General features: G+C 40.2%; 1 pseudogene across 1 annotated transcript; it reads right to left on the bottom strand.

The window, feature by feature from the left end:
- Nucleotides 1-26,540: 26,540 nt before the first annotated feature.
- LOC308511814 (non-POU domain-containing octamer-binding protein-like) lies at nucleotides 26,541-30,173 on the bottom strand (annotated as a pseudogene). The gene is made up of 2 exons: nucleotides 30,090-30,173; nucleotides 26,541-27,926 (listed from the first exon to the last, which is right to left on the bottom strand). The product of its transcript is annotated as a non-POU domain-containing octamer-binding protein-like (transcript).
- Between the last annotated feature and the right edge of the window lie 41,916 nt (nucleotides 30,174-72,089).

The following is a 72,089-nucleotide window of genomic DNA, read 5'->3' as shown; positions in this document are numbered from 1 at the left end:
CATGTAAAACAAAAACTACAAAAGAATGGAGGTTTGAAAATGCAGCCAGCAAGGAAAGAAGGCTCCATCCCATCCTTAGGTTATGGTCATTTGGGGTGAGGCCTAAAGTCTATTTGGCCATAACTGCAGCCTGGGAGGAAGACCTTAGATGGAAAGAAGGTAATTGGAGCTGGCCTGAGGTAAAAATTGCAGGTTCACAAATGCAATCAGCTCCTTAACTCCCCACCATTTCTAAGGTAGAATGGCTGGGACCAGTCTCTCCCTTACCTCCAATCCCACTCCCTCCAGGCTCCATAGGGCTGCTCAAGGCTGCCTTTCTCCTTCAGTTGGGCTTCCTGATTTCCATGGATAGGAGGTTGTGGATGTTGGGCTTCCAGTCCTCACAGACCTTCCTCACTAGTCCGTCCAGGCTTCTGCACACAAGGCCCCTGTCCATGTGGACACACCTGAGTTCAGGAAGGACACAAGCTGTAGGGATCCCAGCCTAGGCATGGAGGTAATTAGGCACATCTTCTGTGCTCCTGAAGTAATGTTTATTTATCTTTCAATTTCTGCCAACCAAAAATAGCTTGGGCTGTGATTTACCATCACGCAGTTATGTCATACTTCCTTACTGCTCTTATGACCAAGAAAGACTCCAGGCACAGTAGCCATATTATGTCCCAGCAAACTCCTGCTCAAGTTAAGTCACTATTTATGGTCCCTGTTGCTGGTCAAACATGACAACCAAGGGTATTTGCTGTTTTAGGGGCACATTTTAAGGCAAATGAAAAAAATAATGAATATACCTATTTTCTGATTGAAATTTGCATCTGTGTTTTTACCCTCTCCTGTCAAATTGTTTTATGTTTATTTAAGCAGCCCTTAATAAAAATGTACAGCTGCAAAGCATCGTATGACTCAATGCTTTCTGCTTGAGAAAATTGTCCATAACCATAATTGACTTTCCTATTCATAACAGAATATTATTTTTCATCAATGCAAGGCTGCGGCCTAATATGTGAATGTTATAAATGCAGTGGAGGCTTATCTGAGGTTGAAAGCACTTCATTCATTCCTTCAGTCAAGTAGCAAGCTTGTTTTGTAGACTTATTATGTGGGTTTTAGGACCTTTTGAAACAGAGGAGAAAGCATGTAGTGAGACATGAGAGCATGACAGTTCACTGATATCACAAGGATAGCCATTGTCAACCACAGTTTGACAATTTGTCATGATTGGCTGTAAAGTGTGTCATAAATAATTTGTTACTGATAATAGTGGATGTACCAAATTGCTGAATGATTTACTTAGATATATATTGTAATGATTTCAAGATTATCCTTATGATAGCAGCATCACTCTTACTTGTTTGCATTTCAGTATGTCCCAATGAGAGTTAGAGAAAAGGATCCAATTTATAGACAACATTCCAAGAATTGTGTATTCTCTGAGTACCCTCATGTGAGTAACATCTGTCAGTTGTATCACAGTTTAGAAGGAGTGGCCCACAAGGTGTGTGTTGTGTGGAGACAGATGAATGTACGGAAGCAGGGTGGATAGGTGCAGCTTTTCAGAGATTGAGTAAACACATTTTTAGCTGGATTGTACCCAATTTTTGCAGAGCTAATTGCTGTTGACATCATAGAGCTACCATATACTGTCTATTTATCAGATTCTAATATTTCTGCCAATTACAGAGGTGGGATTTTAGGTAGTGACTGTCAGCTCATGCTTGTGAATTTAGCCTAAGTTGGAGAACCCCTAATTATACTTCTCGTAATCAATTACTTCTAGTACTGGCTACATTGCATGTTAAGCTGCATAGAAATGAGAATGTAACCCAAGAGGCAATTTCCAGGTTAGGTTTCATGGAAAGATTGTACTGGGGATCTAATATATCTGTCTTGGAAAACAGATGGGAACTGAGGCAAACAGAAATGGAAGTTAATAATAATGAAATTGATATGCCATCTCTACTGGTTGTGTGGGAGGCTGTTGGGGGTATAGAGAAGGAATGCCTAGGTTGCCTTACCTTTCCAATGTAAAATGGATTTCTGGAATTAACCAGAAGATATTAGGGTTAATACCTCACATGCAAATAAAATAAGTTATTGGCTTGGTGTTTTGGTTTGAAAGGTACAAAATGTTTCCCTGCTTCTGAAAATACTCTGCTGCTCGTGCTTGATTTTCTAATTTTAGAAATTGCAGTGGAATCATTTTTTTTTTAAAAAAAAACCTATGCATTACTATTTTAACTATTTTTCTTTTCTCCAAATGTATGCTTTGGAAAAGGAGGACTTAAAAAAAAGCAGCACATTCAGGAATGAACTGGAAGTTTTGCTAGAATTGTTTGTTAGGAAGACCAGTTGTGTGTAGATGAAACCTCAGTAATTAATCAGTGAGCATCTAGCAGCCAAATAGCTGATAGGAGGGAGGAGATCCTCTACTTTGAGAAGGGGAAAATGACTCCCTTCTGACTGAAAAAGCACCTTCCCAGACCTTCTTGCTGCTGACATGCAGATGTACATCTGGCTGTAGTCTCTCACTCCCTGCTAGCCTTTGCCAAGCTATGTGGAAAAGAAATTCACTTTATCCCCATGCAAAGAGACAGAGAGAAATTGAATAGTTAGATAGTTAAAATTCTGAGCACTGGCTAGGAGAAGGAACATGCCCAAAGCAATAAAAAGGCTTTCACTTAAAAACTGTGGCTGAAGAAAGATTTGAGCAATTTAAATAACTAGTAGAGTTGATTGGAGTAAAGGGAGTAGGAGTCTCAAAGCCTTGAACAAGCCTTGATACTCTATAGACAAGTCAAGAAATATTTAAGTTGTGTTAAATCTACTCAAGATTGATGAACAAGATAGAATAAATGCTTGATAAAAATTTGAAGGGATTTACTTGCATATAGGTGTCTATGTTTCTATAAATCTTGTTCTAAATTTTATGTAGAGTTGTTTTAAATGCAGTTTTATTTATATAAAATGAAAGTATAATTGAGTGGGGGAAACGAGCTGTTTCCTCTCTCTGAGGTATCCAACCTAAGGGAAGCCTGTCATTCTGTCAAAGTGGTGACAACTTATCCCAATTGCAGGACTAGCACATAGGAAGAAAATAATACCATTTGAAGTTTCATCTTCAAAACTTCATAACCCACAACTCATAAGTGACAGCAAATACTGAAGTGTCTCAACCTTTGTATTAAACACTGCAGCCTTCTTTGAAAATAAAAATGTCCCTGGGAAGGTTGACATATAAAGTTACTGGTAATCTTAATATGGTGATCCCCCCAAACTGAGTATTTATCAGAACCATCTGACACCACACACCTTTCATTTATATGGAAAACTTTAAAAATAAAGGAAAGTACAGAGAAGAATGTAGCAAATACTTGTGTTCTTGCCACACAGAGTGGAAATACATTATTTATTTATTTTACCTCCCATTTTCTTAAATAAAAAGAGAAATACTACAGGAAAATCAAAGTTCCCTTTATCTCACACTTCCAGTCAACCCATTTACCTTAATTTGGGATATTTTCTTCAAGGCCTGGAAAATATATTATATGGTTATGTATGTACTGTTTTTACTCAATATTATGTTCTTGAGATCAGCCCATGTAGGTGCATATTGATCTAGTTCATTTAAACTGCTGAACAGTAACCTGTAGTAAAACCAGGGCACATTTGATTTATTCATCCCTCAATTGATGAATATTTAGGTTGTTTCCAATTTTTTACTATTAAAAACAAACAACTTGCAATGAACACTGGTGTCCATGTGTCTTAGTATACTAGTACTAGGTGGGAATTTCTCTATGGTATGTATCTTTTAGAAAGTAGGATAGGATTGCTGGGTTAAAGAGTATGCACACTCAGTTTTTCTGGGTCTTGGCAGGTTGCTTTTCAAAATGGCTTTACCAAATAACTCTCTCACCAGTGGTCTATGTGCTCCCATTGACAACTTTTGAGTTTTATTTTTTGCCAATATTACAAGTAAAAATAGTATCTTTTTTATTTCTCTGAACACTAGTGAAGTTGAATATATATATAATTCCAGTTTCTTCTGTCCTTACCTATTGATATTTTTTACCCATTTTTATTTCTGGTTGTTTGCCTTTTTAAAACTGATTTATTATATGTCTTTCGGATGCTGTTTCTTTTTCAATTTTATGTGTGGCAAATGTCTTGGTTACTATATGGCTTGTCTTTAACTTTATAGTCTTATTTTTTCTATAGACATTTTAATGTTTAATACAGTTACATTTATCAATCTTTTCTATGAAAGTCTGTGAGGTTTTTCTGTGTATGTGATTAATGAGTTCTTCCCTATTCTGAGATCATAAAAGTATTCTATATTTGCACCAAAGTGTCATTAAATTTTGCTTTTAACATTTAGCTATTCATTTTGAATGGATTCTTAAGTAGGATTTAAAGAAGTTATCGAATTATATATTTTCTCACATGGATAACTTTAACACCATTTATTGAACAGTCTTTATAATTTATCATCCATGATTTATAATCTACTTCTGTCATATACCCATTTCTCATAGATTTACATGAATTTCTTTGGGGATTTTTTAATATTTCATTGATCTATTTGTTTATACACTTGCTAATACCATACTGTTTTAGTCGCTGTAACATTGTAATAAATCTTGATAATCTGCACCCTCCTGCATTGCTCTTCTTCAAAATAGTTTTGTTTTTCTTGGTGCCTATTCTTCTGTGTAAATTTTAGGATCAGCTTGTAAAGATTGATTTTTAAAATCCTGTTACTTTTGATTAAACTTGAATTAAACTTATAGATCAATATGAAGAGAATTGCCATTTTTATGTCAAATCTTACACAATCATGCTACAGCTCTCCTTTTAGAGGTTAAGTTTTTCTAAACTTTTTCCTTTCAAAATAATTATAGATTCACAATAAGATGAAAATCTAGTATGGAGACATTCCTGTACTATTTATCCATTTTCTTACAGTGGTTACATCTTAGTTTTTAAACAGATTTATTGAGGTACAATTGAGACACACATTAAAAAACTGGGCATATTTAGCCTGGTCAGTGTGGCTCAATGGTTGAGCATCGACCCATGAACCAAGGGGTCACTGGTTCAATTCCTGGTAAGGGCATATGCTCTAATTATGGGTTTGATCCCCAGTAGAGGGTGTGCAGGAGGCAGCCAATCAATGATGTTTCTCTCTCATTGATGTTTCTATCTCTCTATTTCTCTTCCTCGCTCTCTCTCTCAAATAAATTTTAAAAACTGGATATATTTAATTTATACAATTTGATGAGTTTGAAGATATTCATATACCTTTGAAACTATCAGCATAATCAGATTATAAGCACATCCAGCACTTCTGAGGAGGGAGGGTCTGTGGTTGATGAACTCTCTTAGTCTTTGAAAGTTTTTTTATTTTAATTACTCTCACTCATGAATGACAATTAAACTACATAAAATTTTAAGTTAATGGTTATTTTCCCTCAGCACTTTTTAAATATCATTCTACTGTCTTCTGAGCTCTATTGTTGCTAATGTAAAAATCTATTATCTATTTTCATTTTTATGTCAGTTTTTGTATGTAGTCTGTCTGTTTTCTCTGGTGGTTTTTAAAGTTTTCTATTTGTTTTCACTATGGTGTGTCTGGGTTTTTATTTATTTTATTTACCTTAAGATTTTGGCTTCTTCAGTTTGAGTTTCTATTGTCTTAATACAAACTACACTCATAATACATTGTTTTCAATTTGCAGTTTCCATTTTTTTAAAGTGGATCATGATCTTAAAGACTTTTACAAAGCAGTTCTTATAATAATTACTAGTTTCCTCAATCTTTAATGGTTGTCTTATCTATATACATTCTTATGTATGTCTTATCTATATTCAACATTCTTTTTGGAAAGGGGTTAAAGCATTCAATTTTCACAGAAATAACTCTTCATTTTCACATCTATATATCATCAATGTACAGAATATTTGTTTAAATTCCATAGTACAAGACTGGGGAAAAACACAACTGGCTCTTGGTAAGTACAAATCTCTACTAGTTTGAGGAAAAGCACATGGGTTTGCCAGAGATTAGCCTGCTACCTTCAAATACTCAGCATGTAATGGATATCAGTCAATATATTTTACAGAAGGAATGGAAAGAGTTGATTAATCAAGACAGTACATAAAGCGGAGGTTAGATATGAGAACGTCTAATGTATTGAGCACCTACTATGGGCCAAGTACTGATTTAGGATATGAGGGTAGAGTAGTGAATAAGATAGACAAGGCTTTTCCTCTCAGGTAATGAGGGGAAGATAAAAAGTAAATTTATAAATAAATAAGAAAATTAAGTTCAGATAATTACAAGTACTATGAAGGCAATAAGACAGGGCAATGAAATACAGAATAACTGAGGAGTGAAAGGCTATTGCGACTTTAATTATAATGGTAGAAAGTGAATATAGCAATAAATATAGAGATAAGATAGATTTGAACTGTATGTTAGAGATAGATTTTAAATATACATTATATGGGGGCAGAAGGTAAAGAAAATAGAAGAAGTCAAATTATTACCTTCTTTGGTGCCTGAGTGTGCATGGTGATGCCATTTTCTGAAGTATGGAAGAATTTAATTGGAGTATTTAGGGGAAAAAAATTAAGGATTCTCTTAGTCACATTAAATTTCAGATTCTGTGACAGACATACAAGTGGAATTCCAAGAAGACAATTGAATATATGAATCTAGAGCTCAAGAGAAAATGTCAAAATTTTAGATATGAACATATGTATACTGTTTAAAGCCATAGAATTGTATGAGATAGAAGAGGGCTCAACAGAAAGGGAGAAACAACAAAAGAGACTGAAAAGAAACAGCAAGCAAGGTAGGAGTAAAGCCAAGAATTTATCCTATTATGATGATTGGACAAGCAAGTAAAGATATACATATACAAGTATATTCATCACAGTATTTTTTATATTAGCAGGAATTAGAAATAAATGTTCATAGGGAGATGATTAAAGAAATCATGGTGCATATATACTATAGAATATATTAGACAGACCTTAACATGATGCAAAAATTAATATTTATTGACATATAAAGAAGCCCATAACAAATTATTTTATGAAAGAGCAGATTGCAAAATAGCATATATAGTATGAGCCCATTAATGTAAAATTCTATTTGTGTATGTAAACTGGGCCATGAGGGTAGAAGTTTTGTGGGGTTTTTTTTAACTTTTTTATTAATGTATCCTATTGAGTCTAAAAGTGCTTAGCACCCAGTAAGTACTAATAAATATGTTTGAAGGAATGAATGAATTTTGAAAACTGCTCATCAAAATGTTCAGAGTGTTATCTCTGGGTTTTAAGATTAGGGCTATTTTATTTTCCTTTCTTTTTTATCTTGCTTGAAATTTTTTGCAATGAACATACATTCTTTTTATCAGGAAGAAAATTCTTTTAATTTTTGAAACCACCCTACCCTCATCAGTTACCTATGACCTCCAAGTACCCCTATTTGGCTGAATTCAGAGCAAAGCAGTTGCTTTGTAATTGTAAATCCATATTTGGGTAGGAAGATCATAATGATAGCAAAAGATATGTTGGCTCTTGAAGAGCTGGAGGCAGAAAAAGTGAACTAGGAGGTAAAGATCAACAGGAGCGTCAGTGAAGAAAGACTTGTGCCTTGGAGGAAAGAAGTTAAGCTGAGTTTTTCAAAGCAGAGCTGCATAACATCAGCTGAGAGCCCCTTGCAAGACCTGACCTGGGAGAGAAGAGCTTGTGGAACTCAGAGAGCACAGTGAGTTTTGAAATCTAAATTATTTGTTCAAAATACATTTTTATTGATTTCAGAGAGGAAGGGAAAGGGAGGGAGAGAAAGGTAGAAGCATCAATGATGACAGAGAATCATTGATCGGCTGCCTCCTGCATGTCCCTTTCTGGAGATCAAGCCACAACATGGGCATGTGCCCTGACTAGGAGGAATCAAACCTGAGACCTCCTGGTTCATAGGGCAATGCTTAACCACTGAGCAACACCAGCCAGGTGAAATCTAAATTCTTGACTCAAAATTGTGAATGGATGTAGGAAATAATAAAAGAGTCAAGCTGTGATTTCAAGATTGTGTGGTCTGGTATATAAATGCCTCATTCCCTTTGGTGGTGACAGTGAAATATGACAAAAGCCTCCTGTTTGAAGAAATACTGATTCTCTATTTTTTCTGAGGCTGTAAGAAAAGCAAGTTGTATTATATTCTTTCAATAACTGATTGGTCATACTTTGGGATTTAATATGTGTATTTTCCCAAACACTATCCTCCCCAACATCATCCCCATCATCAGAAGATCACTAGATTTTTTTACAGCATGGAAATTTAATCTCCTGCTAGTATTTCTCCCATACTGTAGTATGCTAAGTGAGTGTTCATTTTCTTCCTGGCCTTGAGTTACAAAATTCTGTCTTCTGTTGCCCAAGTGTTGGAAAGTGCAGGCTCCAGGAAAAGGGTGGTGGTAGATAGAGATAGTGTTGCCAGATAAAATACAGGATGCACAGTTAAAACTGAATTTCAGATAACCAATGAATTTTTAAACATAAGTACAACCCAGATATTGCATGGAGCACATTTATGTCAAATAATTTGTTCTTTTTTTTAACCTAAAATTCAAATTTTATTGGGTGCTTTTTAAAAAATATGTTTTTTTTATTGATTTCAGAGAGGAAGGGAGAGAGAGAGAAAGACAGAAACATCAGTGATGAGAGAGAATCATTGATTGGATGCCTCCTGCAATCCCCACACTGGGAATTGAGCCTACAACCCAAGCATGTGCTCTTGACCAGAATCGAACACAGGACCTTTTAGTCCTCAGGCCGATACTTTAGCCACTAAGCCAAACCGGCTAGGGCTAATTGGATGGTTTTGTTGTTAAATCTGGCAACCCTAGTGAGAGGAAAAAAACCTGCCTTGTGATACAAGCATTTTTTTAGTACTGGTCACCTAAAACTTACCAGATTTTAGATGGACTTCCAATTTACAAAAAGGGAAAAAAATAATTGATTAAATCAGGATTAGACAGCAAATCAGTCCTAGGGCTAAAAATTTAAGTTTTCAAGTTCTCCAACACATGATCTAATTCAGTGATCTTTTCATCATTAGTTTATTGCCTAGAAGGAAACAAGATTAGAATTATCACAAAAGCATATATTCCCATGAAATGTAAAAATTTAAAAACAATCTAAAGGCAATGACTTAAAGTTTTAATTCTCTTCAGACCATAGACATGACATTATTTTGTCTCTAAGATAGTGTCAAAGTATGGTCCCTGGACTACCTATATCAGAATCATCTGGGAAGTAGTATATAAATTCAGAAAGTGAAGCTAATAGATCCTTTTAAGGATTGAACGTATGGATTTTGTCTCACTGGCACCACAATTACTTTCTCCTTCATCTCCAGAGCCTTTAGTTTCAATAATAGCTTTTATATGGAGGATCTCAATGGCAGAAGACTTGTTGGTTATTTTTAAGGTTTTGTTTTCTCCATTTCACATTATGAAAGTAAAATTGTTACAAGGTGGAATTATTAAAAAGCAAAAGTAGCCCTGGCTGGTATTGCTCAGTAGTAAGAGCATCAGCCCTTGAACAAAAGTGTTTCGGGTTTGATTCCCTGTCAAGGGCAATCAGGTTTGATCCCTTGCCCTGGTCGGGCACATGCAGGAAGCAACCAATGGGTCTCTCCCTTCTCTCTTTCTGTCTCCCCCTCCCTCCTTCCCTTCCACTCTCTCTAAAAATCAGTGGGTGGGGGGGAGCAAAAATGAAAAGGAATTTGATACCTTTCCCTACACACCAAATGAAGGAATCCAAAAGAACTATTAAATGTAAGAGAATGGATGATTGACCTTCGATATTATATCACCAAATTTAAATTTATCTTGGAAGCAGAAATCTCTTTCACCTGTGTCTTGCCTTGGTGCCTAGCCATTTCATAGAATGTACTCTTTACTTTTCCTGGTCCTGACTCCAAGAGAACTAACCATATCTTAATAATATAGTACAGAGCCACAGTGTAATTGCCTCAGGTCAATAGTATACCGTATCAGATTGGAGAGAAGAATTTATTGTCAAAGATTAAAAAGAGCTTGGCCAGCATGGCTCAGTGGTTGAGCATTGGCTTATGAACCAGGGTCACAGTTTGATTCCCGGTCAGGGCACATACCCAGGTTTTGGGCTCAATCCCCAATGTGGGGCATGCAGGAGGCAGCTGATCAGTGATTTTCTCGCAACATGGATGTTTCTATCTCTTTCTCCCATTCCCTTCTTCTCTGAAATCAATAAAAAATACTTTAAAATATTTTTTAAATGAGGTCAAGAAGTACAACTTGACTTTCAAAGCATCCCTAGGACATGTGTATAACCAGGACTATTTAAATTGAGAAATTACTATTATGTATTAGAGCAAAACAAATGCGTTCAATAAACCTGTCATTTCACATTTATAGCAAACAGTCTCACATTCGGACAATTCCTTAATCACACACAAATAAAAATAACATAAATAGTTTGGTAATTTACCCCATGCTACTAAAATGCAAGTAATCTAAGATGGCTCGGCTATGGTGTTCTCATCTCATTTTATCACCAGGGACTCCATTCTTTTTAGTTATTCTTATGTGCTGCCAGTTGATACTTGCCTAAATATTTCCTTCTTACTCAGAACATTATAGTTACTTTTTCAGGCTTCAAATATTTCCAACTAATTCTAGAAATTCGAGAGGTACGCCTGAAACTCTGACAGCTGTAGTTGAGACCAAAAATAGTCAGGCCTGCTCTAAGAGACACATTAAGCAAACAGAACCAGGAGTTTGAAGGTGACAGCTGAACAGGCATCAATAGGAAACTGCCAGGTGCTCAGTTGATCCAGCTAGAAATGGGAATAGACAGATTCCATCTCTAGAAATAGCACAAAAGAGGCCAATAACTTATGGGATATACTTAATAGTATAAATCTTCCTTTCCATTTTCTGGTTGCTTCCCAGGAACCTTAAACTTGCCGTGAAAATTAACGTGTTTAATGAATAACCTTTGACATTGACTTGTTCTGCTCCTGTTGTTTTCAAGTCACTTGGCTAAGGCACTATCTACGAAGAAGTTTATGATACAGTCTCTACTCACATGGCATTTTCACACCAGTTGGGGAAACAAAACAAGTATTGGAAAGTCCTGTCTTATGAGGAGTTAGATTACTGGTGAGCAAAAATAATTTATAAACAAAATACCGCTCAAAAATTCCTTTGAAAGGTGCTATATTGGAGACAGACATCATTTCTCAGTAAGTCCAACACAGGTTTGTTTTATCTTTTCCTCCAGCATTATACCCAGTAATTATTTTTTAGTTGAGAACCAAGCCAACTAGCTTGAATATAGGGACCATGTTGAATTTATAAAGCACATACAGAGATGGAAAAAATTAGGTTAATAATAATAAATAACACAATAACAAATTAATAAGCAGCATTTTTACAACTGTAAGCATGTAAGCATGAGAATCACACAGTGAGAGACCCACAGGAACCAATGCCATCTGAGGGAACAGAAGATTCATATCTCCCAATTTGAGTTAACTCCAGGGCAACGCTTGAGTTAAATGGTGGATAAAATTGCCAACACAGTTTCAATTGCTTTCTTTTCCTCATTCCTTCTCCATCATTTCCTCATTTCCTCTCCCTTCTTCTCTCTCTCTCTCTCTCTCTCTCTCTCTCTCTCTCTCTTACTTTGGCCAAGGAAACCCCACTGAATATCCATTCCCTCATCTATAAAATGAGGATAATAATTGCATCTTCTTGATAGGACTATTCTGTTGATCAAATGCAATTAATGATATTTATCAAATGCTTAGCCCAGTGCCTCATAACATAAAAGCCTTGATAATGGTTAACTATTTTTATATACAATTGCTTTTATTTCATTTTTTCAGCTTTATTGAGATACAATTAACAAGTAAAATTATAAGATATTTAAAGTATATACATTATGGTAATTTGATATATGTATATATTATGACAGTACTACCATCATCTAGTTAATTAACAAATCTATCACTTCAGATATTTATCTCTTTTTTTGGTAGAACATTTAAGTTCTACTCTCTTAGCAGATTGCAATTGTATAATACAATGTTATCTATTATAATCATGATGTTTTACATTAGCTCTTTAGACCTTATTCATCTTATAGCTCAGTGGTTCTCAACCTTCTGGCCCTTTAAATACAGTTCCTCATGTTGTGACCCAACCATAAAATTATTTTCATTGCTACTTCATAACTGTAATGTTGCTACTGTTATGAGTCGTAATGTAAATATCTGATATGCAGGATGGTCTTAGGCGACCCTGTGAAAGGGTCGTTCGACAGCCAAAGGGGTCGCAACCCACAGGTTGAGAACCGCTGTCTGAAAGTTGATATCCTTTTACCTACCTTTCCCTATTTCCCTCACCGCTCAACCCATGGCCACCACTTTTCCACACTCTGTTTCTAAGAGTTTGACTTTTTAAAAATATACCACATACAGTATTTGTCTTTCTCCATCTGGTTTATTTCACTTAGCTTAACGCCCTTAAGGTCCATCCATTTTGTCACAAATGGCAGGATTTCCTTCTTACTCATGGTTAAATAATATTCCATTATATATTACACTAGAAGCCAGATGCACAAAATTCATGCAAGGGGCTTGGCCCTTGCAGCCCCGGCTACCTCGGCCAGCCCTCACAGCCTCTGCTGGCCCTCATGGACCCTCGCAGCCTCAGCCAGCCCTCACAGCCCTGGCCGGCCCTCACACCCTCGGCTTCGTCTGGAAGGTCATTCAGAAGGATGTCCAGAAAGTTGTATGGCCGTTTAGTCTAATTAACATATTAGCTCTTTATTATATAGGATTTTCTTTATCCATTCATCGATCAAAGAAACTTAGGTTGTTTCTATATATTGGCTATTGTGAGTAATGCTGCAGTAAACATGGGAATGCAGCTATATCTTTGATATCCTGTTTTCATTTCCATTGGATATATATACCCAGAAGTGGAATGACTGGATCATATGGTAGTTCTATTTATAATTTTTTGAGGAACTTCCATACTATTTTCATAGTGGTTTCACCAATTCACATTTCTACCAACAGTGCATAGGATTCCCTTTTCTTCACATCTTTACCAAAACTTATCTCTTAGCTTTTTATGTCAGTCATTCTGACAGGTATGAAATGATATCTCATTGTGATTTTTTTAATTTAAATTCTTTATTGTTTAAAGTATTACATATGTCTCCTTTTTCCCCCATTGACCTCTTCCCAGCCATTCCCACCCCCCAGCACATGCCCTCACCCACTATTGTCTGTGTCCATGGGTTATGCTTATATGCATACAAATCCTTTGTCATTGTGATTTTTATTTGCATTTCCCTGATGATTAATGATGTTGAGCATTTTTTCCCACACCTTTTGGGCCATGTGTATGTCTTCTTTGAAGGAATGTCTAGTCAGTTCCTCTGCCCATTTTTAATCAGATTATATCTTTCTCCCCCTCTTCCTTGGGTTGTATGAGTTCTTTATGTACTTTGCATATTAACCCCTTCATCAAATATTATTTGCAAGTATTTTTTCCCATTCCATAGGTTGCCTTTTCAGTTTTTGATGGTTTTCTTTGCTGTGCAGAAGCATTTTAGTTTGATGTGGTCCCACTTGTTTATTTTTGCTTTTGTTACCTTTGCTTTTGGTGTCAAATCCAAAAATTCATTGTCAAGACCAATGTTAAGGAGCTTTTCTTATATGTTGCCTTTTAGGAGTTTTAGGGTTTCTGGTCTTATGCTCAATTCTTTAATTCATTTTGAGTTAGTTTTGTGTATGGTATAATATAGTGATCAAGTTTCATTCTTTTGCATGTGGCTCTCCAGTTTTCTTAGCATCATTTATTGGAGAGACTATCCTTTCCTCGTTGTGTATTCCTGGCTCCTTTGTCATAAATTAATTGTCCATATATGGTTTATTGACCATATATGGTTTATTTCTGGGCTCTCTATTCTGTTCCATTGATCTATATATCTGATTTTATGCATATACCATACTCTTTTGATTACTATAGATTTGTAATGCAGTTTTAAACCAGGAAGTGTGATGCATTAAGTTTTATACTTTTTCTGAAGCTTTTATGGGGGGTACTATTTGAGATCTTTGGTGATTCCATATGAATTTTATATTTTTTTTCTATTTTGGTGAAAAATGCCATTAGAATTTTAATAGGGATTGCATTGAACCTGTAGATTGCTTTGGGTACTATGGACATTTGAAGAGCATTAACACTTGTAATCCATGAGCATAAACTATCTTTCCATTTAATTTGGGTCTTCTTCAATTTCTTCATCAATAACATAGTTTTTAGTGTACAGGGCTTTCACTTCCTTGGTTAAATTTATTCCTACATATTTTATTCTTTTTGATGCACTTGTAAATGGGATTTTTAAAATATTTCTCTTTTTGATAATTTTTTAGTGTATAGATATGCAACTGATTTTTATATACAGTACTGTATGTTCTAACCAGAGCAATTAGGCAAGTAAAAGAAATAAATGACATCCAAATCAGAAAGGAGGAAGTTAAACTGTCTCTATTTGCAAATAACATACACAGAAAAGCCCAAAGACCCCACCAAAAAACAGTTAGAACTAATAAACAAATTCAGTAATGATGCAGGATACAAAATCAATACAGACAGTCCTCTGGTTATGTCAGACTCGCCATACATTGTTTCGTGGTTACGTCGCCATCTCCCATTTATTTATTTTAAAAAAAGTTTCATCATTTCGACATATGTACATATGTGCTTTATGTTTTTTATTATTTATTTGCCACAAGTAAAGGTCAGGAATTGTTATCTTTCTTTAATTTTTTTTTTTTACTGTTTCACTTCATTACTGCTGTGTATGTGCTCTATGTGAGTGACGTAGGTGGGTTCCAACTTAGCCGAAAATCACATTACGTTGCGCCGTAGGAACGGATCTCTGACGTAACCGAGGCCCTACTTATGTTGAATAGAAGTGGAGAAGGTAGGCATGCTTGTTTTCCTCATGATCTTAAAGGGAAAAATTTTAGCTTTTTATCATTGAATATGATGTTAGTTCTGGGATTGTCATGTATGGCCTCTATTATGGCTAGGTACATTCCCTCTATACCCAGCTATTTCAGAGTTTTTATCATGAATGAACATTGAGTTTTGTCAGAAGCTTTTTCTGCATCTATTGAGATGATCATATAATTTTTATTCTTCATTTTGCTAATGTGGTATATCACATTGATTTGTGGATGTTGGAACATCCTTGCATTCCTGGAATAAACCCTACTTGACCATGGCATATGATACTTCTAATGCATTGTTAAATTCAGTTGGCTAATTTTTTTTGAGGCTTTTTCTATCAATGTTCATTGGGGATATTGGCCTGCAATTTTTTTTATCTTCAGTGTCTTTGTCTGGTTTTGGTATCAGGGTAATTCTGACCTTATAAAATGAGTTTAAAAGTGTTATATCCTCTTCTGTTTTTTGGTAAAGTTTGAGAAGAATTGATATTAATTCTTCTTTAAATGTTTGCTAGAATTCACCAGTGACACCATCTGGTTTTCTTTGTTGGGAAGTTTTTGGTTAATGTTTTAATCTTTTTACTAGTAATTAATCTGTTCACATTTTCTATTTCTTTATGGTTCAGTCTTGGTAAGTTGTATGATTCTAGGAATTTATCCATTTTTTTCTAAGTGTCCAATTTGATGGCATAGTTCATAGTAGTCTCCTATGTTCCTTTGAATTTCTGTGGTATCACTTGTAGTGTCTCCTCTTTCATTTATAATTTTATTTATTTGTTTTCTCTTTTTTCTTGGTAAGCTAGCTAAAATTTGTCTATTTTGTTTATTTTCATAAAAACAGCTCTTAGTTTTATAGATCCTTCCTATTGTCTTTTTAGTTTCTATTTCAGGTCTGATCTTTGTTATTTTCTTTTTTCTTCTAACTTTGCACATAGTTTGCTCTTCTTTTTCTAGTTCCTTGAGTTGTAAAGTTAGGTTGTTTATTTGGGATTTTTGCTATGAACACCCCTATTAGAACTGCTTTTGCTGTATCTCATAACATCCCATTGTTAACTATTGTAGCAAGTGGGTTATATGTGGAGTGTCATCTGAGAGAGACATGCCTTATGTGTTAAAAACAACTTCGGCCCTGGCTGCATGGCTCAGTTTGTTGGAGCATCATCTCATACACCAAAAGTTGTGGGTTTGATTCCTGGTCAGGGCCTATACCTAGGTTTTGGGTTCAATCCCCACTCAGAGCATATGCTGGAGGCAACCAACTGATGTTTCTCTCTCATATCAATGTTCTTCTCTTTCTCTCTTCCTCTCTCCCTAAAATCAATAAAAACATATAATTGGGTGAGGATTAAAAATAATAAGTTCAGGGTAGGGAGACATAACTGAATGTGTGTTGGCACAGAGGAGTCAGGTGAAGTGATTTTTGAACTTGGTAAGAAATAAGTAACACAGAATTGTAGGGGAGGGGAGGAGTTAAAGTGAAGCACAGAGAAATCCAAGGTGTAAACAATTAGGCATGCTCAAAATTCCAGAAGTAAATGGGGATAGATGAGGAAGGCTGTGTTGCAGAACATTAGAAGTTGCTGTTGCAGGGGGAAGGTAGGGAGGTGTGGCCATATGATTAAAGGCCTTGAATGCCAGGCTGTGATTCTGGAGGCATTATTTGAGATTTTTCACTCAAGAGTGATAAAATTATCCAAATATGCTTTCCAAATACAGGCACTTCCTACTGGAAGCCTTACTGGACCACTACCCCCTCCTGGATCTCACTCGTCCTATTTCAAATTCTGTTGACACTGATTGCTCTTCCCCTAAAATAATTTTGACCCTAACCTTTTATCGCCTCATCTTGGGAACTAAATGTTTTCTCTGTGTGGTGTGGAGTGTGGGAGAGAGAAAATTATCTTTTCTCTGAAGATATGGCCCCACTTTCACTTCCTGTCCACCACACAAAGCTTAGCACAGTGTGGGTTCTGAAGGATTACTTAGTAAATTAACTCAGTGATTGATGTTCATAGATGTGCCTAATTGGAGAAGGAAAAACAATGTGTCTCATAGGCAGGGCGAGTGCTGACTCTGTAAGGAAGGTAGTAAAATAAAAGAAAGGTGGACAGGCTTCCCTGTCATAGGCTGATTCCTGAATTCTCAGAATCAAGTTTTTTGAAAATTTTCCTAAATATCTTTGCCTAAGTTAACCAAGGACCTGCCAAGCCAAACAAAGGCTCTCGGGCTAACTAATGTAATGGCTGCAGGGAATGGAAGGCTGGCTAGGAAGAACTCGCCTAAGTGCAGTGTTGTGGGGGAGATCTGCTTCCGTAGAGCCCAGAGGAGGAAGAGAAATAGCCTCTATCTTTAATCATAGCTATTCAAGAAACAGGCTCTGCTGAGAGCAGCAAACTCTGGGAGAAAAAAAATATAGTCTTTGCAAAGGAAACTTTTTTTTCTAACCTGAGGTGAACCTGAGGAGTCAAACTGTAAATGGGACTGGGAGGGAGAGCCTAGATATAAAATGAAAGAAGAGTACCTGTTATACCCCTCCTTTCAAAGCCAAATCTTCATGTTTGTCACAGTACATCTTTCCAAATACTCATAAAATAACCTCTCTGTGACTAATTTGGAAGCCCTATGCTTTTCTAATATTAATCTACATGTTATCTTACTTTGCAAAAGACTCTAAGCATATCAACAGAAGAAACAAAGTACAACATATTCTGGTTAGATCTTGTCCCCTTCATGTTAAAATAATGGCATTGCCGACAATTCAGAGCCTTGATACTTACCACCCTTCCTGGCCCCATACTGCTTTCTGGATTCCAAGCTGAAACATTTCTGGGGCTCCAAAACGACCCCTTCTTGGACCTTTACCATTGAGAGTCCCATCCCTCAGCCTGCCTGTCTTGTCCAGATGTTAGGGAGAAAGCATTTTGATTTAACTAATGCACACTAAGGTATAAGTGAGATCATATACAAACTTGCCCTGGTGTGATTGCATTTTCAGAGGGGCCTTTGTAAGAAACAGAATTCTAAACAGTCAAATTTCCAGAGTTATTTTGGGTCAATGTGTGATGAGACAAGTCTTATTTGGCCAACTCAAGTATACCACATGAGTAACCACATCAGCTACATCTGATGCCATTCCCTTCTATTGGAATGTTCTGGCTCCTCCTGTCTCTCTCCAAGTTATTTTTTTTTCTTCAGGGCTCAGCTCAAGAGTTACCCATGAAGCCTGCCCAGAGTGTACCTGAATTTCTGCCCCACACAGAAGTCATTGCTCCTCACTTGTTCCATCTGGGTTAGTTTGGTTTCCTCAAGCATATCCCGAGCTCTGTGAGAGCAGGAATCATGTTTTTAAACTTGTCTATCTTCCACAGATCATAGCATGATTATGGACTCTTAGGAAGAGTAGAATGAATTTTCATATTAACCATCATTGCTTTCTCACATGTTAGCTGATTTGAGTCACAGAAACCCCATAAGGTAGGATGTCATTACTCCTATTTTACAGAGGAACTTATGTGGTGGAGCAGGGAACACTACTGAAAAGGAAGAGATTGATTTAAAATCTTGTCTCCCTTTTATTTCTTGGAATTCTCAATTAATCAGTCAATACAATATTTTTTAGTTTTACTTCTATGACCAGCACTGTGCTACTGGAAATATAAAAGAGGCATAGAACTGGAACCCTGCCCTCAAGTCAGTCATGGAGCAATGGTTCTAAACTTAGATGATTAACACAAATGTCATCCCTAGAGAATCTGACTCAGTAGTTCTGGGTTATGGCCCAGGTCTTTCTCAAAGCTACTTGAAGAATTCTGATAATCACCCATGATTGAAAATTATGGCTCCAGTGATCTATATATTTTTAGGTTTTGATAGATCTGTGAAGATGATAAAATCAGCTGTTTTCCAAAGAGTGTGTGTGTGGGGGGGGGGCAGGGAGGGGAGCACGCTAGTGATGGGACTGAAACACACAAACTTTATTTTTAAATATATATTTTAATGTACATTAGAAAAGATATAGCCATTTTATAAACCTATTATTTCACTGATATGATCATTTTCTTTTATTAAAATGTATTTAATTCTGACAAATATTATAACATGGATGAACCTTGAAGACATATGCTAAGTGAAATAAGCCAGTCAAAAGAGGATAAATACTATATGATTCCAGTTATATGCGATACCTAGAAACATACAACCTTCTAAAATTAAGTTAGGGAGAATCAGAAAACCTGAATAAGCTGATAACAACTAGTGAAATTGAAGCAGTAATAAAAAACCTCCCAACTAATAAAAGTCCTTGACCAGATGGCTTCATAGGGGTGTTTTACCAAACATTCAAAGAACTAAAACCTATCCTCCTCAAACTATTCCAAACAATTCAAAAGAAAGGAAGACTTCCAAGCTCTTTTAATGAGGCCAGCATTATTCTAATACCAAAACCAGATAGAGACACCACAAAGAAGGAGAATTACTGGCTAATATTTCTGATGAACATAGATGCTAAAATTCTCAACAAAATATTAATAAATCGAATCCAGCAATATATTAAAAAGATCATACACAATGACCAAGTGGGATTTATTCTGGGGATGCAAGGCTGGTACAATATCCACAAATCAATAAGTCTAATACATCACATAAACAAAATGAAGGATAAAAATCACATAATCATATCAATATATGCATAAAAAGCATTTGACAAAATCCAGCACCCATTTTTAATTAAAAAAAACCCAACAACTCAGCAATGTGGGACTGGAGGGATCAGACCTCAACATAGTAAAGGCCATATATAACAAATCTACAGCCAACATCATGCTCAGTGGGCAAAACTAAAAATGTTTCCCTAAGAACAGAACCAAGACAGAGATGTCCATTTTCACCACTCTTATTCAACATAGTACTGGAAGTCCTAGCCACAGTGATCAGACAGGAAGAAAAAATAAAAGGCATCCAAATTGGAAAGGAAGAAATCAAACTCTCATTACTCACAGATGGCATGATATTATGCATAGAAAACCCTAAGGACTCCACCAAAAACCTACTAGCCTATATAATAAAAGGCTAATATGCAAATAGACCCAACGGTGGAACAACTGAACAACCAGTCGCTATGATGTGTGCTGACCACCAAGAGGCATGTGTGGAACATGGTGAGCGTTGGCCGCCGCAGTGGGATGGTGGAGCAGGTGAGTGGGGGACGCCAGACCAAGGCGGGGTGCTGGTTGCTGTCATCGGAGCGAGCCTCTGGTGGTTACTGAAAATTTTTTCCTCCCACATGCCGATGTCCCACCCGAAACTCACACCTGCTGCCATTGTCAGCCCCGCTCTCACCTGCAGCCAGCACTGGAGCTGCTGATCGCACCTGCTGCCAGTGCCCGGCACTGGTCCCAATCACTCAGCACTGGTCCCAATCACTGGGCACCATCAGCAGGTATGAGTGGTGGCTGGATCGCCCCTGAGGGCTTCTCCACCTCCCCCTGCTCTTGGGCGGTGATTGGGGAAGCAGCCTCCACTCACACCCGCTGACTGCGCCAGCCCTGCTCGCACCTACTGCTGGCACTGACCCCAATCTCTTCATGCCAACAGCGGGTGCAAGCGGAGCCTGCGCCAGCAGTGCATGGGAGCAGTGGTGGTGGAAGCTGGGCTGCCAGCAGACAAGGGACCGGGGCTGTGGCAGGAGGGGCTGGGCGGGTGCACGGAGGATGGGCCGAAACCAGCCCCTGTGCCTAAAGCAGCCTCGTGGCCCACAGTTCCTTTCAAGGTGCATGAATCATGCACTGGGCCCCTAGTATTTAATAAATTAATTCAGCAAAGTAGCAGGATACAAAATTAACAGCCTTTTTTTTTCTTTTTGCATGTACCTGTCCAATTTCCAAAAGGGAACCCTAGTATACTGCTGGTGGGAATGCAGACTGGTATTTTTATAAACAAATAATGAACTCTCAGAAAGAAAAAGTTTAAAAAATCCCATTTATTATTGCAACAACAAAAAAAACAACATACCTAGGAATAAACTTAACAAAGGAGGTAAACGACCTGTACTCAGAAAACTATAGGACATTGAAAAAAAGTAGTAGAGGACGATACAAACAAGTGAAAGCATATACTGTTTTTTATGGATTGTACCGTGGTCAGCAAACTGCGGCTCACAAGCCACATGCAGCTCTTTGGCCCATTGAGTGTGGCTCTTCCACAAAATACCACGTGCGAGCGCGCACATACAGTGCGATTGAAACTTCGTGGCCCATGCGCAGAAGTCGGTGCATAGACAAAGAGCCGCATGTGGCTCGGGAGCCACGGTTTGCCAAGCCACAGTTTGCTGACCCCTGGATTGGGAGAATTAACAACATTAAAATGTCCATTCTAGCCAAAGCAATCTACAAATTCAACACAATCCCCATTAAAATACCAACAGTATATTTAACAGCTCTAGAAAAATATTACAAAAATTTATGTGGAACCAAAAAAGACCCCGAATAGCCACAGCAATCATGAGAAAGAAGAAAAAAGTTGGAGGGACCACAACACCAGATATCAAATTATACTACAAGGCCACTGTAATCAAAACAGCCTGGTACTGGCACAAGAACAGGCATGTATATCAGTGGAACAGAACCGAGAACCCAGAAATCAACCCACTCAAATATGGTCAATTAATATTTGACAAAGAATACAAGAGTATAAAATAGAGTAAGACAGTCTCTTCAATAAATGGTGCTGGGAAAATTGGACAGGTACATGCAAAAAAAAATTAAACTAGACCATTAAGTTACACCAAACACAATAAAAACTCAAAATGGATAAAATACTTAAATGTAAGTCACAAAACCATAAAAATCCTAGAGGAAAACATATGCAACAAAATCTCAGACCTCTCACAAAACAGAATTTTCACTGAAATATCTCCTAGTGCAAGAGAAACAAATGAAAAAATAAACAGGACTGCATCAAAATAAAAAGCTTCTCACAGCAAAAGAAATCATCACCAAAATTAAAATGGAACCCGCTATATGGGAGAACATATTCACCAATGATACATCTGATAAGGGGTAAATTTTGAAAATATATAAAGAGCTCATACAACTCAACAAAAGGAAGACAGATAAGCTGATTTAAAAATGGGCAAAGGACCTAAATAGACACTTTTCCAAAGTGGGCACACAGGTAGCCAAGAGACATATGAAAAGATATTCAATGTCACTAATCATCTGAAAGATGCAAATTAAGATGACAATGAGGTACCACCTTATACCTGCCAGAACGGCTACCATCAATAAATCAACAAAAAACAAGTGCTTCTGAGGATATGGAGAAAAGGGAACCCTAGGACACTGCTGGTGGGAATGCAGACCGGGTGCATCCACTATGGAAAACAATATGTAGTTTCCTAAAAAAAAATTAAAAATGGAACTGCCATTTGGCCCAGCAATCCCACTTCTAGGAATATATCCTAAAAATTTCAAAACACCAATCACAAAGAAGATATGCATCCCTGTGTTCATAGCAGCATTATTTGTAATAGCTAAGATTTAGAAACAGCCCAAGGGTCCATTAACTGATGAGTGGATAAAAAGGCTGTGGTACATTTATACCATGGAATATTATGTGGCTGTAAAAAATAAGGATCTCTTACCCTTTGCGAGAGTATGGATAGAACTGGAGATTATTATGCTAAGCAAAATAAGCCAGTCAGAGAAAGACAAATATCAAACGACCTCACTTATATGTGGAATCTAATGAACAAAATAAACTGACAAACAAATTGATCCAGAGGCATGGATGCATGGAACAGTCTGACAGTTCTCAGAGGGGAGAGGGTGGAGGGAACAGGAAGAAATTAACCAAAGAACTTATATGCATACTTGAGGCCTGGTGCACGAATTCGTGCATGGTGGGGTCCCGCGGTGTAGCTGGCGATTGGGGCTGGCGGGGGCTGATCGGGTCCGGCCGGCCAGGGGGAGGGACTGTGGGAGGTTGGCCAGCAGTGGAAAGTTGGCTTTGGGAGTGCACTGACCACCAGGGGGCAGCTCCTGGATTAAGGGTCTGCCCCCTGGTGGTCAGTGCATGTCATAGCGACCAGTCAACCAGTCGTTCGGTCAACTGATCATAACGGTTCCTTAGGCTTTTATATATATAGACTAGAGGCTCGGTGCACAAAATTTGTGCACTCGGAGGGGAAGGGGGGGGTCCCTCAGCCTAGCCTGTGCCCTCTCGCAGTCTGGGACCCCTCGGGAGATAACGCCCTGCTGGCTTAGGCCTGCTCCCAGGTGGCAGAGGGCAGGCCCAATCCCTAGGTGCAGCCCCTGGTCGGGCTCAGAGCAGGGCCCATTGGGGAGTTTGGGCGCCGGCCCCTGTCATGAACAGAGCAGGGCGGATCAGGGGGTTGGGGCGCCACACCCTGTCACACACAGAGCCGCAGGGTGATCAGGGGGTTGGGGAGCTCCCCCCATCAGGCACAGAGCAGGGCCGATGAGGGGGTTTGGGCACTGCCCCCTGTCACACTGATCCCAGTGCCGGGAGGCCTCACGGCTCCGCTGATCCCGGTGCTGGGAGGCATATTACCCTTTTACTATATAGCATAGAGGCCTGGTGCATGGGTGGGGGCCGGCTGGTTTGCCCTGAAGGGTGTCCTGGATCAGGGTGGGGGTCCCCACTGGGGTGCCTGGCCAGCCTGGGTGAGGGGATGATGGCTGTTTGCAGCTGGTCACACACCCTTCAGGGTGGGGGTCCCCACTGGGGTGCCTGGCCAGTCTGGGTGAGGGGCTGAGGGCTGTTTTCAGGCTGGCGGGTGACTGAAGCTCCCAACCGCTCCTTTTTTACTTTTTCTTTTTTTATTCTGGGCCAGCTTTAGCTCTGGCTCCAGCTCTGAAGCCTCTGCTGCTGAAAGCAGGTATCTGGTTTGTTTGGGTTCTATAATCGGAACTCTGTATCAACTCCAGCTCTGAGATCCCGGCTTGCTGAAAGCAGGTTTCTGGGGTTTTGTTTAGCTTCTATATTTGTTACAATGTTTCAAACTGCGAGCTCAGAGGCCGGCAAGGCAGGTGGGGAACATTGGAGTCCGCCATCACTGAAGCAAGCAAGCCTCATTTGTGTTCGCTTTAAGCTGCGTGGCTGCCGGCTGCCATCTTGGCTGGGAGTTAATTTGCATATCTTGCTGATTAGCCAATGGGAAGGGTAGCAGACGTACAGCCAATTACCATGTTTCTCTTTTATTAGATAGGATATGCATAGTCCATGGACACAGACAATAGTGTTGTGAAGGCCAGCAGTGGAGCTGGGGCTGGGTGGAGGGGGACAAAGAGGAGTTAATGTGTAATACTGTCAACAATTTAAATAAATAAATAAATAAATAAATAAATAAATAAATAAATAAATAATTTTTAAAAATGGCAGTACAACCAGGACTTAGTCATCTATAAAAGGGCAGATGGAGGAAGGAGAGGAATCCTGGATGACCCCAAGATTTCTAAATCTAGATGATGATGTCGTGGTAGTGCCCTCAACTGAAATGAAAAAAGTGAGTAGAGGAGATGATTTGGAGCAAAGGTGAAACATTTAGTTTTGAATATAGGGTGTTTGAGGTAATGGTAGATCATCCAAGTAGAGAGGATCTCCAAGTAGCTTGAAATATGGTATTGGAGCTTGGGTTAGAAGTTAAAGGTCATTAAATTCATTTTAATTCTGGATACTTTATACAAGGATGGTCTTCCAGTGACATGTTCATTTTTATTTAGCATTGATTTAAAGACATATTGTTTTCATAAAAAAATTGTGGTGTAAGACTTTGAATACAAGGGAGCAAACACTTAAGTGCCTGCAAAGCCAGAAAACATCAAGGAAGGGTGAGAATGGCCAAAGTGAGTAATTACAAATTTTCTTTTCTGGAAAGAAAAGAGAGAAAAACCATGGTGTAATTTCCAGTTGTCCTTTCTTGGAGCTCTAATGCATAGAAGGATTTAGTGTCCTTATTACCCAATGCAACCTTTCAAAGAACTGTTGGATGAGAATCTAGTAATGAACCTTTGGGAACACCTTGTATGGAATCCAGCTCCTCTGCAATTAATGCAGTATGACAGCTGCCCGAATGATTTATATCAGGGTATCATGTAATACCACCTCATTTGACAAAGAGAGAATGGGAAGATTGACAATATTTGCTGTGTTGTCTGTTATATACTAGCTCAGTATATGAAAGGCTATACCCCCTTAAGCATGACTGACAAAATTCTTGGACTTGCTATCCCACAAAAATCTCATCTCTGATTTCTGTGAGTCAAACTACTGGAAAATGTCCGAGTTGGGGGGGGGGGGGGAAAGCAGGTTTAGCAGATGTTTTGCTGTGCTATGCTCTTAGAAGAGAGCAAGAGAGGAAATGGTTTTCTCTGGACACATTTATAGACAGAAGTACTGTGGGAGCCTTTTCTTCTAAACCAGTTTCCTGGTTTAGAAAACCAGGAAAAAATCAGGGCTGGTCATCAGGGAAACTTATGAAGTTTGTTTTTAGCCCTTTCACCTCTCTTCCTGTCTTCTGTTTCTTTCCTCACAACTAGGATTTTTTTTTAAGGGTTAAAATGTATTTTAATAATTTGATACTGCATTATTGATCCACTTCTTAGAAAAGCTCCAGAAGTATCAGGGACAAATCAAACATGGTACACAATTTTAAAAATATACAGCATAACTACCTAAGATAGGCAATGCTTAGAGCTACTGTCTGACCTTCAGCATACAGCAACCCTGCTCCCAAGATTGTACTAGGCCTATCAAGAAAAGCTGTGTACAGCAATATCAGACACAAAAGGGCATTCCTGGGTTGTCCTTACCCAAGAAAAAAGTGGAGGCAAGTTAATACAAGATTTTTTAAAGATATACTAAAATGAAAATCTCGAAGATAAAATGTCTTCCTTAGGACATGAAGGGATAATATATGGGACACAACAGAACTGTATGTATATTATCTGTGACTTCTGTGGACATTTTGCCTGAATTCCAACTTGGGAGTGAATGGAATGATGGGGCTAAGGTCATTGGGGGTGTTTATGGTTTTTGTGGTATATGTGGCAGTGTCTCTGGAGTTGGGAAATTTAAGAATGAGAACACAGATAGAACAAGATAAACAAAGAAAGGAATGATCAAGATTAATGGGGGCTCTAACTGGATCCACTTTGCCATTGTTCCCCCTCCCAGGCCCTCAGTAATCACATGAGACTTCAGGAATGCATCACACAGTTATGATTAAATGATATATCACACAGAACTGATTTGTTAACTATTGCCCCTCCCTTGTCCACTGCCTCTAGCATATTCTCTAGAGTAGTACAGGCAGGGAAGACCTAACTATTGGGAGGAATCTCTAACACTTTTCCAGGGTAGAATTCTGGCTAACCCAAAAAAGTGTCCTTCTCTTAAGGGTTTTGGGAAACTAGATACTTCAATTTTATTAGTGTCAGCGATTTTTGTTTGGAGAAAATTCAGCTCCAGGATCTGCACAGTTGAATGCAGGAGGTGTTCCACCAATTGTTCCTATTCCTTCCATTGTAGCAGTGTGGCCAAAACATTTGGTAGTTGGTAGGGACAATCTCAAGGTTCCATCTGGCATCGTAGCGGAAGTTTCTAGAGGAGCTGAGGTATCAGCTGGCATAGGAGCAGAGGGCATGACACTTCTGTTGTTTATGCCCATAGCACCTCCCATAGCCATCTGGCCCATTTGTATCTCCTGCTCCCTGGCATCAGGGAAGAAACCCTTGAATTCTTCCTGCTGTCATGGCATCTCTTCTTCATGTTGTCTGTGCTCCTCCCCTGGCCTGAGCTCCAGCTGCTTTCGTTTTTGCACTTCTTGATTGTACAGTTTTTCAATCCTCCAAAGTCTTTCATGATGCCTCATCAAATCCTGCCTCATTAGCATGACTTGGTGCTCATGGTGAGCAGCCTCCATCTCCATCTCCACTTTTTTGAGCTTCCTTGATGTTGTGATACACTTGATCCTGTTGCTGCTTCTCCATCTCAATGAATGCCTTCCAGTGATTGGCATACTCATACTCAAAGGAGCCAGGCTGTGCAAATCTAGGTGGCTCCTCCCTCTCCTTGTGAAATTGCTGGTTCTTCATAACCAGCTTCTCTGGAAGTCCTCCTTCATCATCTAACTGGTCCATCTAACTGCTCCACAGTCACAGGCAGAGGAAATGTGGTAAACAGGAAGGAGCCTTCACTGCTTCTGCCCAGAGCTTTCCAAGCAGCTGTCTTCCCTGAGAATTAAACAATGCCTTTTGCTGAGGGCCTTCCTCAATGATCCACAATAACTATGGCCCTCTCCATCTGGCTGAACACAAAAAAGGCTTCCTCAAGAAGTTTGTTGGACACATACTGAGGAAGGTTTCATACTGTAAGGGATACACTATGGCAGGCAAAGTACACATGCAGCTGCTTTCCACAGAGTGGCATGTTGTCCAGCTCTACTTTAGCAATTTCTGCTAGAGTTTGTGTTTCCAAGCAGATAAAGCCAAAGCCCTTATCATTATGAATGAAGACTTTGCCTGCCTTCCCATATTTCTCAAATATTCCCTCAATTCCTCCTCAGTGATATCAGGAGGAAGATTGTACACAAAGAGCCAGCTACATTAGGTGAAGGTCTTCTCTCCTGGATCCCTAAAATTCTTCAGGTTAATAGTCAAGCCTTCATTTTGGCTGCTGGCTTGCTGCTCTTCCGCAGGTATTGGTGCCGGGGTTTGCTGCTGCTGCTGTTGCTGCTATAGTGATGATGATGCTTCCTTGGAGCATAGTTTTGCTTCTCCAAGTTAAAGGTTTTATTCTCCTTTTTGCACCCCTCTATCAACTGTTCTCACCTCAGACTAATTTGCGACCAGAACTAGTTTCAATAGTCTACAGCAGCGGTTCTTAACCTGTGGGTCGCGACCCCTTTGGGGGTCGAACAACCCTTTCACAGGGGTCCCCTAAGACCATCAGAAAACACACATATAATTACATATTGTTTTTGTGATTAATCATTATGCTTTAATTATGTTCAATTTCTAACAATGAAAATACATCCTGCATATCAGATATTTACATTATGATTCATAACAGTAGCAAAATTACAGTTATGAAATAGCAAGGAAAATAATTTTATGGTTGGGGGTCACCACAACATGAGGAACTGTATTAAAGGGTCACAGCATTAGGGAGGTTGAGAACCACTGGTCTACAGGCTTACTTCCAAGTGCCCATAGCTATCACACAGCCCCAGATATCCACTGTGAGGCCTCACTAAAACTAATAATAATTACTATGTATTGAGAAATGACAATGTGCCAGACATTGTGCTAGGTGCTTTATATAAACATTATCTTATTTGATCTCAAACTTATGAGGTAAGTACTATTATTCCCCTCATTTTATGGATTAAGAAAGTGAAGCTTAAAGAGGTTAGATAGATTTTATTAAGGCCCAAACTCAAGTCCAGTGCCCTTTCCATTACATCACTCTTTTGTCATAGAGTGATAAGAAAGAAAAGGGTATGCCTGGCTAGCCAAGGCATATCAACCTAGCAACCAGAAGATTCTCACATCACATTTTTAAAAACATTTTTATTGATTTTTAGAGTGAGAGGAGGCAGAGAGAGAAACATCAATGTGAGAGAGAAACATGAATCAGCTGCCTCCTGCACCAACCACCCCCTGGGGGGATTAAGCCTGCAACACGGGCATGTGCCCTGACTGAGAATGGAACCAGCAATCTTTTGGTACACGGGACAACCCCTAACTAACTGAACCACACTGGTCAGGGCTCATATCATATTTTTCAGGAATGAACTTGCCAAACGATCTTAAATCTAACCTAAGACAGACTCCACTGATGGTCCAAAGGAAACTGTAAAGATGTTTCTTATCGTTGATATGGGTAAAAGGAGAGTTTGGGTTTAACAAGAAGTTTATAGGTGCTTTTAGATGAGGAAACTATAACACATATTTTCTGTGGTAATTTCAAGTGATTTTAAATTTGCACTTTATTTCTTTTTTAATATATTTTATTGATTTTTTACAGAGAGGAAGGGAGAGGGATAGAGAGTTAGAAATATTGAGGAGAGAAAAAAATTGATCAGCTGCCTCCTGCACACCCCCTACTGGGGATATGCCCGCAACCAAGGTACATGCCCTTGACTGGAATCGAACCTGGGACTCTTCAGTCCACAGGCCGACACTCTATCCACTGAGCCAAACCAGTTAGGGCTGCACTTTATTTCTACCTACCCCCTTCCATGATCAATCTGTTATGGAGCTTTAATGCCAACATCGCTTTCATAATCTCTTTACTGATACATCAGTCTGAAGAGTGGCACAAGATTTGAGGGGCACTAAGAAAACTTTAGGATTTGTACATATCCCCCTATTAAATTGCAAGTCCTCTAAAAGGGTAGGCTATTGTCACTTCTTGAATAATCACACAATTTCTTATTGGGATTAGTTCATCCCATTGTTTTCCAATATGAAGGATAAGAACCATGATTATAGGTCATGTTGGATGAAGAATTAGGGGCAAAGGACAAGCTGCAATTGGGATTCTGGAAGGGAGCCACCAAGAGAAGCCTAGGCTCCTTCTCAAATTTATTTAGGGTCAGTGCTGGCCCTCAGCACATGTCTTTCTGTATGGCTAATGAATCTGGAGCTCAAACTAAGACCCATTGTCTTCTGTCTATGATTTGTAGGAAGTTGAAGGAGGATATATATACCTTGAGGAAGCTCACCCCTGCTGACCCACCCGGGGAAGGGCTTGGTTTCAAGGTTGAGCAGTAAACAGGGCTTATACCAAGTATTTCACACTCTCTCACCTAGATCTCCCTGAGCTAAACAAGATGGATGGCTGAGGTCAAGTGGGATTTACAGCCAGAAAAAGGCATTTTCCTCTGTTTATTTACTTTTCAATAAAGCTAAGTAGCCCACAAGAGAGTAAAACTAGTGATTCTGCCCCTCTTTGGTATGCACTAGGTTTGGTATTATACCCAGAAAGACGTAGTCTTGGCCATCAACTTCCCTATCTTCAAATCATAGAATGACAGAGCTGTAGGAAGACTCCTAATTCGCATAGTTCCACCCTTAGTTGCACAAACAAGGGACAGAGCAGCTCAGAGAAAGAGATGGATTTGCTCAAGGTCATAAAGTGAGTTAATTGTGGGCTAAAGCCCAGATGTCCTGATTCCTGGATGAGTACTCTTCCAATCCACCACATTGTAACCTCATCAATGGCAGTCCTCCAATTAGGGCCTCTTGGCTTACATCTGTTTCAGTTTCCAAAGTATTCTCCTAGCTGACTTTTGGGGCTCACTTTGTAATCCAAGGCCGTTTGGACAGTGCCTCAGTGTCATCCTGGATTGTTCTTCCCAGATCAACTGCGATACAGGCCAGGATAGAACAGTGCCACAAAATCAGTCCCCCTGGCCTCTGCACTATGAGTAAAGGAAAATGAATGTCTCTGTCTTCTGTCTAGGGCTCTCAGATTGCTGAACAGATGTCTGTCTTAAAATGACTCCTTAGATACTAGGCAGAGAAAATATTGGTTACATGTCCTGGTAAGGGAACACAAGATTTTATAGTGCCAAAGAGCCACTGTTGCCTACCTCCCCCTCTCCCCCACAGGTCCAAATGTACAAAATGTTGAATTTTCCTTGTCAAAGATATGTACAGAGTCCACTACTTGAAACATTCTGGTTAGCCCTCTGTTATTGGAAAATTTGCTTTTAAGTTCAAGCTTGAGCTCTTCTCAGAAGACCTTACCTGTTCTTCTACCAGGCACTAGACTCCCGACACAGTTTTTCCATTCAAATGAAATAACCAGTATTTCCCCAGTCCTGACCAAAAAAAAAAAGAAAATATGTCATTTTGTTTAGCCTTCTGTATTCCATATATTTGCATGCTTCTCCTCCCGGAACCCACCAGCCTGTGGCAACGAATGGGCACTATTTTTGGAGCTAACCTAAGTGAAAGGACAGTGGCACTGGAGTGAGGAATTTGAAAAGGGATTCCTATGTCTCTGGTGCTAGGCTCAGCTCCTATTTCACTCTAAGCCTCAACTCAGTAAAAGTAATCATCTGGTGTTGCTGCCTAATGCTGGAGATGCTTAGTTCCTGCTGGGTCTACTTTCAACAGCTCAAATAGTAGCAGGGTACACAAGTTGGAACATGTTTCTCAGGAAGGGCACATGACATATGGCTACTCACTTAGCAGGGCCAAAACTATTTCTCCCTGGAGGCTGACAGCTGCTCTGCTGAGGCCCTCTGGACAAGCTAGGCAGCCTTCCAAGTTGGGAAAGGCCATTTATTCTCCACTATCACCTTCTACCATCAAAAAAAGAAGCTAGAGTGAGGCTGTCTTCTTACATAGTTCAAGTTAGGGATGGCCCTACATGTACTCTATGTGATTCAAGGGATATGCCTAGGACCAGCTTTAGGCAAAGCTGAAAGAGGTGACCATTTACATATTCTGATATAATGGCTTTCCCTAGTGCTGTAATTATCTCTCCTCCCAAGCCATTATGCTGACAGAAATCTTAGACCAGATATGTAAGTTATGGATTCTGGCATTTCCACCATTTCCTTGTAAGGGAAACTACATGGCCCATGGTTCTTGCTGAAGAAAATAGCCCTAGACTATTCTTTGAAACTTGAATGGTTACTTCTTTAGTCATGGATGAACATCTGACCTGAGGGCACTGAAGCTATTAAATGGTGGATGACTTTGTATGAAGTGGACTAGCTAGAAAGCCATGCTTAATAGGGCAATGGGAAGTAGCTAGGACACATCCTTGGAATGCAAGTATGAAAATACTGAGATTTTTAAAAATATATTTTTATTGATTTTTTACAGAGAAGAAGGGAGAGGTATAGAGAGTTAGAAACATCAATGAGAGAGAGAAACTGATCAGCTGCCTTCTGCACACCCCCTACTGGGGATGTGCCCACAACCAAGGTACATGCCCTTGACCAGAATTGAACCTGGGACTCTTCAGTCCGCAAGCCGACGCTCTATCCACTGAGCCAAACCAGTTAGGGCAAGGTTTTTAATTCGTTGGTAGCAGAAGTATAAATAAAAAGGTACTAGACCAAAGCAGAGAACAACTGCAGTGTTTTTGCTTTTTAATGGAAGAACACTTGATACAATTCCAGCTATTGAAGAGATGAGATTCAATTCCTAAAAACTCTCTTAGTTCCTGAATGATGCCAAATCCTGAGTTCCCCTTAGAAGTTTTGAAGGCACATTTATTTGTCTTCATGTAGTTGGGGATGAGGCTGAAATATGCAAAAGGGATCCTTCTCTTGAGGGTAATGGGGAAAAACTCATAGCACCAGTGGACTTTTTTTTCCCCCTTGGAACTCAACTTAGACTCTTTGTAGCCCACCAATTTCGTGCATGTCATATAAAAGTCCCATCCTCAGTCCTTTTCTCTAATTCCATCCGTCTGCCCAATTCTAGTCCAAGACTGATCATCACTTGATGTGGCCAGCTTCCCAGGAGGGTGACAGAAGATCATCCTCTCTCTTTCTGAGCATTCCAACCCAGATCAATCCAATCAGGCAGTATACAAGAGACTTCTGTCACCTTGCCTATAGTGGGGGCATGCCAACTTAGCTTTTGCCTTTAGATCTAGGCCAACATGATTGAAGATGCCCAACTCAATTTTCAGGCCTTACACATGGTCCCCACACTGACTAATGTGGGCACCAAGAGGGGTTGGACACAAAGCCAGTGTTGATTTGTGGCAGCTCCAGATGCCTTTCATGGCATAATAATTATCCTTCCAAGCCTCTTGCCACAAATAGCTAGCATGAGTGATTTTGCAGTATTTTTAAAAGTTGCATAGACAGTCCATTTTTGGGCTTGGTGTTGTGGACAGAATTGTGAAAGAACCCTACCTATCCCAGATTTTACCAAAAGCCAACCCTATCATCTTTTTTTCAGTCTGGGATGAATTAGCCTGTGTGGGGAAGCCGAGAAAGATAAATGATACAAGGCCACTGTTTGCAAACCTCTGGCAATCCATGGTGGAAAATATTTGTGACAGATATTTGTACCATCATATGGTGAGAGCCCAATAGACTTTCTTCTAGAAAAAGAACCTAGATTTTAGTCTCCCTCAAGTAGGCCCATCTGAACCAGTTTTTGAAATTCACCCCTCCATTTTTGATATTTATGATGGAGATTGGCTAGGCCTGCAATGATGGAGAAAGGGTGCTCTAGGTGACATCTCTAGAATCTCTGCAGATAAGAAATGGCCATGGAAGTTATAGGATGATTCCAGGACCCAAGGGACTAAGCCAAATCTCGTTTCACTGCTGAATCCACAAAAGAAAAATCAATTTTGTAGCTTCAGTTACAGGAAAAGTGAAAACTTTAAAGTTACGTAACTCTTGATTTTTCTTAATGTACTGAAATTTCACTGAAAATTCTGGAGATAGAGGAAGGGAAAAAGAAAGCATTGAAACTGAACAAATCAATCACACACAAAATAATGTTGCACATATTTCTTGGACTTATCTCTACCACTTATGAATTGGGCAAGGATGAAATGACATCTTGGTTTCACAATTGAAGAGTTCATATGCCCTCTTGCTTTATCTCCACTTACTGTTTGAGTTTGGCTTTAAAGGGATTTATGTGACACTTCTCCTAGAACAGTGGTTGGCAAATTGCGGCTTGCAAGCCACATGTGGCTCTTTGGCCCCTTGAGTGTGGCTCTTCCACAAAATACTGACTTCTGCGCATGGGCCACGAAGTTTCAATCGCACTGTACATGCGTGCCTGCATGTGGTATTTTGTGGAAGAGCCACACTCAAGGGGCCAAAGAGCCACATGTGGCTCGCCAGCTGCAGTTTGCTGACCACTGTCCTAAAATATCTGATTAGCTTACATTTTATAGTCAAAAGCAGATAAGGAGTCACCTGTGGCAAGGCCAGGCTTAATAACCCTGTTCTAGACAGGAGGAGCCATTGGCCAAAGGGTTATTCCTTCCTTCCTGAGCCCTCATAACCCATATGAACTTGTTTGCCTCCCTAACTGGGCCAGAAACCTGGGATCCATGTCCTATTCAGCCGTCCCAAGAATAACTTCATTTGTCAATGGTCTTACTCTCCAAAGTACCCATTACTAGATACATGAAATCAGGCTTAATTTTAGAAGCACAGAACATCTGAGCCAGAAAAGTCCTTAAAAATCAACTTTCCCAGAAGAATGTGAAAAATAACTATAGAACAAATCATAAGAATTAGCATATTACCATTGTGCAACCATCTTAATAACGGATTCAGGCAATGATCAACAATATATGCTGAAACTTTAGGGCACATGACCATGTTAGTTTGATTTTTTTTATGGTGGTGTCTGCCCAGTTTCTCCATTGTCACTGTATCTTTTCCCCTTTGAAATTTCAAACCTAATATCATTGGCAATGGAGCAAATTTATGTATGTGGCTCTTAATGTAATAAGTCGGTAAGGACACCTTATTTATGTAACATCTTTAAAATTAAAAGCCAAGAAAAAAGTACCTTTTTGTAAAAATTGGGAAATTGATACCCAAAGAGGAGAAGGAACTGAATAAAAAACTGGAATTAGCCTCCTAGTGTGCTATCTAGTTCCAACCATGATGATGTTGCTGCTGATACATTCATTTTTTTAACAAACATTTTTATGAATTCCTGTTATGTCCTAGGTAGTGTACTTGGCACTCTGGAGTAATCAGTGAATAAACAAAAGATCTCTGCCTTCATAGGGTTTAAATTTATCTTCATATTTTTTAAAATATATTTTTATTGATTTCAGAGAGGAAGGGAGAGAGATAGAGAGATAGAAACATCAATGATGAGGGAGAATCATTGACTGGCTGCCCCTGCATGCCCCCCACTGGGGATCAAGCCCGCAACCCAGGCATGTGCCCTTGACTGAAATTGAACCCAGGACCCTTCAGTCCACAGGCCGATGCTCTATCCACTGAGCAAAACCAGCCAGGGCTATCTTCATATTTTTTATCTTTACTCTCTTCATTCCCATTCTCATCCTTGCCATTTCATTGTATTTAGCACCTTTTAAATTTGTGGTCCTTTGCAGTGAGACTCCTAAATGGATATATCTCCAGGACATGGCACAGAGTAAGTGCTTAATAAATAGTTGTTGAATTAATGAATGTGCATGTGTGTGTGCACAGGTTAAGACTGAGTGTATATCGCCACTCCATGTCTGCACTTTAGCTCAATTTATTCCCCCTTCTTGAAATAGCATCTCCACTTCTTTACCTTGTAAGGAAGCCTCATTTCTTCAATGACGTCTTCCCAAGAGGATCTACCCTCTTAACAACTATAGTGTTTACCACTCATTTGATTCTCATCACACACAGTATTATGGCAGTTTGGGGATTATTGTTTGGTTATTTTATTTTCTTTTTTAAACTTTATTTATTTTCTCTTCATTTTATTTTTTCCATCATCATTTATCCCCCACTATACCTTCTTCCACCTCCACTGACACCCCTCCTGCTCTTCAATCACCACACTGTTGTCCATGTCCATGAGTTCCTTCTAATTTTCTTTCTTTTTTGCTCAATGCCTCCAACCCCCACAATAACCCAGAGCTTTTTTCCTGCTCTCTATCTGTGAGTCTGTCTCTATTTTGCTTGTTAGTTCAGTTTGTTCACTAAATTCCACATATGAGTGAAATTATATAGTACTAGTCTTTCTTTGACTGGTTTGTTTCACTTAACATAATATTCTCCAGGTCCATCCATGCTACTGCAAAGGGTAAAATTTTCTTCCTTTTTATGGCCAAGTAGTATTCCATTGTGTAAATGTACCATAGCTGTTTTATCATTTACTGATGGACACTTGGGCTGCTTCCAAATCTTGGCTATTATAAATAATTCTGCAATGAACATAGGGGTGCATATATTTTTTTCATCTCAGCTCTGTCATTTGCTGGCTGTGTGACTTTAATCAAGTTACTGAACCTCTGGTCCCTAGTTTCTATCTATCAAAGAGAATAATAATGGTACTACCTCTAAGAATATTGTGAAGATTAAATGGAGTGATGCATGCAGAGCACTTAGAACAGTGACTGGCACTTAGTTGGTGCTCTGTCAGTGATAGGAGAGAAAATTTCCAAATCAAAATATTGGGGCACTGGGGGAATTCCAAAATGGCAGCAGAGTAAGTGGAAGCTACACTGACACTCTCCTAGTACTAAACTGGAATTACAACTAAAATACAGAAAAACCATCCTGAATAATCAACTGAAGACTAGCTGGAGAGAACCTTGATAACCAAGGATGGAAAGTGGATACCACATAGAGACTGGTAGGAAGGGCGGAGGCAAGAAAGGGCTGACTGAGCTCCCACAGGCAGCAACTGAAGTTCCAGAGGCATAATTCAGCTGTGGGGGTTCCCACTGAGAACTCTAGGGTCTAAACCCAAAGCTGGGCCCTCAGCCCAGAGCACCCAAACTGAGAAGGGTGCCCACATAGCATCCAGCTGTGAAAAGCAGCAGGGTTGTGTCTTCCAGAGAGAGATGGCTGGAAATGCAGGCACCCTCTTAAAGGGTCAATGCACAAAATTCCCTGTGCAGCCACTCACCTTGGGCTCCAGCAGTGGGAGGACAGAGTGTACTAGAGCTGTGTGAGCAGAATCCAGGGCTGGGGGCTCTGAGGTTAGAGCTCAGAAGGCAGCCATCCTAGTTTCCTGTGCTGAACCATTCCCTCATACTGCAGAGGACATCTTTCTCCAGCAGACCTTTACCATCTAGGCAGCTTTTACCTTGGGGGTGAAGCAATTGCCCCACCCTATTAGGAAACCTCTTGCCCACCCAGTGGTCAATAGCCTGCAGGTAGAGGCGGATCTCTGGAGCCTTTGAGTCTTTGCCTGATCTCCTTCTGGGACTGGAGATAGGAAAAGCAGACATTGGTGCACATTTTGGTCCTTTCCAAAGGCACCCAGCCCCAGCAGAGGGAGCCACAAACTGTGGATTGCTGATAGCTCCACACAGGGTACTCAGGGCCAGTTACAAACAGCTTCTGACATTGTCCTGTCCTAGAGATTTGGAGTCATAGATCTACCTAATACATAGACACAAATCCAAACAGGCAGCCAAAATGGGGAAATAAAAAAAAAACAGGCCCCAAATAAAAGAACAAGAGAATTCTCAAGAAGAAGAGCTAAATGAAATGGAGATAAGAAATTTATCAGATACAGAGTTCAGAATAATGATGGCAAGGATGCTCAACAGCATGAGAAAAGATATAGTAATTATGAAAAGAGACTAGTCAGAAATGTAGAATAACATTGGACCCATCTGGCACGGCTCAGTGATTGAACATTGACCTATGAACCAAGAGGAAACAGTTTGAATTCCTGATCAGGGCACATGCCTAGGTGGTGGGCTCTATCCCCAATGTGGGGCATGCAGGAGGCAGCTGATAAATGATTCTCTCTCATCATTGATGTTTCTATTTGTCTCTCCCTCTTCCTTCCTTCCTCTCTGAAATCAGTAATAATTTTTTTAACGTTAAAAAAAGAACACATTAGAAGAAATACACAGGAGATTAGGGGAAGATGAGGATTGGATCAGTAAATTAGAAGACAGGGTAGAAAAAACCACTCAACGAGAGAACCAAAAAATAAAAATAATAATAAAAACAATGAAAAAAAACAGGAGGGAGCTGTGGGAAAACATAAAACAATATTCACATCATAGGAGTGCCAGAAGGTGACGATAGTGAGCAAGGGATAGCAAACCTGTTTGAAGGAATAATGGCAGAAACTTCCCTAATCTGGTGAAGGAAAAAGTCACAGGAGTTCAGGAAGCACAGGGAGTCCCACGCAAGGATACCCCAAACAGACCATATCCAGACACATCATAATTAAAATGTCAAAATTAAAGATGAAGAATCTTAAAGGCAGCAAGAGAAAAGCAATTTGTTACCTACAAAGGAGTTCCTATAAGGCTATTTGCTGATTTTTTTTTTTACCAGGAACTCTACAGGCCAGAAGGAAATGGCATGAAGTATTCAAGGTAATGAAACACAAGGATCTGAAACCAAGATTATTATATTCAGCAAGGCTATCATTCAAAATAGATGGTGAAATAAAGAGTTTCCCAGACCAAAAAAAAAAAAAAAAAAAAAGGCTAAAGGAATGTATCACCACCAAACTAGCACTGCAAGAAATGTTAAAGGGACTACTGTAATGCTACCATTAACAAATGACAAGTGCTGGAGAGGATGTGGAGAAAAAGAAACCCTAGTATACTGCTGGTGGGAATGCAGACTGGTGCAGTCACTATGGAAAACAGTATGGAGTTACCTCCAAAAATTAAATATGGAACTGCCATTTGAACCAGTGATCCCACTTCTAGGAATATATCTTAAGAAACCCAAAACACCAATCAGAAAGAATGTATGCACCCCTATGTTCATAGCAGTATAATTTACAATAGCTAAAATCTGGAAACAGCCCAAGTGCCCATCAGTAGATGAATGGATAAAAAAGTTGTGATACATTTACACCATGGAATACTATACAGCAGTAAAAAAGAAGTATTTCTTACCCTTTGAGATAGCATGGAGAGACCTGGAGAGTATTATGCTAAGCAAAATAAGCCAGTCAGAGAAAGATAAATATTACATGATCTCACTCATATGTGGAATCTAATGAACAAACTAAACTGATGAACAAAATAGATACAGAGATGTAGAAGCGTGGAGCAGACTGTTGAATCTCAGAGGGAAGGTGGGGGTGGGAGATCAACCAAAGAACTTGTATGCATATATGCATAACCCATAGACACAGACAACCCATGGACTTCAGAACTATTGGTGAAGGCCTGGGGTAGGGAGTGATGGCAGGCTAAAAGGGGTCAATGGAGGAAAAACATGGGCATGTATAATACTTTCAACAATAAAGATTTTTTAAAAATATTGGGACACTGAAGAACACATGTCCTTTGGGGGATTCAAGGTTTTAGAATGTTTGAGATTGGTACTTTTCTAGAAAAGTCAGTTTCTGTGCCTAGGAAATAGCTTGCATTCTGCTCTTTGCCACCTAGTCTTGAAAACTCTGCCCAATGGCTTGATCAAGTGCAAATTTACCTCTTATTGGGGAAAAATGAGACTCAAAGACATTAGGACCTGGCAGGAAGCTCAGAATGTAGCTAATGCAATCAACCGCCTCCCCACCTTCATGCATAACCACCCAAAGGACCCAGAAGCTCAGAAAAAGAAAGTGTATTGCTCAAAGTTACACATTAATCTCATAGTGGAACATTGGTTTCTTCCTCTTAATCTTTCCCCTGAGCCTTTATAAGTAAGGGTTTAAAAAGAAAATGTGTGCAGCACAAAACAGACTGTTAAAAAACCACAAATCCAGGACACTTAAGCTATTACCTCAGGGTCTCGACTTTAGAACTATTGAAATTTTGTGCCAGATAACTCTTTGTTGTGGGGACTTTCTTGTGCATTGTAAGATGTTTAGCAGCATCCCTGGCCTCTACCTAACAGATGCCAATAGTAAAAATGTTTCCAACATTGCTGGATGCTCTATGCAGCGAGGGGCTAGGGGCAAATGGCAAAATCACCTCAGGTTGAGAACCATTGCTGAATCGAAGGAGCACTGCAAACTCAGCTTCCTCCTTGGCCATCTTCTGAACTCTTAACTATACTGTCTCCAGTGGTGATATAAGCTAGCCCCATGGTTGATGGCTCCCATGTGTGCATCTCTAGCTTTGACCTCGCCTACCCACTCTTGTTTCATATATTCACTGCCTACTTGACATCTTTCTTGCACATGTCATTGGCATCTCAAACAGTATGTTTAATACCAAACTCCTGATTCTTGACTCTGCCCTTTTCCCATCTTATTCTTGCTCATATTCATTCATTCATTCTTACATTATACAATATTACAAACCTACTGTATGAACTTCCTGTGGCTGCTGTAACAGATTACCAGAAACTTGGTAAGGCTTAAAACAATAGAAATTTATTCTCTTATAGTTCTGGAGGCTAGAAGTCCCAAATCAAGGTCTCAGTAGAACTGTGCTCTCTCCAAAGGCTTTAGGAGAGTCTTTCCTTGCCTCTTTCAATTTATGGTACTTACAGGCATGTCTTGACTTGTGACTGTGTCACTCCAGTCTCTGTCTTCATATAGCCTTCTCATTTTCCTCTCTCCTCTGTATGTCTCTTGTAAGGACACTTCTCATTGGATTTAAGGCCCACCCAAATAATTCATATGATCTCATCTCAATATCTTTAACTTAATTACATCTGCAAAGACCCTTTTTCCAAATATGGTCACACTCAGAGGTTCTTTTTTTAAAAAATATATTTTATTGATTTTTTACAGAGAGAAGGGGAGAGGAATAGAGAGTTAGAAACACAGAGCAGAGAGAAACATCAATTCAGCTGCCTCCTGCACATCCCCTACTGGGGATGTGCCCGCAACCAAGGTACATGCCCTTGACTGGAATCGAACCTGGGACCTTTCAGTTGGCAGGCCTATGCTCTATCCACTGAGCCAAACCCGTTACGGCGACACTTAGAGGTTCTTGAGGTTAGGACATGGACATATATTTTAGGGGCCATTATTCAACTTATTATGCCCATTATGTACCAGGGATGTTATAAGCACTGAGGATGTAGTAGAAAACAAAGCAAAGTACCTGATCTCATAGAAATTATACTATATTATAAGGGTATAGATAATAATAGATAGCTATTTAATATATGACCCAGAATATAAAATGTAACATGTAATGCCACAATATAATTAACATAATGATAGTATAATATATTATACTATATAATCCTATCTAATAAAAGAGAAACATGGTAATTGGCTGTACGTTATGCAAATTAACTGCCAGCCAAGATGGCAGTTGGCAGCCAGGCAGCTTGAAGTGAACATGAGGCTTGCTTGCTTCAGTGACGGAGGACTCCAACGTTCCCCGCCTGCCTTGCCGGCCTCTGAGCTCGCAGTTTGAAACATTGTTACAAATATAGAAGCTAAACAAAACCCCAGAAACCTGCTTTCAGCAAGCCAGGATCTCAGAGCTGGAGTTGATACAGTGTTTCGATTATAGAACCCAAACAAACCAGATACCTGCTTTCAGCAGCAGAGGCCTCAGAGCTGGAGCCAGAGATAAAGCTGGCCCAGAATAAAAAAAAAAAAAGACAAAAAAAGGAGTTGGGAGCTTCAGTCACCCGCCAGCCTGAAAACGGCCCTCAGCCCCTCACCCAGACTGGCCAGGCACCCCAGTGGGGACCCCCACCCTGAAGGGTGTGTGACCAGCTGCAAACAGCCATCATCCCCTCATCCAGGCTGGCCAGGCACCCAAGCGGGACCCCCACCGTGATCCAGGACACCCTTCAGGGCAAACCAGCCGGCCCCCACCCGTGCACCAGGTCTCTATCCTATATAGTAAAAGGGTAATATGCCTCCCGGCACTGGGATCAGCATGACAGGGGGCAGCGCCCAAACCCCCTGATCACCCTGAGGCTCTGTGTGTGACAGGGGACGGGGCCACAACCTCCCTATCTGCCCTGCTCTGTTCATGACAGGGGAAGGTGCCCCAACCCCCTGATCAGCCCTGCTCTGTGCCTGATAGGGGGGCGCTCCCCAACCCCCTGATTACCCTTCAGCTCTGTGTGTGACAAGGTACAGCACCCCAACCCCCTGATCGGCCCTGCTCTGTGTGTGACAGGGTGCAGCACCCCAACCCCCCCCCCACATGCCCTGCTCTGTGTGTGACGGAGTAGAGCCATAACCTCCCCATCGGCCCTGCCCTGTGACAGTGGCGGTGCCCCAACCCCCTTATCAGCCCTGCTCTGTGGGTGATAGAGGGCGGCGCCCCAACCCCCTGATCCACCCTGCTCTGTGTGTGACAGGGGACGGTTCCCCAACTCCCCTATCAGCCCTATTCTGTGAGTGACAGTGGGGAGCTCCCCAACCCCCTGATGGGCCCTGCTCTGTGAGTGACAGGGGGCAGCGCCCCAACCCCCTGATGGGCCCTGCTCTGTGCATGACAGGGGGTGGTGCCGCAACCTCCCCATTGACTCTGCCTTGAGTGTGACAGGGGGCGGTGCCCCAACCCCCCAATCGGCCCTACCCTGAACGTGACTGAGGGTGGCATCGCAACCTCCCAATCCACCCTGCTCTGTGCATGACAGGGGGCGGCGCCCCAACTCCCCAATGGGCCCTGCTCTGAGCCCGACCAGAGGCTGCACCTAGGGATTGGGCCTGCCCTCTGCCACCCGTGAGCAGGCCTAAGCCAGCAGGTCGTTATCTCCCGAGGGGTCCCAGACTGCGAGAGGGCACAGGCTGGGCTGAGGGGTCCCCCCTCCCCCCCGAGTGCACAAATTTTTGTGCACCGGGCCTCGAGTATATTAATAAAAGCATAACATGCTAATTAGACTGGAGAGCCAAAGGACGTTTCAGACATCATTCTGGACGTCCTTCCAGACAAAGCTGTGATGGTGGGGACAGAGGCACTTAGTCAAGTGATTAGGGGTGATGAGGCAGGCAGGCAGAGGCAGTTAGGGAGGATCTGCAGACAGGCAAGTGGTTAGGGGTGATCAGGCAGGCAAGCAGAATGGTTAGGGGTGATCAGGCAGGCAGGCAAGTGGTTAGGGGCGATCAGGCAGGCAGGTAGAGGGGGTTAGGGGCAATGAGGCAGGCAGGCGAGCAGTTAGGGATGATGAGGCAGGCAGGGTAGTGGTTAGGGGTGTTGAGCAGGCAGGCAGTGTGATTAGGGGTGATCAGGCAGGCAGAGTGGTTAGGGGCAATCAGGCAGGCCGGCAGGCCAGCAGTTAGGAGCCAGTGGTCCCAGATTGCAAGATGGTTGTCCAACTGCCCACAGGGATCAGGCTTAAACCGGCAGTCAGACATCTCCCGAGAGGTCCCAGATTGCAAGAGGCTGCAGGCCAGGCTCAGGAACCCTCTGCCCTCCATGCATGAATTTTGTGCACTGGGCCTCTAGTATAACATAACATAACATAACATAACATAACATAACATAACATAATATAATAATATAATACAGTATAGGGCAAAAGTAGGTTTATAGTTGTTCATTTGGAAAATAATGCAATAATTAATAATGATATAAGAATAAACTGTGTTTTGCATACTTACTACTGTAAAACTACTTTTGACCAATCCTATATAATATAATATATTATATAAGACAAGAAAATAGGTGTTGATAGGGGCTGCTACTTTTGATAGAGTGCTCAGAGAAAGCCTCTTGATAGAAGTGACATTCAAGTAGAGAGCTGAAGCACAGGAGCAAATCATAGGAAGGTCTGGAGAAGGTGCTAGAGGCAGAGGAAACAGCAAGTGCAAAGGCCTTTAAAAGACTACTTACCATGTTTGAAAAAGAACAGGGTGAGTGTTCCATAGACCTGATCAGAAGTGTGGCAGAAAATAAGTTTGGAGGGGTTAGCAGGGACCAGAACACATAGGGAACTGTGGACCATGGAAAGGACTTTGACTTCTAAGTGTTATGGAAAACCATTTGTTTGAGGTTGGAGATCAAGGAGGTAATACTGTCTGATTCACATTTTGAGAAAATTAGCCAAGCTGCTTGTAGAAAATGACGTTCATCAGCAAGGCAAGCACATATGTACAGGCAGTGATTCCAGCCAATAGAATGGGAGAGGTCATATCACCATCCAGTTGCTCAAGCCAGAAACCTGGGAATCATTCTGGATTTCTCTCTTTCCTTATCCCTTACATCTAATCCATTGGAAAATCCTATTGGCTTCATATTCATATTCAAAGTATATCCAGAGTCTGACCACTTCTCTCTCCCTCTGCCACTATCATCCTTATCCAAACCACCATCATCTCTTACTTAGACCATGATAACAGCCTTCTAACTGGTCTCTCTGCTTCAACTCTTGCCTCCCTAGTTTATTTCCAATACAGCAGCCAAATCAAACTTTTAAAAGCATAAGTCAGAACATAGCACCCCTGGCTTAAAACCTTCAATGGTTTTCCAGTGCACTTAAAATAAAATCCAATCCCTTTTCCTACTATTCTCACATTCACTTGCCACAGTCCAGCCACTCTGGTCTTCTTTCTCTTCCTGGAATATTTTCATCTTGTTCCTACCTCAGGGCCTTTGCACAAGCTATTTCCCTAGATAGTAATATGGGTGGTCTCTAAAAATTACATACTTCTTTTAGTTAAATATACTGAAATCTTCCCAACAATGGCAGATCTATTATTTTTATTATTTTACTTAAACTGCTATATATGTTTTCATGTTTTTTATTTATTTTATTTTTAAAATTTATCTTTATTGTTGAAAGTATTACAGAGGTCTCCTTTATCCCTCCATTGACCCCCTCCACCCCACACCTCCCTATCACTTTCTCCAAGAGGCCTCCCAGGTTACCCTCATGAAACCAGGACCCTGACAGAAATCCTATTTTTGTTGTTGCTTTTTCAGAACACTTATTACTCTCTGAAACTATATTATATCAGATATTTATTTAACTTGTTCTGTATTTATATGGTTACTTATTAAATATTTGTCTCTCTCCACTATAAGGTAAGGTTATTGAGACAGAATTAATGGCTGGCATGTTCAGTGCCATATCCCCAGCATCTAGTACAGTGCACAGCACACAATTCAAACCCAGGCATTCCATACTCTTAGCCACAATTCTACTGCCACTGCACAGTAGATTCTTTGATCAGCTCTGTTTGAGACCCACAGATAAATATCCTCTGATGAGGACAGTGAGGCCCTGAAAGAGAACGGACCTCTTTGAAGCCACAGTCAGAAATGAGATAGGTTTTATGTCTCCCCAGCTAATGAGCATTCCATTCTGTTCAGTCATCCTGTGTACTGTGAGGAGCAGTGCCTAGAGCATGTTGCCCACATAAAATCCCAGTTACAAGAGGTTATCTAGAATGTTTTTGCTATCAGTTGCTGGTTGTCAGGGAATGCAGGAACACACCCTGGCATTTATTTCTCTTAGCCATTTCTCAGGAAATAAGTACAAGCTTAAAGTTGGAGATCCCTTTCCCTCCACTTAGCAAAGCCAAAGGCATGGAAGGCTGGATCTGTGGGGTGTGGACTAGTTGAGCATGATATGCAGGAGCAGCCCCATACCGTCTGTGGAGGGAGCAGTAAGTGCTGTACAGTCTATCTGCTCCAATCACACAAAAAAATGCACCAGGCTAGGCAGCCTCCACTCCCCCACCCCTGCAGCCTCACTGAGGGAGCCATGGGATGGCTCAGCCAGATGACATGCATCAATTACTCTCCAAGGAGGCCCTGGGCCAAACAGGTTTTTCAATTTCCAGATGCTTTTTAATTAAAATAAAGGCCACTCTGTAACCTGACTTTGAATGGACAAAGTTTCCTTAGTAGAATAACTCTACAAGTTCACCCTTTTTCCATTACTTTTCATTGAGCAACTGAAACGTTTGTAACCAATAAATTATGACTTGAGTCACATGGCAGCAAGGGGCATGGAAGGGTTAAGTGACTTATGGAAGGTCACTCTGCTAAAGAAAGACTCTTTTGTTCTTGCCTCCCCTTTTGCTCCTGCTTCTGCTAGCATACATTCTACCTTTGGGGTAGACAGAAAGAGGCTAGGCTGCCTCACTCAGAACAACAGGGGGTTGAGCAATGATGTGGTGATCTTGTACATCTGGGAATTCAGGCTCTCCATCTCTGTCCCGAAAGGAGTCTTGTGAGCTCATATTTTCTGTCTTGGTTGTCCACACTGTGAGTTTCAACTCTGCCTTAATCCTCCTAGGACAGAGGCAGCAGGGTGGAAAAGACCAGTTTTATTTCTATCCAGACCACAGTTAGAGGAATTGTTTGGAGAGGTCTATGGGGACAAGCAAACCTCATCAGCTTTTGTCTTGGACTTGCCTTTTTCAAATTCCAGCATAGGAAAGGAGGAAGGGGCCAGATGGCAGCACTGGGCTCTGCTGAGATGTAATAACTTACATTTTCTTCTGGATTAATATACTGTTTCAGCCATTAACAGAATTCAGCAACAATGGTTGTAGATGGGAGTAGAACAAAGCCTGTGAGCCTATATTGCAAAGCTGGATGTGATCTGAAGTGATGTCCAATTCAGCTCCCCAATTCGCCTCTCTGAATCAATGTTATTGCTCTCCACAATAACATTGCAACTGAGATCCAGGCAGTCTCATGATTTACTCAAAGACCCTCTATCAGGAATTGAGGCTAGTAAACAGATGTTTCTTTGATCATTTTTTCCTTATCAAACATTCTCAAACTTCTATCCTGTGGATCGTTTTATGGGCACAGTTTTCCCCAAGTTTTCTTTTCCCCATTCTGCTGAAAGATTGGGTCTAATCTGTATTGCCAGCTAAAGAGACAGGAAGAGGCAGAGAAACCAGTGAGGGAACCCACTTTCAAGTTTTCCTTGAAAATAATTTCTTCAACAACCTGGAAGTGCCAAAGCATTTTGTGTGGTTTATCTTGAGCAATGTGTAAGTGAAATCAATATAGTCATATAAAGGTCACACTGTAAGTCATAGGAAAGTGGGGACTACAGTCAACCCATTTGAGAAGCTATTAATATTTGTTCATTACAACTCTAAATTTCCCATTTTAGTGTACCATAGAAACTTGGGGGTCATAGTGCATGTGATTGAGGTTATGGGAAGAAAGCTCTAGGAATGAAGTTTATTTTGTCTAGGGTCCTTTCTCACTTCGTCCTTTTACTGGATGTATGAGCTTTTCCTTGTTTGGGTCTACCAAAGACACAGAAACTTCCCCACATTCTAGCCCAGCCCCACCCATTTCTTTACTGAATGGCCGTTGAGATGGAGGCTCTCTTAGCTTTGCAAAGATTGATGGTGCTTCCATGAGTCCTCTTCTAGCTTCCCAAGAGCCTTTGAGGCATGAACCTGACAAAATGAATTTTAGGATTCAGTGCTTAGACTATTTTTCCACGTGTCATCCTGAAGCTAAAATTTCTGGGGAAGATCCATGATATCAGGTCCATTTAGACAACTTTGGTGTCCTCCTATATCCATTAAACTTGTGAAATATCACAAAAAAGGCCATATCCTAAATGGCTCCCAACTGGGCTGTTGGGCCAAGATTTTGATGTCCAAGGCAAGTGTCTGGTGTTTTATCCCTCTAAGGAATTGTAATCACATCTAACAGATGTGTAACTTTAAAAAAAAAAAGGATGGTAGCCTGTAGAAATATCCATCTGTTGAACAGTTTCCCTTTCATCTCCAGAATAGACAGCGTGAACAATGCTGCCCAGCCCTGTGCTAGATTACAGTGATATTTTTAAATTATTTTTATATTTTTATTTTAAATCTTTATTATTGAGAGTATTACAGATGCCTCTTCCCCCTGCCTCCATTGCCCACCTTCACCTGGTTCCTGCCCCTCCCCAGGCCTTCACCACCCTATTGTCTGTGTCCATAGATAATGCATATATGAATATAAGATCTTTGGTTAATCTTTTCCCACCTCCCCCCCCCCATGCCTCCTGCCTCTGAGATTCATCAGTCTGTTCCATTTACATACTTCTGATTCTATTCTATTCATCAGTTCATTTTGTTCATTACACTTCTTATTCATTTATTTTGATTTTTAGATTCAATTGTTGATAGATATGTAATTATTGCCATTTTATTGTTTATATTTCTTCTTCCTCTTCTTCTTCTTCTTCTTCTTCTTCTTCTTCTTCTTCTTCTTCTTCTTCTTCTTCTTCTTCTTCTTCTTCTTCCTCTTCTTAAAAATACCCTTCACATTTCATGTATTACTGGTTTGGTGGTGATGAACTCCTTTAGCTTTTTCTTGTCTGTGAAGCTCTTTATCTGACCTTCAATTCTGAATGATAGCTTTGCTGGGTAGAGTAATCTTGTCTATAGGTCCTTTCTATTCATAACTATGAATATTTCTTGCCACTCCTTTTTGGCCTACAAAGTTTCTGTTGAGAAATTAGCTGATATTCGTGGGCACTCCCTTGTAAGTAACTAACTGCTTTTCTCTTGCTGCTTTTAAGAGTCTTTGTCTTTAACCCTTGTCATTTTAATTATGATGTGTCTTGGTGTGGGCTTCTTTGGGTTCTTCTTCTTTGGGCTTCCTAGACTTGTCAGTCTGTTTCTTACACCAGGTAGGGGAAGTGTTCTGTCATTATTTCTTCAAATAGGTTTTCAACAGCTCGCTCTCTCTCTCTTCTCCTTCTGGCACCCCCATAATGTGAATGTTGATATGCTTGAAGTTGTCCCAGAAGCTGCTTACACTATCTTCACATTTTTGGATTCTTTTTTATTTTTGCTCTTCTGATTGGTTGTTTTTTGCTTCCTCATATTCCAAATCCTTGATTTTATTCTATGAATCTTCTACTCTGCTGTTGAATTCCTGTAATTATTCTTTATTTCAGTTAGTGTATGCTTAATTTCTGATCAGTCTTTTTTTATGTCTTTGACATTCTCACTATGATCCTTGAAAGTCTCACTAAGTTCCTTGAAGCTCTCATTAAGAACCTTGAGTTTTTGAACTCAGTCTCCAGTAGCTTGCTTGCTTCCATTTCTTTCATTTGTTATGTGTTTCTTTGTCTCCACATTTTGGCTGCTTCCCTGTGTTTGTTTCTATGTGTTAGGTAGAGCTATTATTATGTTTCCTGGAATTGACCTTGTGTAATAGGTGTCCTGTAGGGCCCAGTGGCTCAGCCTCTCTAGTCACCTGAGCTGGGCACTCTAGATTCACCCCTGTGTGGGCTATGTGCACAGTCTTGTTGTAGTTGAGTCTTGATTGGCATCACTGGAAGGAACTGGCCTCCAGGCCAATTGGCTGTGAGGATCAACTGCATCTACAATGGAAAGGAGATACTTCTATGGAGCAGGACTTGCTTCAGTGAAGCTTTGGTGCTCATTGTGTCTGCCCCTTGAGTGTGTCACTTGTGGATGCATAGAGTTGTAATCTGGTATGGTCTAAAGCTGTACACTGGGTCACTAGCTCTAGGGTTTCCCAGGAGGTACAAAGTCAGCCACTGCTGGGGCCACCCAGCAGGAGCTACAGAGAGGTTTGCATATGACTACTACTTGTATTGGGCTAGGAAGTGCCCAAGTAAGGCCCAGCTGTGAGGCAAGGCAGGTTGGTGCTAGTGCTAAGTCTTGGGCCTTTATTGATAGATTTGGAGTAGGCTGACTCCAGCTGCTGCTTGTTTGAGAGATTTTAGCAATGTCTGAAGCCTGAGCCAGGACAAGCCATTCATATGGAAAAGCAGCTGCAAATAGCTTAGATGAGTCTGCAAATTGGATGAGGCAGGGTCTCAGGGAATCACCAGGATGGAGAGAACAGTGTGGGCCAAGCTGATGGAAACTCAGATATGGCTGCCAGTCAGCAGCTCTGTGATGGGGAGGTCCCAGTACAGGAGCAATGAACTCTGCTAGCACCCCTATCTGGGAGTAAACTGCCTCTTCCCCCATTCCTGCCCTGATGCCAGACAGTTAAGTTCTTCCCCATATGTCCCTGGATTCCTCAAAGCTGCCACCTGGCACTGGAGCTCAGAGGAATTGGGACCATGTAAGTTGGTGCCCAGCTCTTTAAAAGGAACACTTAGGACTCCAGAAGTCTCTGTGTCACTCAGCCACAACCCCACTGGTTTTTACAGCTCACAGTTATGGGGACTTCTCTTTCCAGCTCTGGAACCCTAGGCTGAGGGTCTGGTGCAGGGGTAGGAACCTCTGCTTCTCATGGGAGGCCTTGGAGATATCCCTTTGGATTAAAAAAAAATGCCACATGTGGGTGTAGGTCCAGCTTGTTCTGTACCATTACCTCTTCTACCAGTCTCAATGCTTTTTTCTTTACTTCTCCAGTTGTAGGACTTCCATTAAGCCAGATTTCAAGCAGTTCTGAAGGATGTTTGTTCTGTATTTTAGTTGTAATTTTGAGGTGGTTGTGGGAGGTGGCAAGTACAGGCATTTAACTATGCTGCCATCTTGGTTTTCTCTATAGTGACTTTTTTTATCATTAATAAAAATCATAAAATGTAAAGAAGATTAAAAGGCAATGAAGAAAATTTGTAGATTGACCAGCAGTGCCTAGGTCACATTGTTAAAAGTTCTTTGGGCCTTAATTCTGGGATTAAGTTATGTTAGAGAACAAGGTGAACCCCGTTCCTCCCTCTGTAGATAGAGATAAAAAGGCACTGTCCACCTAATTATCCACAAATTTATCTTGCATTTGACACTCACTATGAATAAATACCATTTCTCTACTACCAAGATAGAAATCTGGAGCAGCCTCATTAGGCCAGAGGGCTTGGGTACCAGGATGGGCACTGCATCCTATGCCATTCTCATTGGAGATAATTTGGAGCACTAAATCTCACTGTGTTTAGAGTTTAATTTTTAGGATTATGATGAGGCTTTCACATGATAGAGTTTCTGGCCTGGACAGAAATGGCCATGGAAAAGGGTCATTTCCTTTCTCACATCCTGTCATAAATCCACTCAACTTTTTCTTTTCCACCTCCCATCGTCCTTTCCTATTTTCTCCCTCCCTCCCCCACCCCTTCCTTCCTTTCTTCCTACTTTCCTCCCTTCTGATTCCTTCTCTGCCCTCTTTCCTTTCTTTCCCACTTTTTTCTTTCTTTCTTTCTTTCTTTCTTTCTTTCTTTCTTTCTTTCTTTCTTTCTTTCTTCCTTCCTTCCTTCCTTCCTTCCTTCCTTCCTTCCTTTCTTTCTTTCTTCCTTCCTTTCTTTCTTTCTTTCTTTCTTTTCTCCTCTCAATAAACTTGGAGAGGCTTACACAGTATAATTTCAGTAAGTTCACAAGCCTGAGATGTTTCTCTCTCTCTCTCTCTCTCTCTCTCTCTCTCTCTCTCTCTCTCTCTCTCTCCCTCTCTCACCTTTCTCCCTGTCAGCACTGACTGATTCCCCAAAGGGGCCATTTCAGCTTAAACAGATACAGAGGGGGAAAATCCATCTTCTCATGACTTACATAAGGAATTTGAACCTCCCCACAGCCCCCAGTAAGTCTCAAGTTTGCCTATAATAGTATTGCTGAAGGAGACTCTGAAATGACAAGATTTGTGGACATGCCGAGCAGTGTATTCAATAAAGAGGAAAAACTCATGAGATCCAGTCTCTTAAATCCAGAGCCTGGCCCCTCGCCTCATCCACCAGCCAGTCCCTATTGTACAGCATTGTTAATGCAGACACTTCTGTGCAGTAAGTAAGTAGTCACCCCCTCATTGTCCATGAGTAGACTGTGAATAAGGGTTTCTTCAAATGAAGCCCCCTTTGGGGGTAGCAATTATGATTTCTGAATAAGTTCCTTGCTCTTTTCATCAGAACCATGAGTTTTTACCATGAGGTTAATACTTATTTAAAGACATTTTCCTCAGAGTGAGGATGTTTCTCCAAACAGCTGGTTAAATTGGCAACATCACTATTCTCAGTCCTTGAGGAAGATAACAAAGTATTGCCTGATTTTAGTGCAGCAACAGGAGGACACTCCAGAGACATTATTTAGCATTAAAATAAAAGGCAAGAGAGAACAAGAGAGATTGAGCAAGGAAGTACATGAGAGAACTCATATTTCAGATGCCTCTGAGTACACAGCCAGCTAGGGTATTGGGACCACCCAGAAAGAACATGTCAGCCTCTGAGTTTCCCACAGTGGATGTTATTTTAAGCCCTTGGAACTTATGGGGAGGGGCACTTCAAGGTCATCTAATGATTCTTGAAACCCACTCAAGAGTCCCTACACCAAATGGCTAACCAGCCTCTCTTTGCACTCTTCCAGTGGTGGGAATCTCACCTCCAGAGGGGATTTTGCTGTCTTGAACAACTGACTGAAAAAGATTTTCTTTTTGTTTATTCAGTCTCTCAGTTCTATTTACTGAGCACATACTATGTGAGAGGCGCTGTACTATGTACTGTGGATACAACAGTGGATGAAACAAATGTTACTCCTACCCTCATAGAATTTACAGTCTAGTGGGGGAATAGGTAATAAAAGAACTGAACTCCCTCACCAGCTTATCACTCTCTATCCCCTTACCCACCAGTCTGTGGTACCCAAAATGGAACCCAATGACTCATGAGGGTTTGGCTTGGTCTTTGGGGCCAGACAGAGCTCCTTTATTCTGAAGACTAGACTTTTATGAATTCAACTTAAAACCACATTTTTGTTTTGGTTTACTGGTCACATTACACATTAACTTAAAGTGGGCTGACATCACCAGAAACTCCTAAGCACCCCCTCTTTTTATATATTATACCATTGAGCCAGTCTTCCCCTATCCTATATTTGTGCAATTAATTTTTGGACCAAATTACAGGACTTTACATTTATTTCTGTTAAATTTTATTTTGCAAAAATACCCTGTTATCCAGTCTTTTCAGCTAGTTTGCAATTCAGCAGGATAGTAAGTTCTTTGCAAAATTTACTCAGTGGCCTGTATATAAAACTAATAACACTGTATTTTCACAGGGAGAAACTGGTCTTAGCCAAAAGTTGGATGCTTGACAAAAACCAATGTGTCACAGGAGTTTCTTTCCAAGGGGTTAACTTTAAAAAACAACAACAACAACAAGGAAGCAAAGCAATCATGCCCTCTTTGATTCTGCAAAATAGTGCTGGAAACTACAAAGCATAGCATAGATCACAGTCTTCTCAGAACATCCCCAACTGCTTACCATGTGGTTGATGCCCAGATGGGTCTATGAACTCAAAATCCAGCAATGTGTTTGTTAGGTGACAGTGGGGGAGGGGGATTTTCAGATGTAAAATTTTCAAGACAGTGGAACATTATTGGGAATGGTGCCTATGACCACTAGCTCTTGGTATGAGCTCAGGCAACTCTTTTCCTTGTTTGTGTGGTAGGACTGGAGGCACTATAACTTGTTATTTCATGAGACAACAGAAAGATTAGCCAATGACCCTCTGATCTGTGGAGGGCAGGGGGAGCAGGCTCCTTGGATGCTGTGCTTGGGTGGATAGATGTATGCTCAGACACTGGGATTCAGGGGCTAACAAACTCAGCCAGCTAGGCAGGCTGGCAAGCTTCACTTAGGCAAATACCCCTAACCTCCTTTACCCCTCCCACCCACATTCTTGAGGTTTTCGTTCACCAGACCTGAGTGAAAGACTGGCTGCCTGACTGCTAATTATTCCTGGAAGTGGCATGCTATGAAGTCTGCAAACATTTTCTGCAAACATTGGCCCACAAGAGGCAAGCTGTTGAGTTCTGGAAGCCAGGAGGCTGGAGGTGGGAGGGAGCTTAGGAGGCATTCCTCAAGCATGAGGCAGTAGAGTCCCTTTGCCTGCTGGATCGCTGCTGTAAGGTCAGTGGGAAACAGATGCATCAAGGACAGTCCCCAAGGTGGAATGGGACCACCCAGGGGAGTTGGGCTTTTCAGACTTATTTTTTAAGTGAACATATGAGGCTGGGTTGGGGGCTCTCATGTAGTTGAACTGTTGATGCCTTGCTGTTGTAAAAAAAAAAAAAAAAGTTTCATCTGCCACACAGCCAAACTTTGCTTTCACACATGTTTTCCAGAGACAGAGACAAAAATGTGTTTGGGGGGAAGGGGGGTAAGGAGGGAGAAACTGGAGTGACAGTTACATTAGCCGTATGCAGGGCCATCCTCATCACCTCGGCATTTCCTGGAGATTGTTACAGCCTTCTGTGAACCCCAGCCAAGGTTCTATCGAAATCCAGGGCAAGTCCCATGGCCAAAAGCAGGCTGGCCTGATTCAGAGGGAGGGAAAGGAGATTTCAGGGAGAGTAGTCAGGTTTCTAAGGCCCTCCACCATCGGAGCCCACCCCAACAACCTTTTTAGCCTCATATACCATTGCTCTAAGACTTAGTACCCTGCTTATTCCAAGTAATTTCCAGCCTCAGCTGATGCTCATGCTTTTTACTCTGTCCACAATGTTTTCTCCCCACTGCTTCTCCATCCTAACTCCTACTCATCTTTCAAGACTCACTTCCTTATGTTACCTCCTTTGGAAAGCCTTCCCTGATTCCCTCTGAGTTTGGCCTTTCTCCTCAGTGCTCTCACAAAATGCTGTGATTCTGTCACAGTACTTCTCACATTGTATAATAATAATAGCTCATACTGCTCTAAATCCTTCCCATGTATTAACATTGAATCGTTACAACTCTACAATGATATTGGTATCCTAACTTTATTGATGAGGAAACTGGGAAACTAAAAAGTTAAGGAACTTGCCCAGTGTCACACAGGTAGGAAATGGTGAGGCCGGGCTTTGAACCCAAGCTATCTGGCTCTGCAATCTGCCCCACTAGAAAATAAACTCTTTGAGGGCAGGTGAATCAAATCACTCCTGGATTCTTAGGGTAGGCACTCTGGAGATGTTGGATGAACTTAATTGAACCACATGTGACCACTAAGCCCATGGGGAAGATCCTGCCTGGAAAAGTAGGAAGGGCCAGAAGAAGAGGTAGCCCCTCATGGCACAGCTCTCCCACCTGCCACTGTGGACTGATATCCAGGCCTAGCAGACCCCTCTGTGGGTGAACTCCCTCCTCCCAGTCCAGAGCACAAAGGCCAGAACTAGGCCCTAGGCCCCACCTTGGGAGGCAGTGTCTTGGAGGCCATTGCCCAAAGGCAGACCTATTTCCAATGGGCCTGCCTGCCTCATTGCCACCACGGTAACGACTGCTCATTTGATTTTGGTTAAAGATAACAATGTACTTGGTCACTGGGAGATTGGGTGGGGTGGGAGAAGGTTTGATTTGGAAGAGTCATACTTAGCCCATCCTGCCTCAAACCAAGGAAGATTTGGAGGAGCCAGGGGAAAATCTTTCTAAATCCTAGGACTTTCTGTTTTTAAACTCAAAACCTTTGTGTGAATGATTCACTTATGTGGAATTATTATAGGCAGGAGTGAACTGGCCATTATGATTGGGCTTAGACCTACCACCAGTCCTTTCCAGACTCTCAGAGGCCCTTTTGAGGAAATAAAGAGATATCCCTGTGAAAAATGAAAAATAGAGCATGATACCCAGGATCCAGTGTACCAGATTAGAAGTTTAGGCATTCAACACTGGGAAGAGTGGCTGTGGGTGTGGGCATTGGAAAATTACTGCCTGGACTGGTATCTTGGCCCCATCAGTTGGTAGCTATGTGGCCTTAGGTTCCTCATCTATAAAATAGATATAATAATAATATCCGCTCACCTCATAGAGTTAATGCGAGTACTAAATCTCTTAATTGAAAACAGCTCCTGGCATATGATAAATGTTCAAAGATGGCAAACTGTTATTATCTGTCTTGGTTCTTACATCAATTACCTTGTGGCCTTGGGCAAATTTTTTAATTTTAATTTATTTTGGGGCAAATCTTTTATTCTTTTGGTTTCCTAATCTGTAACAGACGGGGTTAGATATGATCCCTATGGCCCTTTCCAGTTCTCACTTTCTATTAACAACATATCTTCCCACCTTAATTTATATTTTCTTTTTTGTTTAATTAAGGTACAATTTACATTCAGTTAAAGTGATCAGATTTCATGGTACAGCTCTGTAGATTGTTACATACATGTGTTCCTGTTTATATATCTGTATATACTATTCCTATCAAGATCTAGAAATTGCTGGCTTCCTGGTGCTCCCTTATAGTCCACTATTCTGACCTTCATCACCATAGATTATTAGTTCTGCATTTTTTTGTGCTTGATATAAATAGAATGATAGAATCATGTAGTATGTTTTGTGTCTGACTTTTCTTGTTCAACATGACATTTTATGAGATATATCTGCATTCTCATGTGTACCAGTAGTTTTTTTTAGATTGCCGAGTAGTGTTTTTATTGTATGGCTATATCACAATTTATCCTTTATCCAGTTGACAGACATTTGAGTTATTTCTAGTTTGAGGCTATTACGTTTATTCTTGTACTAGTCTTTTGATGAACACATTTAATTATTTATATTAGGTGTACACTCAGGAGAGGGATCACTGGGTCATAGGACATGCATCTGTTTAGCTTTAGTAGGTAATGAACTGTTACAAAAGTGGTTTTACTAATTTAAAGTTCCACCAGCAAAATATGAGGGTTGCATTTTATATACATTCTTGCCATTTTGGTGTGTGTATTCTTGACTACAGCTTTATGTTGCTATAGACATGATAACCAGATGTGGATCTTTAAGAAGGAAGCAATCCCAAGCATAGCCTCTGAAGTAGATACTACATTGAGGGTAAAAAATATCCAAGGGACATATGCCCAAAATGGCCTTCTGATAATAGCTGCTTCAGAAGAAAGGCTGCACTGTGCTAACATCATTTAGAAAAACATTTCTTCGGAGCAAAAGATTAAGGCAGCTCCAATCTTAATATCTAACTTCTGACTGTTTGTACAGGTCCAGGAATTTAGAATTGAATAAAACTGACCACCCATCCAGGGCTGCTCAGAGGAATTCAAGGATGTGAGTGCCAGGTTATTCGAGTTTCACAGCATTTTTTATAGCAGGTTTATGTAGATATAATTCACCTACCATAGTATATTCACATAGTTGCAAAACAATCATTCCTATTCAAAAACAGTATCAGCTCTCCAAAAGAAACCCTGTAAGCCATTAGCAGTCACTTTGGTTCTCTCCTCCCTTCTAACTCTTAGAAACCTCTAATCTACTTTTTGTCCCTATGAATTTTCATATTATGGACATCTCATATAAATGGAATTATACAATATGTGGTCCTTTGTAGCTGACTTATTTCACTTAGCACAATGTGTTCAAGGCTCATCATGTTGTGGCATGTGTTAGTACTTCATTCTTTTTTATAGCTAAATAATATTTCATTGTGTGGATATACCAGATTTTGTTTATCTCTTTATGTGTTGAGATGGACTTTTGAGTTGTTTCCACTTTTTGGCTATTACAATCCTGCTATGAACATCATGTACAAATTTTTGTGTGGGTATATACCTAGGAGTGGAATTGCTGGGTTATACGGAAACTAACTTTATGTTCAACTTTTTGAGGAAGTACCAACTTGTCTTTTTCAAAGTGGCAGCACAATGTTATAATCCCACCAGCAACGTCTGAGGGATGTGATTTCTCCACATCCTCAAGAACACTTGTTATTTTCCATTTATCTTTTATTATAGCCATGCTGGTGGGTGTGAAGTGTTATCTCATTGTGGCTTTGATTTGCAATTACCTAATGACTGCTTATGTCGAGCATTTTTTCATATACTTATTGGCCATTTGTATATCTTCTTTGGAAGCCTTTCTATTGAGACACTTTGATCACATTTGAATTATTTGTGTGTGTTTTTTATGGAGTTATAAGTGTTCTATATATTGTAGATACATCTCTTATCAGATTATAATTCACCAAAATTTTCTTTGATTCTGTGGGTGGTCTCTTCACTTTCATGATTATATGCTTTGAAGCACAAAAGCTCTTAATTTTTATGTAGTCCAATTTATCTATTTTTCTCTGATTGTTTGTACTTTTGGTGTCATAACTAAGAAACCATTGCCTAATCCAAGGTCAGAAAGATTTACACCTATGTTTGTTCCTAAGAGTTTTATAGCTTGAGCTCTTTTATTTAAACCTTTAAGCTATTTTGATTTAATTTTTATATGGTTTAAGGTAAGAGTCCAGCTTCATTCTTTTGCATGTGGATATCCACTTGTCATAGCACCATTTATTTAAAAGACTATTATTTCCTCATTGAATTGTCTTGGTACCCTTGTTAAAAGTAAATTGACCATAAATATGCTGGTTTGTTTCTGGTCCACAGCATTTTTAACTGACAGAAAAGAATGGTTAGATATGGAGGACCCATAATAGTCCCAATGTTTCAGGCCTAGCACACCCAAAGGCCTTTTATCCCTCTACACTGCAGAGAAAGGGCACAGCCCAGGGAAACAGTAGTCACTGAAATTGGGTCTAATGACAACCTAGAAGCAAGCCATGTTGGAAAGTTACACATGATTCCAGAACCAACCTTCCTTTCTCTGGAAAGTAATCTTCAATGTAGACCTGATTTCTCTTGTAAGCATGTTGACTTGACTTTAAGAAAAGTCTTTCCTTCTGACTGAGGCCCCTTTTCCTTTAGCTGGACACTTTATCCAATGTTAACCCCCTCAAGACTGCCCACTCTGAGTTTAAGCTGTAGTTAGACCCCAGACTTAAGGAAGCAGAGGAGCTTGGTTTAAGGGTGTTTATCGTCGTCGTCGTCATCGTCGTCATTGTTGTTGCTGTTTTATTTCAAAGGAAAATGCTCTTTCATACACTTTGTTTGCCTCACATGTAGCCACACACTTCGGGAAGAACCCCAGCAAATGGCAATGAATTTACTCTGTACATGTCCTTCCCACTTTTGCTGACTCCATTAACAGTGAGCACCTGACAGTTGAAGCAGTCTGCTGAGGACAAAAAGGTAACCTGACCTCCTCCTAGTTTTGGCCCTACCCAGTACCTGATGACTCTGGCTCATGCTGTGAATATAATCTTTACCTCTTGACCAGAAGAGTTCCTTGATTTGGGGGAAGCAGGGTGTCAGAGTGGAAACAGGAACAGGCTTTGGCTCCAGATCCTGGGTTTGAGTCCCTGATTCTGCATTTACTTGCTGTGATGGGCATGGAGACACAATGGTCCCAATATCTGTTGAGAAAGAGCCCACTGCCCAGCTGTGAAGAGTGTGGTTAGTTGACAACCTCCAGCTGTTAGATCATTTAGGGTCTGCCTCAGCTTTGGAGCCAAGGTCATGCTGTTCTTGGGGTGGCCTCCAGCCAATGACTGATTGAGGAGGCAATCCAAGGCCCATTTCCACCACACAGAAGACTACTCTAGAAGGCAGTCTTTGCTTTGGAGCACCCCTTTCAGCTGGTAGATTTTTCTTAAAATATATTTTATTGATTTTTTACAGAGAGGAAGGGAGAGAGATAGAGAGTTAGAAACATCGATGAGAGAGAGAAACATCGATCAGCTGCCTCCTGCACATCTCCTACTGGGGATGTGCCCGCAACCCAGGTACATGCCCTTGACCGGAATCGAACCTGGGACCTTTCAGTCTGAAGGCTGACGCTCTATCCACTGAGCCAAACCGGTTTTGGCCAGCTGGTAGATTTTGATAGGCCTGCACCATGGTCTGATAGATTCCTTGCCCAAATCTGTTTCCTCCCCTTTTATTTTACAGCTATTAATTCTCATTACAACAGTTGCACTCTTAACTGTCACAGCATCTGCTTCCCAAAGAACCCAACCTGTCTCTCTTAGTCTGAATTTTCTCCCCTGTGAAAAGAGAATAATGGCATTGTCTCACCCAGGGCTGACAGGAGGGTTAGAACTATGTAAAATATCTGGCACAGAATAGACATTCAATAAAAGGCCACTATTACCACTAGGGAGTGTATCATTTTCACTGTTACATTCTAACTTTTCCACTGCTACATACATAATAGCCCAAACCTGTATATCTACAGAATGGATAAATAAATTGTGGTGTGTCCATACACTGGAATTCTAATTAGCAATAAAATGAAAGGAACTGTTGTTACAGGCAACAACTTGGATAAATCTTACCAGCATTAGATTGAGCTAAAGAGACTAGACAAAACTAATCAGTGATGACAGAGGTAAGTGACTTGGTGGCTACTCTTAAGGAATATTGACTAGGAGCATGAAGGAGCTTTTTGGGGAGATGAAAATGTTCTCTATTTTAATCTAGATTCTGGTTACATGGATACACACACATACACAAATAATCATGAAGCTTACACTTAAGGTTAGTGGAAGTTATGTACTTAACTATATGAATTATGTTTCAATTTTTTAAATAGAAATTTTATTATTAATTAGTATATGTACATGTTTCTTTTTTGTTTTGTTTGCTTGTTTTTAATTTATTGTTTAAAGTATTACATATCTCTCCTTTTCCCCCACCCCGGCCACTCCCACCCCCAGCACATGCCCCACCCCCACCTCCAGTGTCCGTGTCCATTGGTTATGCTTATATGCTTATATGCATGCATACAAGTCCATTGGTTGATCTCTTAACCCCGCCCCCCCCCAATCTCCCCTGCCTGCCCTCTGAGGTTTGAGGGTCTGTTTAATGTTTCTCTGTCTCTGGATCTACTTTTGTTCATCAGTATATGTTGTTCATTATATTCCACAAATTAGTGAGATCATGTGATATTTATCTTTCTCTGACTGGCTTATTTCACTTAGCATAATGCTCTTCAGCTCCATCCATGCTGTTGCAAATGATAGGAGTTCTTTCTTTTTTACCGAAGCATAGTATTCCATTGTGTAGATGTACCACAGTTTTTTAATCCACTCATCTGCTGATGGGCACTTAGGCTGTTTCCAAATCTTAGCTACTGTAAATTGTGCTGCTATGAACATAGGGGTGCATATGTCCTTTCTGATTGGTGTTTCTGATTTCTTGGGATATATTCCTAGAAGTGGGATTACTGGGTCAAATGGGAGCCCCATTTTTAAATTTATTTTTTTATTGATTTCAGAGAGGAAAGGGGGAGAGATAGAAACATCAATAATGAGAGAGAATCATTGATTGGCTGCCTCCTGCACACCCCCCACTGGGGATCGAGCCCACAAACTAGGCATGTACCTTTGACTGGAATCGAACCCCGGACCCTTGAGCCTGCAGGCCGACGTTCTTTCTACTGAGCCAAAACCGCCAGGGCCATTTTTAATTTTTTGACGAAACTCCATACTGTTTTCCACAGTAGCTGTACCAGTCTGCATTCCCACAAGCAGTACACAAGTGTTCCTTTTTCTCCACATCCTCACCAGCACTTGTCTTTTGTTGATGATAGCCATTGTGACAGGTGTGAGATGGTACCTCATTGTTGTTTTGATTTGTATCTCTCGGATGATTAGTGACTTTGAGCATGTCTTCATATGTCTCTTGCATTCTATAGGACCTCTTTTGAAAAGTGTCTATTTAGGTCCTTTGCCCATTTTTTGATTGGATTGTTTATCTTCCTTTTGTTAAGTTGTATGAGTTCCCTGTAAGTGTTGGATATTAAACCCTTATCGGAGATAACATTGGCAAATATGTTCTCCCATGCAATGGGCTTTCTTGTTTGATTGGTGGTTTCTTTTGCTGTGCAGAAGCTTTTTATTCTGATGTAGTCCCATTTGTTTATTTTCTCTTTAGTTTCCATTGCCCTAGGAGCTGTATTGGTATAGCCCTGCTGAAGACATGGTGGGATGTTGGGGGCCAGATGTAAGCTGGCAAGGTCCTTGCACCTGAAGGGGCTAGCAAGGCTGGGACCGTTACCCACACAGTTTTCCCAGACTTGTTTGGATGGTGATTATCAGTAGAATAAGAGCAACCTTTGTAGAATGAGAACAGCCTTTCATGGCTTACCAAGAAGTCTGTAACTATTTACTGAGATATGCTGTACTGAGAACTTGTCCTTCTGCTGTGTCTCTCCCTTAGTGATTAAGAGGAACAAAGAATACATTCCTCTTGACAGACCTCCTATTCAGTGTCTTATGTATAAATAGGATTGTGTGGCTAATAAACTTGCTTTAGTTCCTTGAGAACTGTTGTCCTCCTGAAAAAAAAAAAGATATTACTACAACATATGTCTGATATTTTGCTGCATGTGGATTCTTCTGAGATTTTTATGGTTTCCCATCTTACGTTTAAGTCCTTTATCCATTCTGAGTTTATTTTTGTGTATGGTGTAAGTTGGTGGTCTAGTTTCATTTTCTTGCATATATCTGTCCAATTTTCCCAACACCATTTATTGAAGAGACTGTATTGACTCCATTGTATGCTCTTGCCTCCTTTGTCAAATATTAATTGAGCATAATGGCTTGGGTTCTCTGTTCTCTGTTCATAATTTCTGGGTTCTCTGTTCTGTTCCATTGATCTATATGCCTGTTCTTGTGCCAGCACAAGGCAGTTTTGAGAACAGTGGCTTTGTAAGATAGCTTGCTATCAATACATGTTTCTTTTAACTTAGAAAATGTACAGAAGCTGAAAGAGACAATTACCCATGGTCCCATTCTACCCTCAAACATAACCACTGGAGACTTTGAGATGCTGTGTTGCACTCTCCAACTCTAACACTCCACCTCTCCGTGGTGTCACTTTGGCTCATAGAGAAAGGAAGTACCACCATTACTTTCACTTTCTTGGGAGTAGTGCTATGAGGATTGTTTCCAGGCTTGCTTTTTAGCCCCTCTTTCACCTCTTCCCTCAGATAGAACTGAAACTAAATAGTGCCAAAAATTCAATGTGTTAACCTGCACATCACCTCATACTGCAGCTGGGATCCTCTGGTCCTCTGGATTCTTTTATGAAACAGCATAAATCAGCGGCCCAGGTTCTCTGGGTCTTTTGCCTTAACGGGAGTTGACACACTAACTCAGGTTCCAAAGGGCTTTCTGATGGGAATGGACTTGACTTTCCCTAAGGTTGAAATGATCCAGGTTTAGATCAGCCAAGCTTTTTGCCTATGTTTGTGTGAATTGCGGGAGAAAGGCATTTTCCAGTTTTCTTAGATGACCACAAACTGTCAAAGTAACTCTGTAGGGAAAATCTCAAGGCAGGTTATAATCAAAACCAGGCTGCTGGAACACAGGGGCTTTCTTCTTAGACAACTGGTTCTCAAAGTATAGTCTTCAGACCAGCAGTGTCAGTATCACCATCATCTGGGAACTGATTATAAATGCAAATTTATGGTCCCCAGCATAGACCTGGTGATTCACTAATTCTGGGGGGTGGGACTAATTCATCTATTTTTCCACAAGTCCTCCAGCTGATTCTGATACACTCTCAAGTTTAAGAACCTCTGTTCTAGAAGTTTCTAAATCCCACTGCCAGAGAAAAGCAAGAATGTATTCATGAGTATTCTGCTCATGCTCATAACCAGTGCACTGTGTCCTTAGCGTGACTTAGGGGCATGTGCCAGGGCCATATAACTTCAAACATTCTTGTTCTTCATATCCTGAACCCAAGGAAATGTATTCCTTTTTTCTCTGATAGCTGGACAAAGATGAATTATAGCCCAATGTTCCCTTAACAAAAAGATTTATTAATTTGTACTAATGACTGTTTAGAGAAAACATAAAAACCAATGTCCTTGTTGAGTGCTCCTTCTCGAGGGCAAAATGTGGATGTTATCTGTAAAATCAACAAACTTGTCACGAAAGTGAAATGTTATATCTTCCTGAGGATTTTCCCAGGCAGCTCAAGGCCTTAAGGACTAGACAGCCTTCTCCCTCCCTATGATCAGATGAAGAGCTTGTAGCTATAACTCAAACGCTTTAAGACAGCTCAGATGTAAGTTTGTTTTCAGGTTAGTAGCTTTTCTCAGACCCAATTGAAGAAAGGAAACCATGAATCTATTCAAAACCTTAGAGAATCCCCACAGATCTTTGCCTCCAGATATGACCAGTGCAATAATCTCTTGGTTAGGACACTAGAAACACAGGCAACAAAAGCAAAAGTAGACAAGTGGGACTACATTAAACTTAAAAGCTTCTATACAGCAAAGAAAACAACAGAGTGAAAAAACAACCTATGGAATGGGAGAAAATATTTGCAAACCATTTATCTGATAGGAGTTAATATCTGAGGAGGCAGGAATGGGGAAGAGGGCGGTCAATGAGGGATAAAGGGGGACATCTGTAATACTTTCAACAAAAAAGAGAAATTTTTTAAAAATATAAGAAACTCCTATAACTCAATACCATAAATAAATAAACAAACAAACAAACAAACCAATTGAAACAAGGGCAAAACACCAAATAATCATTTCTCCAAAGAAGATATAAAAATGGCCAACAGGTCCATGAAAAGATACACAAGACTACTAATCATCAGGGAAATAAAAATCAAAACCACAGTGAGTTATCATCTCACAGCTGTTAGGATGCCTATTACCAAAAATCAAAAAAACAGACAACAGTATGGTGACTACCAAAAGGAAAGGTTGGGAGGGGGAGGTAAAAGAAAATCAAAAGTTAACCATTGGTGAGGATGTGGAGAAATTGGAACCCCTGTACATTGTTGGAATTTGAAATGGTTCAATCTCTATGGAAAACAATATGGACGTTCCTCAAAAAATTAAAAATAGAACTACCATGTGATCCAGCAATCCCACTTCTGGGTATTTATCCAAAAAATGAAATCAGGATCTGAAAGAGATATTTGCACTTGCACTGTCATATTCATTACAGCTTTATTCATAATAACCAAGGTGTGGAAACACCTAAATATTCATTGATGGTTGAATAGATAAAGAAAATGTAGTATATACATGTAATGGAAAATTAATTAAGGAAACTAAGTTAAGCATTGATTTGTAGCATTTGCTAATTTCCATGTTGTAAATATTACTACTATGGTTTATTTCAAACTACCAACTTAACATCACTGAACATAGAGTTGCAAAGAGATGAGTAGTTGCAAAACATTATATAGTATTTCCACTACAGATATAAAAGACAAAGCTAATCTCAACAGCATGGATAATAGTAAAGTGTAGTAAAATAATTAGAAAGTGATGAGTTTTGAGTACTTATTAGCTTTGTTTTAAATTTAATATATTTAATTGTGAGTTTCTATAATTTAATTTCTAATAATGGTTATATTTAATAACAAGCTCTCAAATTTCTGAAAATTTAATAATTGACTCTCATAAGGTGATATGAGTAACTACTGTGACCATACAAAATTTCAACCTGTTTGTTTTGGTTTGGGATAAAAAGAGAATCTTCACTCAACTTGGTCCATTATTCCCTGTAACAAAAGGATTTGCTACAAGGTTTCTTTGAAGTTGGCAATTTCCTTGGCTCTTCTAAAATAGGAAATGATTTTAGATGTTATTTTTATATATTTTCAAAAAGAGGTCTGTCTCTATTCTCAACAGCTTCCTGACTACCCTTTGCTTCCAAATAATGAGAACTATTAAAAGGAAAAAGGAACTACTGTAGTGTGGTTTTAAGAAAAGGATATACATTGCTCTTTCAGAAGTAGTTATACAACAGTTCTGCTCATAAACTGGAGAACAGTTAAAATAATTTTCCAAGGACCCTCCCAAGGCTGTGATTTTCCTCTCATCTGCTCAGGTAATATCACTCATTGTACTCATTCATTTATTCAGCTATTTGAGATCTACCATGTGGCAGCCATTGTGCTGGGTTCTGTAGTCACAGCAGAATGCAAGAGAGAGATGAGCTGCTCAATCAATAATTACACAGATCATTTTTAAAATATATTTTTATTGATTTCAGAGAGGAAGTGAGAGGGAGGGAGAGAGATAGAAACATCAATAATGAGAGAGAATCATTGACCGGCTGCCTCCTGCATGCCCTCCACTGGGGATTGAGCCCTCAACCCAGACATGTGCCCTTGACTGGAATCAAACCAGGAACCCTTCAGTCCATAGGCCAACACTCTATCCACTGAGCCAAACCAGATAGAGCATACACAGATCATTATTTACTTACACTTTTCATAAAAATTTAAAGGAGATCATATAACATTGGTGTCTGACCTGTTCTGGGAGGTTCCAGATGTGACATTTAACCTTGTAACTGAAAAATGAGAAGTAAGCCAGTCAAAGGAGGAGGGAGAACAAAGTAGAATAGTCTTCCTCTCAGGTGATGAGAGCAGTTGTGTCATGCTTGTCTAGAATACAATACATAAAGTACATAAAAAGATATACAGTATATCTTTGGTATTAAAATTTCAAGGCAGGGGGGAAGAGTGATTAGGAAAATGTGTCTAAAAAGGCTCATTGGAGGAGGGAGAGGCAATAATGAAAAAAAGGTTGAGAAACATTGGTCTGTATTATATTAAGAACTTGGAGCTTTTGAGATATTATAGTAGCAGTGGCAGAGCTAAGATGCTGGCCTCCTCCCATGAGGACTGATGACCTACCTGCAGGTGCCTGAGCTTGATATTAAGACAGGAAGTTAAAGCGGGGAGAAAGGAGACATATGTAAAACTTTAGACAATAAAAAAATAAAAATTAAAAAAGGAAAAAATAAAATAATTTTTTTAAAAAAGGCAGGAAGTTAAAGGATTCTGGTTTTCAACAACATTGAAAAGTTCCTCAATTATTTTTCAAATGACGCCTCTTCCCCATTCACGCTATCCTCTCCTACTGGACACTTGTTAGAACTTCTTGTTTTATCCTCTATGTAGTTTAATGTTTCTTTCATATTTCCCATCTCTTTATTCCTCTGTTTTACATTCTGGATGATTTCCTCAGACCTACTTCTATTTCACTAATCCTTGCATCAACCATATCTGATTTTCTCTTTAATCCATCTATTGAGTGTGGTTTTTTTTTCCATTTTCAATCAATGATCACTTTTTTTTCGATTTCAGCCATATTTTTCAAAGTGTTCCATTCTTGTCTTATAATTCTTTAAAAAAACAACATCATCTTTTTGAGCATTCTAAGCATAGTTACTTTAAAGTTTCTCTCAGATTTGTCTATTAGATTCAATTCTTTTTGTTGTTACTGTTTTACACTTTTGTTTTATTTATTTTTAAAAATAGTTCTTTATTGTTGAAAGTATTACATATGTTCCTCTCCCCCCCCCCCTCACTGACCACCTCCAGCCCACCCCGGCCCTTCCCCCCACCCCAGGCCCTCGCTGTCCCATTGTGTGTGGCCATGGGCCATTCATATATGCATACAAGGTTCTTTGTTGATTACTTCCCTTCGACCCACCCTTCCCCCACCTTTTCTCTGAGATTCTGCACTCTGCTCCATGCTTCCTTGTCTCTGGATCCACTCTGTTCATCAGTTTATTTTGTTACTTAGATTCCACATATGAGTGAGATCTTGTGATACTTGTCTTTCTCTGACTTATTTCACTTAACATGATACTCTCCAGGTCCCTACATGCTGTCTCAGGGTAAGAGATCCTTATTTTTTACTGCTGCATAGTATTCCATGGTATAAATGTTCCACAACTTTTTTTAAAATATATTTTTATTGATTTCAGAGAGAAGAAGGGAGAGGTAGAGAGAGATAGAAACATCAATGATGAAAGAGAATCATTTATTGGCTGCCTCCCACACATCCCCTACTGGGGATCGAGCCTGCAACCCAAGCATGTACACCTGACTGGAATCCAACCTGGGACACTTCAGTCTGCAGGCCGACGCTCCATCCACTGAGCCAAACCAGCCAGGGCATCCATAACTTTTTTATCCACTCATCTACTGGTGGGCACTTGGACTATTTTCAAATCTTAGCTATTGTAAATTGTGCTGCTATGAACATAGGGGTGCATACATTCTTTCTCATTGGTGTTTTGGTTTTCTTAGGATATATTCCTAGAAGTGGGATCAATGGGTCAATTGGCAGTTCCATATTTAATTTTTTGAGGAAACTCCATACTATTTTTCATAATGGCTGCACCAGTCTGCATTCCCACCAGCAGTGTACTAGGGTCCCCTTTTCTCCATATTCTCACCAGCACTTATCATTTGAACATTCTAAGCATAGTTACTTTAAAGTCTCTTTCAGATGTGTCTATTAGATTCAGTTCCTATGGTGTGAATTCTCTCATTTGTTGTACCAGTCTCATGGTGGTTTATTTCCTAATGAACTTAGGAAGTTTTGGTTATAAGTTTATCTTCACAGTTGTAATTACAAACACAGATTCATGTTCTATACTACCTGGGTTTGAATTCAGGCTCTGCCATTCAGTAGCTATGTGACTTTAGGCATGTTACTTAATCTCTCTGTTATTTAGTTTCAATATCTGTAAAAGAAGGCTGTTCTAAGAATATGTTAATATAAACAAAGCACTTAGTACAGTGTTCAGCACATAATTAAGTACTTGGTTAGTGTTGTTATTACTGCAATTTGGCAGGAATTGTTTTACCTGGGAGGCCTGCCTGAGTACCTGTTCCCACTCTCAGCTCCAAGTGATCAGTACACTTCTGAACTGTGTTCTTTTCTACCGCTATCCCCATTTCTGAGCCATTGCTTCCAGCTATTGGCTTTCTATAGGAACTCAGATCCCACTCCTATCTCTACCCTGTTATTAAAAAACCCTGCACCCAGGATACATGTCTTCTTTTGATTCCTCTGTAGCATGTGTAATTGCAATTCTTGCTCACTGCTGTTGCTTTGAGCTATTTCTTTGCTTCTGACACTAGAATTTATTGATTTTTGCTTTTGATCTGTATTACATATTTAAGATATTTTAAAACAATGCACCTGAAGTGAAGGATGAGCTGCCTGCAAAATGACCAGAAGTCCCTGAATGCCCTTCTTAAAGAGGCTTACCTCTCATTTGGACATGAGATCCTTGAGGAAAACTAGGACAATAAGGGCCATGTTTTATTTGCTTTGTATTCCCTGTGCCTAGCACAGGTCCTGATGCACTTGGCATATGTTTATTAAATTAAGAAATGAAAGACTATGCTGGCAACAGCAAGCACTACAAGCAGCCAGCTCACTACTTGGTTTCTCTAAGAATTATCAACACCCCCATGGTGTGCCCCCCATTTCTGGGAATGAGCTCTGTCAAAGTGATATGGTTTCTAACAAATGAACAAATGAAAGTAGGTATAATTCATTAAGTTAGTGACTATCTCAATGGTAAGTACCAGATGTGTGTTTCTTTTATACTCAAAGCAAAACACTAAACTGGAAACACTATAGAGGCAACAGATTATCCTGACTTTCAAAATGTTGTTTTAAAGCACCAGAGTAAAATGTTAAGCAGGTAGCCGATGAAATCTGGCAAAGTGAGTATATAATTCTGTTTATATAAAGACACACGCATATATCAGGCCTTCAACAGTATTTGTATAAACAATGGCTCTCCTATGAAGGTGAAGGCCACCTCCTTCAGTTTCAGTGACTGAGACACATTTTTCCAATGCTGGGTACAAATACAGATGCAGCAAGTTGCTTCTTCCCCTTGGAAATTTGGAAGGCACAGCAACTCTGCCTCTGTTGCCACATTCCCTTGGGGGTTTATGACTCTATGCACATGGACTATGTGAAGGCTTCACTTAGGTCACCGTATGCCTTTGGCGACCGGCATGGAGTATGACGATTCAGGAAGACCCTGGTGTTTCCCAGATGGGTCCAGATCTGGCCATGTAATTACTGCCCTCCAGCTGGGAAATGTGATGCTGGAGTGATGAAGTGGCTGCTGAGAAGAAGGCAGTTTAACTCTGAATTTGGTCTGTTCTTTATTTAAATTCAAAGATTGGATAAACACAAACTATATGCATATAAAATCAATATCATGTACCCATATATACAAACATACACACAAAATCAATATCATATACACATACAAACACACCACTCCCCAATTGCACAGGTTGTTTTTATTAGGGTTTCATGTGGGATTCCCCTGAACATATAATTTCTAAGCTATTCTTTTCCCCATTTAGTTGCCATCTTATTCTCCCTTTCTTTTCTTTTCCACTTAATTCCTTATCAATGCTTTTAACCTTTTGGGAGTTCCCATTAACCCTTATGGTCAGTTTAAGGCCCTTTGAAACAGAGATGGGGACCCTAACTTCTTTTCCAATGTAGGCTGCTCTGCTTCATTTTCTTCCTTGGCCACAGAGAAGCTTGTCTCTGGGCCTTGTTTATGAGGGGTGACAGATTCATGGAAGCTGTTCCATCACTGGTAATACAACACTACAGTCAGAGTGGACATTCTAGTTTATAAAGGATAGTACTGGAGTAAATTTGGTCCTATTCACAGCAACTCTAATAAATTCTTCCTTCAATTAACAATGTTCACTGTTACTACCGAGGCAACAGGGAAAGAATTATTGGCTCTGTATTTAGACAGACTTGAGTTCAAATTCCAGTTTCAGTAGTTAATAACTAGGTGACCCTGGGCAACACACTTACCCTCTCTTAAATGGAAGACTAAAGACCCACAGACCATCTTTTCACATTCAGTCAAGTGATAAGCTCTCAGTTGCTGAGTGTTCCATGTAGCTCTAGCTCTGGAAGCTCTGGGAGAAACAGATATGCTCCTGCCCTCATGGAGCCCTAGTCATCCAAACTAGCAGATAAGATGAAAATGTAAACATTGGGGATTAGGTTTCAACATATGAATTTGGTGGGGCAGGGGATGACACAAACATTTAGTCCATAGCAACTGGCATCTGCTAAGTTATTCCCTGTAGACCACAGTGCTATAGAAATTTAGAGAAGGAGGGCAGCTGTGAATCTGAAGTCTTCCTGGAGGAGGCAGGGCTTGATCTGAGACTCAAAGTAAGGATGAGTTTTGGAGAGACCCTTAGAAGAAGCGAGAGTTCTGCAGGTGTGTCCTGGAGAAACTAGAGAGGCAGGCACAATTGTTATTTCTATTTTACAAGTAAGAAAATGGAAGGCCAGATAAACTAAGGAACTTTTCCAAGGCCATTCAGCAAATAATTGGCAGTTATGGGATTTTAAATAGATAACTGTCTCTGATGGTGAAGGCTGTTCAAAGCTGGCTCTGACTGAAAAAAAATGGGCTTTTGCAGAATAGTAGGAAATAGGGAGCCATTGATTGTTTTTTAGAGAGGAGCAACTTGACAAAAGCAGTGTTTCTTCTATATTTATGGGCCAACAGATGTTTATGGGAAGATTCTAATACTAGAGGGGTCATTTAGGAAGCAGTTGCAGCAATTTAGGGTGAGGCATTGAAGGCCTGACCTGGGGGAGGGACATAATGGTACTGGAGAAGGCAGAGAAACATGAGGCATGTCAAAGAGCAAGTTAACATACTTGAGAACTGGTTGAATATGAAGAATGCAGGGGGAGCGAATTAAAGAATCAGCTCTGAGGAACAGAAGACTGGGTCTTTCCACTGCTGGAGATATTGGGAAGATGAGCTATTTGGAAAGTTGCTGTTCATTGGAAACAGGGCCAGATATCCTTAATTATTACTGCTATTAAATCTTTCTATTGAAAAAATAATGTAGACCATAAGGAAACTGACAAATTCAGAATCTTGGGATATTCTGCAGTACAACTAACCTGAACTCCTCAAAAAGTCAAACTTACACACACAAAAAAAATTGTTTTAGATTAAACAACACTACAGAGACATAGTAAATGCAATGCACAAATCTTGATTTGGGATTATTTTGTGGTGAGAAGGGAGAATCTCTTAGGAGAGTCATCTGAAGATTTTATGATAGTATATCACGATGCCTGTAACATTCAAGTGATTCAATAAAGAATAGGTAGTATATGAACGGCAAATATGTCAAAATGTTAATTGTGGAATATTAATGGATATAGGTATGTGCATTGTACTGCTTTTTCAATCTCTTTGTATGTTTGAAGTTTTTCAAAGTAAAAATTTAGAAAAAGTAATTCATGAACATAGTAAAAAGTTAAAATAATACAAAAGGATATATAGTGAGCATTCTACCCCAGACAAGCTACTTCCTTCCCAGAAGCAACTACTGTTCACATTTCCTGAAATTCGATGTGCATTTACAAGCCTATATACGTATTTGTAGATTTTTTTTTTAAATAGATGGGTTTACCAGTCGTGTGCAAACTACGGCCCGCGGGCCGGATCCGGCCCGTTTGAAATGAATAAAACTAAAAAAAAAAAAAAAATGATGTTTACTTTGAATTTATATTAGTTCACACAAACACTCCATCCATGCTTTTGTTCCGGCCCTCCGGTCCAGTCTAAGAACCCATTGTGGCCCTTGAGTCAAAAAGTTTGCCCACCCCTGGTTTAGACTATAAATCTTTTTGTTAAGTACAATAGGCTCTCTCTTATTTGTGTAATTAGAGGAATAGTTGGTCAGTTAATAAAAACTCAATTAAAGCAGAAGTACCTGGCCTGGCAAGCATGGATCAGTGGCAGGAGGTTATGGTTCGATTCCCATTCAGGGCACATGCCCGGGTTGTGGACTCGATCCCCAGTGTGGGGAATGCAGGAGGCAACCGGTCAATGATTCTCTCTCATCATTGATGTTTCTATCTTTCTCCCTTCCTCTCTGAAATCAATAAAAA

This window comes from Myotis nattereri (assembly GCF_964212035.1).
Source record: "Myotis nattereri genome assembly, chromosome: X".
Taxonomy (NCBI): Eukaryota; Metazoa; Chordata; class Mammalia; order Chiroptera; family Vespertilionidae; genus Myotis; species Myotis nattereri.
This window is presented reverse-complemented; position numbering and strand designations above follow the sequence as displayed.